Source organism: Rattus rattus, chromosome 7 (genome assembly GCF_011064425.1).
Source record: "Rattus rattus isolate New Zealand chromosome 7, Rrattus_CSIRO_v1, whole genome shotgun sequence".
NCBI lineage: Eukaryota > Metazoa > Chordata > Mammalia > Rodentia > Muridae > Rattus > Rattus rattus.
The window spans coordinates 78526284-78598372 of record NC_046160.1 but is presented as its reverse complement, the minus strand read 5'-3'; the positions used below and the strand labels follow the sequence as shown (position 1 = coordinate 78598372).

Genomic DNA, 72089 nt, shown 5'->3' with positions numbered 1-72089 from the left:
AAGTTCAGTCTACATGTGGATATCCAATTTCCCCACAACCATTTTTTTTTTTTTAAATTTTCCCCTTCTAGTGTGCTTTTGGCCTCTTCATCAAACACCAGATGGCTGTAGCAGCCAGTGAGCTCTCTCAAGACCTGTGTAAAGGGTGGCCTTCCAGGTTCATTCACATGGTTCTTGACCAGGTTCAGTTCCTGCCTGATTATTAACCAAAGACTATACGGAGTTCTTTGATTCTTGGCCCTATCTAATAGGTGGCATACTTCATTATCATCTTTAATGCTGCTGCTGCTGCTGCTGCTGCTGCTACTACTACTACTACTACTACTACTGCTACTACTACTACTACTACTACTACTACTACTACTACTACTGCTACTACTACTACTACTACTACTATTGCTACTACTGCTACTACTACTACTACTACTACTACTACTACTACTACTACTATTACTACTACTGCTACTACTACTACTGCTACTACTGCTACTACTACTACTGCTGCTGCTGCTGCTGCTGCTACTACTACTGCTACTACTACTAAGTAATAATAGTAAATACTCTGGTACCAACTAGATTTTCAGTAGGATCAGATTGTTGACTTCGTAAACTCTTTGTATGTTTTCTCTCCTTGTGTTCAGGTACACTTCGCCCCTCCCACCACCTTGTTCTTTAATTACTAGCCACGTCTCAAGATTTTGGGTTTCGTCCTTTAACCTAGTCACATCTACACATTTATTTCTTCAGAGAACCTAAAAGATCAGTATCATCGGCATTAGAGGTCTCCTTATTACAGGGTTTTTTTTCCCCTCCTAAATAGTGTTTAAGATTCACAGGAAGTCAGGTGTGAATTAAGCCCTTACCTGCACCTGAGCATACTAAGAGCACAGAAGGAGTTTTTTTAAGCCTAGTACTAGGGTTTTCTTAGGTAGCCTGTGACACTTGTGTTCACACCTTGATTATTAGTTTGCTACAAGTTTTATTGACCTCATGTGTTTGAGGAAAACACATCCTTTCCTTTGAAACAGTCTTTTCATTTTTTTCTGACACACAAATTATTTTCATTTCTGATTGCAGTAGGAAACACTTGAAAATGTTCTAGAATTTTACATCCTGGTCTACTTGAATTGTATTTGCATACATTTTAGAATTTTCCACTTTTGTTATAATATGCACTCACGCAGCTAAGCCACTAGGTGTCAGTGTAGTACCACCAAAGGAGGGCATGTTTTCCTGCGAGCAGTCCTGGCGGAGCTATGATGCAGGTGTTTCTGTTTCCACAAAGATGACCTTCATTTGCCAATGATGGTGTCTTTTGTTTTCCATATTTCCCTTCTGGTTCACTACTAAAACATTTGATCACTTGTTATATCTGATATCAAAGTGAAATTTGTAAAACATCACCGTAACTACAGGATGCTAGATCAGATCTAAGGTAGCCATTAAATCAAGTATTTTTTTTTTGTATTTAATTTTATTTTTATTGGATATTTTATGTTTTTACATTTCAAATGTTATCCCCTTCTCTCCCTCTACCATTACCCCTCCCCCCTGCTTCTATGAAGATACTCCCACTCCCACCTCAATGCCCTGGCATTCCCCTACATTGGGGAAACGAGCCTTCCCAGGAAAGGGCTTCTCCGCCTATTGATGCCAGACAATACCATCCTCTGCTACATATGTGGCTGGAGACATGGGACCCTCCATATGTATTCATTAAACCTAGTAATTTTTTTAATGATGAAAATACATATTGACCAGAATATTAAAAATTATTTATCATGGATCAATACATTATTAATGTACCTAGCACAGAAACTGAGTGCTGGACAGCATTTGATATTAGCAAAGTCTAGGTTGGGGATTTAGCTCAGTGGTAGAGCGCTTGCCTAGCAACCGCAAGACCCTGGGTTCGGTCCCCCGCTCCGAAAAAAAAAGAAAAAAATATTTGTCGATATTAGCAAAGTCTAAATATTTACTACCTGTAGTTAGTATTTTTCTTATTTTTTAATTATTACACATGATCGCGTGCCCTAAGAAGTTGGACATTTTGCTGTGATAGGAATGTTTATTATGGAGTCGGAATAAAAAGAGATGAGAGTCATTTTTCCATTCATTTCCTTCATCAAGCCAAGTAAGCATGCTGACAGGCACCTTTGTCTCTGTCGATGGGTTGGATCCCTCGTGAGCGAGTGAACTTGGGCTCTTTCTGTGACTTCAGCCTGAACACTGAACTCTAGACAGCCCCTTTGAAAATCCATTATCCTGGCCTTGGGGGGTGGGGGGGCTAAGAAGTGGGAAATTGTATTCTCAGTGCGAATACTTCATCACTAGTGCACAGTCAACCCAAATCCTCGCCGGCACAGTTTAACCACAGTGATCAGTGTGGTCAGGGTGATTGATGGACTGAAGGCTGGCTCGAAGGGTTATGGATTACGGCCTGGATCAGTGTATCACTCGCGTACCCTCGCATACTTTCTGGTTACTTCCCTTCTTGTGTCTAGCCCTTCCAGGGCTTGGTATCTCTTCCTAATACATTTTTCATTGTACCCTTACTGCCAAATAAACTCCTCAAGTACTCTAGCTACCTTTTGTGATGTGTTCCCAAGACATTTTCACAGTGGCCTAATAACTTGACAATGAAGGAGCTGAAACCCTTAGTGCTGTAGGATTTTATTCTTGTTATAAAAATGCCAAATTCTCTTGAGGAATAGTGCATCCCCTACGTAACAGGCCCGATCCTTCCGTATTCCCGGGAGAAATGTCAATGCTTTCAGTATCTGCTTAAACATTTCTGTTTCCTGTCTTTGGAATATGTGTCCCCTTCACTTCCATTTAGGACAATTGAAATTGTGTGAATTCTCCAGAACTGGGCTGATACATAGCACCTCTTAATAAATGTTCTGCTATTCTCAGTGTCTGAAGCGAACTTCCCCTTCTCTTTTCACCAACAATGCATTGTTTCTGTCACTTGTCTTGTCATCCTTGTGGATGGCAGCCCTTTAACGGACAGGGTTTGTTTTTATCATAGGACCAACAGACGAGCATAATAGATTCTGCTTATTAACATATAAACATACATACATTTTATAAAATTACATGTATATAACCTATGTTAAATGAGGTTTTTCTGCTGATATGTAATTTTGGATACATTTTCAAGGCTAATGATGAAGAATACGAAATCTTCTCACTTGCTAAAGAATTGCTAGGCACTTGATGTGAGATCCTGATCCCCTCCCCAAATCTCCACCCTGCCCAGGACCAGATTACACTCCCTGTAGCCGGCTACTTAGATCAAGCTGGGCATACTAGAGAGGAGAACTCATTGAAGGAGAGTTTTGAGTGGAGTTTTGACATTTATTGATTACACCCTTGCTTTTAGGCATGTGTTTATGCGGTTTGCTGACACCCTCAACAGATAGTGAGCGTAGCAGGTGGGAAGGAGGCGCAGGAGCAGCACAATGGATCCCTGATGGCTTGATTATAAGATTCAATTCCCTTCAAAAACTTTTATACAGTATATTGGTGATTTTCTTTCTCCTCCCTCATCACCTCTCAGGTCCCAACTTCCTGCTCAACCAATTTCAAACAACACACACATGCACACCCCCACACACATATGTGTGCCCATACATAACAAACTAAATGCAAACAAAACAACTCATGGAGTGTGTTTCATGTTGGCCGGCTACTCTTAGGCATGGGCCTGCTTGTCCTGGAATGTGATTGATATGCTCAGTATCACTCTACTGGAGAAATCTAATTTTCCCTTTTTCAGGCATGAGTTGAAAAAAAAAATCCTTTCTTGCTTATAGGTGGGACTTTAAACTCATTTCAGTCTCTTTTCTTGCTGGGATTGATTTGAATGTCTGTAAGTCTTGTGCATGCTGTCATAGACTTTGCATTCACATGTTTATTAGCCCAGTTGTGTCTGGAAAAGGATGTTTGCTTGGAGTCACCCACCATCTCTGTTTCTTATGATATTTTTGTAGTATCTTTTGTATAGATCTCTGAGCCTCAAGGGGAGGATATGATACACTTGTGGATCTCAGTGTTGATTCCGATCTACTGCAGTAAGAAGCTTCTTTGATTGGGGTTCAGCAATGTATTGATTTATGGGTGTAATAATATGTCATCAGGAGTGATTTTATTCCTATGTTAATTTAGCAGGATAGTTGTCATAGATTTTTCCCCTAGGGTCTAAGAACTTTAGTTAAAGATAGAGTAGTCATGGCAAGAGCTGCTTTGGATGGAGAATGTTTCATAAGCTGGGTCAGCACAAGAGTCTGGGCATCTGATCCTCTCCAGTCCCGCATCAGTAGTAGTTTCCATTAGCATCAAAGAGGGTCAAAGGCCTTGTGAACTGAATGCTCTAGAAACTTAGCAGATGGATTGATGAAAAAGCTTTGGCTGGTTCAATGGGACATAACAAGAATAATTAATGAAAATGTTTTCTGGGATATGAAATGTATACCATTTAATAAGGCAGGGTTAAAAAAATCATAAATTGTATAGCAATTTTGTGGTCTGTGCAACATTTCCACCTGGAATTTATCTTTCTATTGCAGAACATGATTTCAGAACAACTTTTCATTCTAGAAGTAAGCAAGAGCGGCCTTGGTTCTTTGCAGCAGAGGTACAGACATGGTTTGTCAGTGCACAAAGTTACATGGCTGATCAATGACAGCCAAGGTTTGAACTCAGGGTCTGTTTCTCCTATACCAGTGTTTTTTCACTGTCCTTTGAGAACATTGTAGAAATCACTAGCACTCTAAGTTGTATCCCCAGGAATGATGACTCTCCCCAACAGACAAGTTGTAGACAGTTATCGAGTATCTGCACAAACCAGACATTATTCTGCATTTTCTACCTCCAACTCCTAGCTGTAGTCCTCAAAGTGTTAAACAATTAGTAAACAGTGACTGAAATTCATGAAATTAAGAGCTTTTTGTGATTTTATTATTGCTGAAGAGCTTGTAAGAGGAGGAATACCAGGTGGCTGGTTTGCTTCTTCTCACATTTGAGACTCTCCGTGCATTCTCATTGTCTGTTTTGGGGGAGGGTGGTCAGTGATTTTTAATACTAAGAATGAATTCTAAAGTATTCTGAGACCTAGAAGGGGTTTCTCACTTAAGGCATGAGGAAGAATACATAGAATACATAGAATTAACTTCAGTGGATGTTATACCTAGAATAGCATTTCAAAGATGGTTTAGGTAACCTTATGTTCATCTAAACCTTACCCTAATTTGCCAGATATTTTCCTATTAAATAATACCAGGAAGCTAAATCTAAAACATAATTTCTGGACCTGACATAATTTATCTCCTAAAAGAGTAGTGAGAAATCTCACTCTTGCAGCATGGCGCTTGAGGACTCAGGTATGTTTAAAACCCACTCATTACTTGAGATATTTTTATGTGAAAAATATAAAAAAAAGGCAAAACTTCCTTGTTAAGCTCCTTCTCTGAGGGCTACTTCCCTGGTACCATCTGGCTTCAGCCTTGGTTTCAGTGCTCAGCCTGACATGAAACTGAATCTGATACTGTGGGCTAGAGTTTCCCAAACTGCTAGATTATAGCAATTGCCTGAAACATTCATAAAAAAACCTCACTTCTGACCAGGGCCAGTTCACCCTTCCTTAGCTGAACTTGTGATGCCCCCATTTCTAGAAGGCCATCATATTGATGCCTAACTTCATGTGAAAACACATTTAACTCTGGAGTCCTGAACAAAACACCAATGGCTTATGCTCTAAGATCAAGAATCGACAAATGGTCCTCTCCCAGAAATTGGTTTTGATGTACCCAAGACTCAATAAAGGAAATAAAATCTCAAAAAAAAAAAAAAAAAAAAGAATCGACAAATGGGATCTCATAAAGCTACAAAGCTTCTGTAAGGCAAAGGACACTGTCGTTAGGACAAAACGGCAACCAACAGATTGGGAAAAGATCTTTACCAATCCTACAACTGATAGAGGGCTAATATCCAAAATATACAAAGAACTCACGAAGTTAGACTGTAGGGAGACAACCCTATTAAAAAATGGGGTTCAGAGCTAAACAAAGAACTCACAGCTGAGGAATATTGTATGGCTGAGAAGCACCTAAAGAAATATTCAACATCTTTAGTCATAAGGGAAATGCAAATCAAAACAACTCTGAGATTCCACCTCATACCAGTCAGAATGGCTAAGATCAAAAACTCTGGCGACAGCAGATGCTGGCGAGGATGTGGAGAAAGAGGAACACTCCTCCATTGTTGGTGGGATTGCAGACTGGTACAACCATTCTGGAAATCAGTCTGGAGGTTCCTCAGAAAATTGGACATTGAACTACCTGAAGACCCAGCTATATCTCTCTTGGGCATATACCGAAAAGATGCTCCAACATAAAACAAAGACACATGCTCCACTATGTTCATAGCAGCCTTATTTATAATAGCCAGAAACTGGAAAGATCCCAGATGGCCTTCAACAGAGGAATGGATACAGAAAATGTGGTACATCTACACGATGGAGTACTACTCAGCTATCAAAAACAATGATTTCATGAAATTCATAGGCAAATGGATGAAACTGGAAAATATCATCCTGAGTGAGGTAACCCAATCACAGAAAAACACACATGGTATGCACTCATTGATAAGTGGATATTCGCCCAAATGCTCAAATTACCCAAGATGGACAGACCACATGAAATTCAAGAAGGATGGCCAAAATGCTGATGTTTCACTCCTTCTTTAAAAGGGGAACAAGAATACCCTTAGGATGGGATAGGGAGGCAAAGTTTAGAACAGAGGCTGAAGGAACGGCCATTCAGAGCATGCCCCATATGTGGCCCAGACATATACAGCCACCAAACTAGATAAGATGGATGAAGTAAAGGGGTGCAGGCTGAAAGGAACCGGATGTAGATCTCTCCTGAGAGACACACTCAGATTATGTCAAATACATAGGCGAATGCCAGCAACAAACCACTGAACTAAGAACGGGACCCCCGTTGAAGGATTCAGAGAAAAGACTGAAAGAGCTGAAGGGGCTTTAGACCCCATATGAACAACAATGCCAACCAACCAGAGCTTCCAGGGACTAAACCACTACCCAAAAACTATACATGGACTGACCCTGGGCTCCAACTGCATAGATAGCAATGAATGGCCTAGTAAGGGCACCAGTGGAAGGGGAAGCCCTTGGTCCTGCAAAGGCTGGACCCCCAGTGAACAGGAGTCTTGTGGGGAGAGCGGTAGTGTGGGGAGGATGTGTAGGGGAACACCCATATAAAAGAGGAGGGTGAAGGGTTAGGGGGATGTTGGCCTGGAAAGGGAATAACATTTGAAATGTAAATAAGAAATACCCAATTTAATAAAAATGGAAAGAAAAATAAAAAAATGTTTTCCTTTATAGGATTTGCCTTCGTCATGGCGTCTCTTACACAATAGAAACTGTAACTTAGACATGGCACTAGAGTACATGACATGTATGAAAGGAACATGGCAATAAAATGTTCCTTTACATTGAGTGAGGTTGTCTCTTTCCACTGGCAAATGGGAAGCCCCTTCTACCAGCCAATGGGAATCAACACAGAGATACACAACTGAAGAATGTACAGATAGTAAGAGACTTTGGAGCACCCAGCCCTAAATAAGATATCTTGATCAAACCCAAGGCTCGGGGATCTATGCAGATGGGGCTTTGTAAAGATTGCAGCCAGAGGTGATGGATAACACCAGGGAAATAGTGTCTTTCAGACACAACGGAACTGATGCACTTATGAGCTCATACAGATTGTGATATCATATGCAAGGCTTGCACAGATTCAAGCCAGAAGCTTCACAGCATTGAGAGGAGGAAGCGGACATGGGGTTTATAGTTTTAATAAAAATGGCCCCTTATGCTTATATATTTGAATGCTTAGTCATCAGGGAGAAAGAAGTGTGACCTTGTTGAGATAGATCTGATCTTGTTGGCAGAAGTGTGTCACTTGGGTAGGTTTTGAGATTTTAAAATCCCACACTAGGCCCAGCCAACTCCCCTCTTAGCTATGGATCATGATATAGAATCTCATCTACTTCTTCAATAGCTTGTCTTCAATACCTTCAGCACCAGGTGCCACCATGGGTCCTGCCATGATGATAATGGACTAATCTTTGAAACTCTAATCAAAGCTCCAATAAAATGTTTTCTTTTATAAGAGTTGCCTTGATTGTAGTGTCCCTTTAAAGGAGTAGAACAGTGACCAAGACAAGATACTATCCATAAGAGGGTATTTGGAATTGAAAATCAGTTTTCTCCAATGGAGTGTCAGTGTATACATCAGCTACACTCCAGACAGGCCCCATGCTTAGGAATTATTCACTACAAAACCTACTTTATGCTTTTAATAAAACCTGCTTTTCTATTTTGTCTTATTCTGTCCTGTTCTTTTGTTAGTTTGTTCAGGTCTTTGTGTGTTTTGTGTGTGTGTGTGTGTGTGTGTGTGTGTGTGTGTGTGTGTGTGTGTGTGTTTGGGAAAGAGAAAGAGAGAGGGAGAAAAGGAAGATGAGGGGAGGAGGAGGAGGAGGAGGAGGGAGGAGGAGGAGGAGGAGGAGGAGGAGGAGGAGGAGGAGGAAACAAAGTTGGCTGGGGTGGGAGGTAGGGTGGTTTGGGAGATATGTAAACCTGACCATGATTGTGTGTGGTGGGCCTGTAGCTCAAACACTGTAGGCACAAAGATAGGCAGATGCTGGGAGCTCACTGTCCAGGCAATCTATTAACAACTCGGCAAGTCTAGGTAGGATCTACAGGATGATCAGTAGGGATTTTGTGAATGTTTCAGAAATTAAATAACTATATTTGCAAAGATAATGGTGAAAGAGTGGAAGACAGAAGGAAGGAAGTACAATTGCCAGGAGCTTCTGATAGTGTAGACTTCTGAGTTATCTTCCTTTTAGCACCTCTTCACAGTGATTATTTGTCTGCTCCTATAAATAGCATAGAGGACCAGACACTGTTTGTTATAAAGGCATGTTTATGGATCCCACCTTAGATTTATGGCTTAAAAATCTGCCAGAGTGAGAGCAGGGAATAGCACTTTAAATAAGCTCATAACGATTCTTACACATACTGAAGTTTAAAAATCATGACCTTATCAGAAACCTCTGAAGCCTGAAATATGTCTAGACAGGCATTTTACCTGCAAAAAATGCAAACCCTCTGGGAAAGATTATACAGCAAACAGATTACCAGACATTAAAATGAATTCACACTTTTGAGGAGAAAAAAATGGCAGCTAAAAGGTAGTGGAGGATCTGGGCGGGAAGCAATTGAAAAGTAAAAGCATAGATTTGCTGGGTGGGTCTCCTGGATGTGCTTTCTATAATTATAAGAGGGAGATTCATTTCGGGAATAGGAATACTGGAAACTTTGTAAGTTGGTCCCAGCAGCATCTTTGACAAGAACCATGCTGGTACATCTGGGTAGATCAACAGTTGATTTTTGATTGTGAAATGAAGAGATGAGTTGGGTAGAGTAGTGTCTATTAGTTCTTTTTTGCGAACTTAGGTGATCTCTCCTCTCTCTCTCTCTGCATATCTATATCTTATCTATATCTATATCTATATCTATATCTATATATCTATATCTGTTTCTCACTGCATCTCTGTCTCTCTGTGTTTCTATCTTTCTGTCTCTGTCTCTCTTTCTTAGTTTTATGTATCCTGGTCTAGTCTTGAACTTGACCTTGAACTTTTGATCCTCTGCCCTTTCTGAGTGCTGGGATTACAGAGGTGAGCCTTGATGCAAAGTTAGGGGAAGCAAACTTAGGTCTTCACATATATTAGGCAAATATTCTTCAATGCTGACTACATCCTCAGGCCTAGAGTCTCTTAATAACTGCTGTAGTTCCATTCTTTGTTAAGGACATCCTATACCTACTATCAAAACAGGCTTTCTAATTTGAGACTTCAATATTGTCGTTAGTTACAGAAAGCATGACTTCCTTAACTCTCCCTTAAATGATCATCTCTAGATGGGATTCTGGATCTGGTGAAAATGTCAGCAGTCACCAGGGAATTTGTAGAAAGGAGGGTTTTGAAATTTCCTGAGAGTTTGTATTTTCAGAATTTTGTGTTATCAGGAAATGTACCTCTCTCAAGTTAAAGAAATACGGTATTGATTTTTTGTTACACTGACCATAAGGTGTGACTCATAAGTGGAGTAAGAATTTGACCTAAAAATTTTATGAGGAAGAAATTATGAAATAACCTGAGAACTGACTAAGTGCAAACATCTGACATGATGGTTATTTGACACCGGAAAGCTGGATGGTAAAGAACCTGCCAGTCTATGGAACATCCTATGAAGATCATAGATTGATCATATTTTCTGACAAAAATATTCCTAGAGATAAGAGAGAAACTTAGTATTGCTGCCTTGGTTTTGTGTAGAAATACTGTTGTAAGTTTTGATTCCATAATTTAGTGACTGTATCTATAAATCTACCTAACGACCTATCTTTTTTTAATTTGTTATTCTAAGGTTTTCATAGCGCACACATTATTGTTCATTAAAACATAACATTTTCGGAAATGCAATCACAAAACGTAGCATTTTAAAAGGCACACACTTAAAACTTGCCAATAGACACATACATGCTATTACTTCATAAACTTCATAGGCTTCCATTATGTGATATGTCATTATTTCCTACTCTCGGACATTTATTTAAATTGCACATGTTGCTAATGATGGATGTTTCCTATTGTATATAAAGCAAATAGAACTGTATACGTTAGGGGAAGGCAGCTTTCTTACACAAGCATAGGTATCTAACATTATTTGCTCAATACGTGGATCTATGATCAGCCACTCTTCAAATTAGTTCTGATGGTTTACAGTAAATATTGAAAATATATCATGAAGAGTGAATTTGTATCACTAATTATTAACTCTGAGTGATTCATACACTTGGGTTCTGTATTTATTTTTCAGTGACAAGGATTGGCCTTAAGGCCTCATGCGTGTTAGGTTCTGCCCTGAGTTATGTACCTATCTTCTCTATCTGTTTTTGAGGCAGGGCCTAACTAACTTGCTCAGGCTGGCTTTGAACTCACTCTGTAGCCTAAGGGAGATCTTGAACTTGAAATCGTCCTGCCTCAGCTTCCCAGGTATCTATGGCCTGGCTTATGGCACCAGGCCTAGTCTAAAGACCCTTCTTTTAATTTTCTCTTCCAGAACCAATCATTCAATTTTAGCTTGATTCCTGGAATGCATTTAGCATACAGAGCAAATTAATAAATTGCTGTTTCAAATTGCTTTGATGATCTAGTGGAAATGGCTAGTTGATCTCCTTGAGACTTGTTACTTTGGGTGATAGGATACAATTGAGCTTATCAAGGAAAGGCTTGATTTCTCCCAGTCAGGCCAGGCTATCAATGCTTCATGTTTAAATAGTTATTTATCAGGACAGAGAGACAAGTGTGTTAGCCAGCTGTTGCTGTATAACATGGAAAATGTTGCCACTTTAACATCGGTCATTTATTCCAGTTTTTGGAAGCTGCAATTTCAGAAGCAGTTTACCTGATTCTGCCTTGAGTGTCACAGGAGGGTTAAAATGTAAGCTGGCGCCAGTCATTAGACTGCTTGAAGTGGATAGAGGATTTCTCCCTACATAAGTTTATTCATGTTGGTTGGCAAATGGGTCTTGGATCCTGTGGTCAACCTTCCTTTCTATTGGCCTCAACCTCAATAGGCTGTGTGAGTGTCCTCATGATATGAGGACTGGCATTGTCTCATAGTTAGCAAGCCAACTCACAAGCAGAATCCACTGTTTCTTCAGTATTCTGATGCTCTAAAACAATGCTGTGTCACTGCTTTGGGAAGTACTTATGTCAGTTAAATCAACTACTTAAAGTTAACCTTCTTAAAATTTGCATTTGGGAGGGATTTTCCTAGATGGTGAGCTATGAAATGAGAAAATTTTGAGTATGAGAGTCATAATTCTTCTTATTTAAAATATGTGGTGACTTAGCACATTTGGGATTGACCTAAAAAACTTAGATTGTATGTCTCTGTGTTCTATTTTTTTTTTTTTTCGGAGCTGGGAACCGAACCCAGGGCCTTGCGCTTCCTAGGCAAGTGCTCTACTACTGAGCTAAATCCAACCCCTCTGTGTTCTATTTTGAATTTTATTCTTTGAGTTGGGGAGATAGCGGTGAACTCATGGATTAAAAAAAAAAAAAAAAAAAGCTATTTTGAGGATTTCATGTATATTATAATTCCAAAACCTATAAATATAGTTTATGCATATCTTCCAAGTTGTTCAAGTCAGAATTATTTATTTAGTGTTCTTAACACAATCAGGAATGAATTTCAGAAATTATTATAATTAAATTCATTGTTCTTCTGGCAGTAGTATCTTTGCCACATCATTCTTAGAGGGAATTTTCTTGATATCAGCATTTGTATCTATGCAAATAACTATAAAATATAATATATTCAAATGTCTGGCTATCTCAAAGAACAGGTGCTATGATAATATATAGAAATACATATTTCCATTTATATATGTAGCAGAAATGTTTATATTTAATTCTACAGACAGAAAGCAGCTAAGTTATATATATATATATATATATGGATATATATACATGTGTATATATGTATAATATTGTATAGCACAGTGACTTCTCTTTACAGAATATAAAAAGAAAGCTCTTTATTTTAATTATATTTTCTGGCTTTAGAAATGAACTTCTCCCACTAATCATAGGTGTGGTAAAAGATAGCTTTCTTAACTACCGTTTATGGTTATAGAAATGCATTATGTTCTGAACTCTTAGTGTAGACTGTCAACTCAGAGTTTTCTAAGAGATTATGAAAGGAGCATAGAGGCTGTTGCTGGGAATCTGGAAAAATGTTTGCCGAGGTCGAAAAGTAAATTTTTAGAGGTTCAAGGTCTTGTGTATAATAAGATGCTGTGAAATTCTATGTTTAAAAAAAAGAATTAGTCAGACGTCCATAAAAATGGAATTATGGTCACATTGGCATAATTATCTGAACCATCTGGTTGGTTATTATGACATAGTATTCAAATTAAATAAATTCTTTTACATGAGTTGATTTATGAAATAGAAATATGTGAGATTTGGGAAAAGAAGAGGAATTGAAGAAAAATTGAAGGTCTTTGTGATGATTAGATACAATGAACTTATGTTTGAATTGATTATTTCAAGTCCACAGATGAGATAAACTGTGACACTAGATCCCAGATGAGTGAACCAATGCTAGAATTCATTTCTTTAAAAAAAAAAAAAAAGAATTCTTAATCTTATAGCCACCTTGTGGTGTGTGAGGTGGGTTGTGGGTCTTAAACCAGTTCTCTACTTCAAACAATTCTATGTAGGCAGGAATTAAAGAGACAGACCTAGTCTCAAACTTGTAGCTTCTTTTGGACTTTCCCCTAACTGTAATTTTGTTTTAATATTGAAAGAGAGAGGGAATAATATCTTTGGACTCACAGTTATGGTATCTGGTTTGTGTTAGTTCTGTGATCTTGGAAAAGCTAATTTTACTAGACATTTTATTTTTCATTTATTTATATATTTATGTATGTATGTGTGTATTTATTTATTTATTTATTTATTCACTTTACATCCCAATTACAGTACTTCTGTACTCCTAGTCCTCTCTTCAAATAGCACCTATCTCCCTCACCCTTCCCCTTCTCTGAGAAGGGACAGCCCTTAACCCACCCCCAACACATCAAGTTATTCTAGGAGTAGACAAATCTTCTCCCACTGAAGCCAGCCAGACAAAGCAACCCAATTAGGGGGAACAGGATCCAAAGGCATACAACAGAGTCATGGACAGCCCCTGCTCCAGTTGTTGGGGGATCTGCATAAAGACCCTAAGGGTCTAGGTTAGTTGCCTCTGTTGATCATCTCGTAGAGTCTGTCTCCTCTGGAAATCTCAATCCTGCTCATTCCCAGCTCTTCCACAAAGCTCTTGTCTTCACAGTACATGCTGGTGAGGACGTGGAGCAAGGGGAACACTTCTTCATTGCTGGTGGGAATGAAAACATGTACAATCACTCTGGATATTAATTTGTTTCTCAGAAAATTGGAAATAGTTTCTACCTCAAGAACCAGTTATACCATGCTTGGGCATATATCCAAAACATACCCCACCATTCCACAGACACTTGCTCAACTCTGTTCATAACCGCTTTAGTCTTAATAGCCAGAAACTAGAAACAACCCAGATGTCCCTCTATCTAAGCATGGATAATGAAAATATGGTTCATTTATACAATGAAATACCACTCAGCTATTAAAAACAAGGATATCATAAGTTCCTTAGGCAAATGCATGAAACTAGAAAATATTGTCCCAAGTGGGGTAACACTGATCTAAAAGGACATGCATGGTATATACTTACTTGTAAGTGGATATTGACAATAAAGTAGAGGACAACCACACTATAATCCATAGTCCAGTGATGCTAAATAACAAGGAGGGCCCAAGGGGTGATGCATGAATCTCCCTAGATTATTTTTTTTCTTTTCTTTTATGGGATTTTTTTTATTTACATTTCAAATGTTATTCCCTTTTCAGGTTTCCCATCCAGAAACTCCCCATCCCAAGTCCCTGCCTCCATGAGGGTGCTTCCACACCCACCCACTTCCTTCCACCTCCTCACCCTGGCATTCCCCTACACTGGGGCATCGAGCCTTCACGGGACCAAGGGCTTCTCCTCCCATTGATGCCCAACAAGGCCATCCTGTGCTACATATGCAGCTGGAGCCATGGGTTCCTGCATGTATACTCTTTGGTTGGTGGTTTAGTCCCTGGGAGCTCTGGTGTGTTTGGTTGGTTGATATTGTTGTTGTTCTTCCTATGGGGTTTCAAACCTCCTCAGTTACCTCAGTCCTTTCTCTAATTCCTCCATTGGAGACCCTGTGCTCAGTATTTGTTAGGCTCTGGCAGAGCCTCTCAAGAGACAGCTATATCAGGCTCCTGTCAGCATGTACCTCTTGGCATCTCCAATAGTGACGGGGGTTTGGTAACTGCATGTGGGATGGATACCTATGTGTGGCTGTTTCTGGATGGCCTTTCCTCCAGTCTCTGCTCCACACTTTGTCTCCGTATTTCCTCCAGTAAGTATTTTGTTCCTCCTTCTTTTTTTTCAAGGTCTGATTATTTATTTGTTACTCTTAAAGACTTATTTTTGACTGGACTCAGATTTAGAAGTATCTCAGGCTACTTCTTTAAGGGCTTTCTGATAACATATTGGTGGACATAGGACATAATCTTTTTTGGAGAGATTCAAACAATTTCAGATCCTACTAGCTCTTTTAAGTCCCAACCTACGAGGCACAGTAGTATTTGTCTTTCCTTCTCTCCTTTTTTTTTTTTTTTTTTTTACAATAACCAAGTTGAGAACACTCAGGTTGGCATCCACAACGCATCCACGAACAGACTTGTGCTTTCTCTCTCCAGTTCTCCTTGGTCTATAATAAGAATGCCCCTTACTCAACAGCAGGTGCACTCTGCCATGGGTCAAAGCACCTTGCTTCATGGGAAAGCCTTGTTTGTCCCACCGCTGATCCGGACCACATAACCCTTCCACTCTTCACCAAGAGCATCAGCAGCTACTTCTGTGGCCATGCTCTTCTCATAAAACATATGAGGCTTGAGTTCATCATCCACTTCAATGAGTTTCTGACAGCCAGTGGCAGGGAAGGAGACATTCAGCTTCATCTTGACACAGCTGACTACCTAGCTTGTTTCCCCTTCTAAGAAGTACTGAAGCATCCACACTTTTTTTTCTCTCCATCTTTATTAAATTGGGTATTTCTTTTTTTTAAAAATTAACTTGAATATTTCTTATTTACATTTTGAATGTTATTCCCTTTCCCAGTTTCCGGGCAAACATCCCCCTAATCCCTCCCCCTCCCCTTCTTTATGGGTGTTCCCCTCCCCACCCTCCCCCATTGAGAGTGGGGTGTTAAAATCTCCTACTATTATTGTGTGAGGTACAATGTGTGCTTTGAGCTTCAGTAAGGTTTCTTTTATAAATCCTTGCAATTGGAGCATAGATATATAGGTTTGAGAGTTCATCTTGGTGGATTTTTTCCTTTGATGAATATGAAGTGTCCTTCCTTATCTTTTTTGATAACTTTTGGTTAAAAGTCAATTTTATTCGTTATTAGAATGGCTACTCCAGCTTGTTTCTTCAGACCATTTGCTTGGAAAATTGTTTTCCAGTCATTTACTCTGAGGTATTGTCTGTCTTTGTCTCTGAGGTGTGTTTCCTGTATGCAGCAAAATACTGGGTCCTCTTTACTTATCCAGTCTCTTTTATATGTTTTTTTTACTGGGGAGTTTAGTCCATTGCTCTTAAGAAGTATTAAGGAGTAGTGATTGCTTTTTCCCTGTTTTTGTTGTTGTTGTTGTTAGAGGTAAAATTATGTTTGTGTGTCTCTCTTCTTTTGGTTTTGTTGCAAGGAGATTACTTTCTTGCTTTTTCTAGGGTGTAATTTCCCTCCTTGTGTTGGAGTTTTTCATCTGTTATCCTTTCTAGGACTGTATTTGTGCAATGATATTGTGTAAATTTGGTTTTGTCACAGAATATTGTGGTTTATCCATCTATGTTAATTGAGAGTTTTGCTGGATCTAATAACCTAGGCTAGCATTTGTGTTCTCTTGGGGTCTGTATGACATCTATTCGAGATCGTCTAGCTTTCATAGTCTCTGTTGAGAAGTCTGGTGTAATTGTGATAGATCTGCCTTCATATGTTACTTAACCCTTTCCTCTTACTGCTTTTAATAATCTTTCTTTCTTTTGTGTATTTGGTGTTTTGACCATTATGTGACGGGAGGTGTTTCTTTTCTGGTCCAATCTATTTGGAGTTCTGTAGGCTTCTTTGTATGTTCATAGGCATCTCTCTCTCTCTCTCTCTCTCTCTCTCTCTCTCTCTCTCTCTTTAGATTAGGAATGTTTTCTTCTGTAATTTTGTTGAAGATATTTACTGACCCCTTACGGTCGGAATTTTCACTCTCTTCTATTATCCTTAGGTTTGGTCTTCTCACTGTGTCCTGGATTTCTTGCATATTTTGGGTTAGGATTTTTTTGTTTTGCATTTTCTTTGACTTGTTGTCAATGTTTTCTATGGTATCTTTACACTTGAGATTTTCTCTTCTATGTCTTGTATTCTGTTGGTGATGCTTGCATCTATGTCTCCTGCTGTCTTTCCCAGATTTTCTGTCTCCAAGGTTGTTTCCCTTTGTGATTTCTTTATTTTTTTCTATTTTCATTTTTAGATCCTGGATAGTTTTGTTCAATTCCTTGAACTCTTTGGTTGTGTTCTCCTGTATTTCTTTAAGAGAGTTATTTATGTCCTTCTTAAAGTCCTCTATTATCATCATGAGATGTTATTTTAAATCCAAATCTTTCTATTTGCAGTGTGATGTGGTATCCAGGACTTGCTGTAGTGTGAGAATGCTAAGTAGCCTTGGTTTCTGTTGCTTATGTTCTTGTGCTTGTGTGTTTCCATCTGATTATCTCTAGTGTTACTAGACTCTAGTGTCTCTGACTGCAGTTGCTCCCTTAATCCTGGTTGTGTTAGAACTCAGAGTCCATCTCTCTCTGTGATCCTATGATTCTGGGATCCTCTGTTCTTGAGATCCTAGTTGTGTCCAATCATGAATATTTCTGCTGACATCTGACTTTGTTTTTAGTTAAAGATATATTATATTCTGCCAAGTTTCTCCACTTACACATATGCCTTTGAGAGAGGGTCCAAGCCTGAAGGAAATGGCCTAAGTCAACCATAGAATCTGCAAACCATAAACTCACCATATAGGCATTGTGGGCATTGCTTAACTTTTTGGAATGGGTCAGAAAGTGTTGTTTGCCTTTAAAAGACACAGTGAAAATACACTAACTGTTGGCATGGTATTGACCAGCAGCCCTTCCATATCTGTCTTCTTTCTGCCTTTCCTATAATCATCCTTATTCCCAAACCCCTACACAGTCATGGTTTTTTTTGTTGACTGACTGACAGGCTCTGGTAACCACAGCAATATAAAACCTAAGATAGAAGTTGAAAGCACATTGATGCTTCTGCTCATGTCATGTTCACTAACATTCTTTGACCAAAGCAAGAGTAGTGTCAAGGAGCAAGAAAGCACATTTATCCTATAGTGGAAGATATGGCATAGTGTGTGAGAGCGCAATCCTATTAGCTGAAGAGACTGATTCCAGTAGTCTGATCATGTTCTAGTCATGGGTAGAGAATTGAATGAGCTGTCCTGGACTGAGAGAAGGACAGGGAGAAGAGGTGAACGATGCTGCACAGAGCAGAAAGAGGGTCAGGTGAGGGGTCAGGGACACTGGACAGAAAAGTGATGTTCTTTTGCCTCCTTCTTATAAGCTCAGGGCAGATGGTCTATTTTGCAACTTGATTTACATCTATCTCTGCAAATAAAGAGACCGTTCTGAGAGAACAGCAGCAGCCCAAGACCCTGACTCTATTCAAAACCTCTCAGTATCATCCAGGAGGAGTCAGAGGCTACAGTTTTGTTCACTGCTCGTTCTCAGCAGACTTTTATGATGCTCATTAAAATCCTGACTCGGATCTCCTTAATTGCAGCACAAATAACAATGTAAGTAGATTTCTTAAAAATTTCACTGCTCACAACAAGGATGCTTTTTAATTTGAGGCTATATTCTGGATCAGAGGCCAACTGTCGGTTCCTTTGGGGTTTTTGACAATACTGCTCTGGGAAAGAGCTACGAGCTTATTGTTCAAGCTGCCACAGATAATATGGAGTTATAACAAAATTAATAGCATTTCTCAGACATGCAGGTTGTAGCTTAAGGGAGATATTTTAGTGCATGCCAAGGGTTGTACTGAAATTGGAAATAAGATCAGAGCCATATGAGAAAAGACTTAGGGTGTCATGATAGAAAATTTAAATTTCATGTAAGATTGCTGAGAAAGAGAGGAAATAAAACACTGATTGATTTTCTTCAAAGATGCTTAATAGAATGAGAAGAATAGATTTGAAAGGAAACAATGGGTAGGAAGGAGAAGCACCCATTTGGAATTGATGAGGTGTTTCAGGCATGAGATAACAAGAGCAACCACATTCTTATTCTGGGGGGCACCCTGTTCCTTTTGAGACCATCTGTTCGTAACATTCTCTAGCACTCTGAATTCTAAAACGACAAAATTCTGGAATGGTTTTGATGGAAGTACCATTTGACTTTTATATCTGCATTGTTTCATTTAAAATAGACACGTTTCCTAAGATGTCTGGCTTAAAAGGTAGGAAGTGAACTTCTTTCTTTTCTTCTCCCTTCCTGTTTTTCTGTCTCCCTCTGTGTTAGCAGTTTAAGGGCATAAATGTATCTTTTGCTTTCCATCAGTATCAGCATTCCTATCTAAAGGTAGGGACCCCTTCCCCACCAGCATGGAATGAGGAAATGACTTTGCTGATAGCCAGTCAAAAATACATGAACCATACAAGAATACCTTTAAGTGAGAATAAAGCCATAAAAGGTAAGGAATGGTGAGGCAGAGTCACAGATTTATTATTATTATTATTATTATTATTATTATTATTATGTTGTTGTTGTTGTTGTTGTTGTTGTTGTTAAGAGTGTGGTGCTAATCAACTTGAAATTTGGCAGGAAGTTCTCTGGTACTTTTGTCTCATAATGAAGGTCGTCTTTCTCTTGTTGTGTAGTGCTTATTTCAGACAAGCATTCTGCATTTACCTTAGGGCTTCTGGCTGGGCCCACTGTGCAAATGTCACTATCCTGGACTGAAGCTCACTGAAGTATTTCCACTGTCTATTTATAGAACTGTTAAGTTCCAAAGAAGATAGTGTCTATTTTAGAGGGGCCACTGTTCTTACAGCATCCTCCTCACTTTCTATCCCTGAGTGTGTGTGCTTCGTGCTGCCACACTAATAATATGATTGTGTTTTAGTTCATTTGGGTTTGCCATAACAGAATATTTTACACCAATGGTTTATAATAACAGTCACTTATTTTTAACAGCCGGGAGGACAGGGAATCTGAGAGTGAGCACTGGCAGATTGAGAGTGACTGTGGCTTGCAAATACTCATATTCTCTTTGTGTACTTGTATGGAGGAGTGCCAAGGGAACATTCCATGTACCGTTTTTTGAAAATATATATTTTCATTAATTGAGAATTCCATCTAATGTATTTTGAGTATACTTAACCTCTAATTTCTTCCCTTAACACTACCCCAGTTCCCTATCCACTAAACATCTTAACCTCTTTTTGGGGGTCTCTTTTTTTTTATCTGTTCAGTTTTTATTAGTATATGATAATTGTACAAAATAGTGGGTTTCACTGTGACAATTTTATACATGATTATAGTATACTCTGATTACAACTGATCTCTATTACCTTCTCTAATTTCTCTTACCAAACAGTTTCCAGAATCTCTCTATGAGGGCTTCAGTTTCATTTATAGCAGAGCCCTCCTGGCATAATTATCTCCTGAAGACCCATTCTTCTAATGCGATCACATCAGGTTTCAGCATAGGGATTTTGGAGGGACACAGGCATTCAGTCTACAGCAGACTAGTCTCATATTTCTTGCCATGAGACAGCTGTCTCTGTGCTCTTACTTTAACTTTGGTGGGTCCTAGGAAGCTGTAGTTGTAGTTCTGTCTTACTATTTAAACTTAGCATTTGTACATATAGTTTTTCCCAAGGAAGAGCAGCCCTGAAATTTAGTCAGCCCTGAAAACATACATACAAGTAACATTGTACAGACTGAGGCCATTATATGTATGTATATGAACATATATGTATGTAATAAAAATTACTTAAAAAAAGAGAACATATTTGAAAGAGCAGCATATATGAAGGTTTGGTGCAGTGGTTCTCTACATTCCTAATGCTGTGGCATTTTAAGACAGTTCCTCATGTTGTGGTGAGCCCAAACATAACATTATTTTGTTGCACTTCATAATTGTAATTTTGCTACTGTTGTGAACCATAATGCAAATTTCTGATGTGTAGGATATCTGATATGCAACCCTAAAGGCATCAGTATCCATATTTGAGAACCCAGTTTATAGGGAGAACAGGAAAGGGAGAATTAATGTAATTATAATCTCAAAAAAATCCTCTAAAATGGATAACTGTTTACTTGGCATAATAACCAATGGAAGGGTTGTATGGATAAGAGAAGTTCCATTAATGACAACTGAACACACAGCTAGTCTCAACATTTGTCCTCAGATTTATAAGGAATATAACAGAGTAAAGATTTTAATTAGTCCAAATTATAACAGATGAATATTGGACTTGATTTTTTTTTCTTTTTGGCCATCTTGATTAATGCTCATAGCTTATTTTGCACTTAGAGGTAATTGTAGCGAAACACTCTATACTGAAGCAAAAATAAACACCAACCATACCATATGAGACCGATTATAAGGCATGTTTGAGACTTATTAATCCAGTCTGGATACTCTTGGGTCCTGATTTCAGAGTCCGTTTTCTAGTACTTTCCAGTATTTTGGTTGTTTTCGGAGTGTCGTGTTTACCATCCAGATTCTTTGAACTCATTGGCATACCACTTTCCTAACAGATGATCTGAAAAAAGTGGAGGTGAACTTATGTCAAGGGGTGCTCCCACAGGAAACCCGCCTCAATATCTCTACTTCTAGGACCATCAGCAACAATATGGAGATCTTGACAGTGCTGATGCTCTTGTAATTTTGATGGTGAGAGGATCACAAAGGGGGGACTGGGTAAGAAAACAGAAGCCTTTGGACTCCAAGGAAAAGCCTAACAATTACCCAGCTTTTTGCTAGCATTAGAGGTAGAGCTGATTTCATACCTGTCTAATGGGCTAATTAGTGGCAATTATCAATAATTCAGAGTTGCTTCACATCAGTGAACACATTTCCAAGGCTGACATTAAATACCTGCCTCTGTAATCAACACAAAACATGCTCTTCAGACTAATCGTGACCCACATTCACCTCTGGAATCAATAAGCATCTTTCAAGAATGTGCTACCTCCTATAATGGAAGGGGTGAATTCACTCCCTCAACCTCTGGCATTGCTAATCTCAACCAAGAAAGCAGAACCTTCATGACCTAATCACCTACAAAAGGCCTTAGCTCCTGATCAGTTTCAAAACCAGAGTGAGTGTGTGTGTGTGTGCGTTTGTGTGTGTGTGTGTGTGTGTTTGTGTGTGTGTATGTGTGTGTCTGTGTGTATGCAGGGTCATTACCTGTGCATGCCCATGAGGGTCAGACCTGGAGGTCAGACATCTTCCTCTATTTTTGCCCACTTTATTCCTCTGAGTAAAGGTCTCTTGCTGAATCAGAAGCTTTCCATTTTCGTGCTAATCTGGTGACCAGAAAACCCCAGCAGTCCTCTTGCTTTGATGTCTCCCAGAGTAGGTGATTTAAGGCAGGCACACCCAACTTTCAAAATAAAATTTTAAGAGCACATAAGCACATGGCAACTCTCTAAGATTTATTATCTAACAAATGCAACATTTTAAACAATTTTATTATATAAGAGATTAATTTTTATAAGTGAATGATATATTTTAGACAGTTTCCCTCTATACAGACTCTCCTTGAACTGTAGATTTGCCTGTGCCTTCCAAGTGTTGAAGCTACAGATATGCACCACCGTGTCTGTCCAGCCACTTACTTTGAATTGTTTGATTACTAATTTGTGGGAACTAGTTATTAATTTTAATATCTTCCAAGAATATTACAGAGAGAAGCTCAGATTTAGCATACTTCAAGCAGTAGGGATTTCTAATCCCCATGACATGGAGAATAATCTTCAAGGAAGATTGGCTCACCTCAGATTATAGTAGTTGGCAACTCTGGATTTCACCCAGAGTTCAATCTCTTTATGGATCAATCTCCATGGATTGAAAGCAATATGAGCATACACATGAAAGATTGAGTTGTTACAAGTATAAATTAATAAAAAGCATGTGCTTGCATAGCAATGCATTTCTATAAGTAGTTTTGTTGGATTAATTGAAAAGAAAAGCATGACTTATATTTTATATACATTTAATGACAAAAATGAACTGTAGAGGCAGTTACATCACATTTGAGAAGTGTGATGTAAAGATCTCTCAGAGCCAAAATGAAGAAATTGTTAGCTCTTCCTCATGGCTAATATAGTAGTGCCACAAATAGTGTCCTCTGGATGATGGGGGGGAGGTGTTATTGTATTATTCATTCAATAATAGAGAGGCTGCATAGCAAGCACCTACATTCAAATGAAAGGAAGATCAGTGCAATGGTTAATCACTCCCCTGTTCAGTGGACCCTGAGTTCTGAATATGTTTGTTTCCGAATTCTTTTGTAGCTCATATTTTGAAAGAGTTACAGCAAAAAGATTTTCCTGTGTGTGTGTGTGTGTGTGTGTGGTGTGTGTGTGTGTGTGTGTGTGTGTGTGTGTGTGTGTGTGTGCGTGTGTGTTGTTTATAAATACAACTTCCTTTCCCTTTATTGATAGCTCAGCTTAAGTAGCATTGAAAACTCTCACTTCACTTTGGCTGTTTGCTTCCCTCGTGCGTTTATAATTGTTTGGCTTTAAACACTGAGCCCTACACAGACCCACCTTGTGCTGATGATTGCTCTGGCGGCTGGCTTCAGTCTTCATTTCATTCTGAGCAATGGTCAGAGCTGTGCTCCTTGGAACACATAAGCTTTCCTCTAATAGTGTGTCTCCCTCCCCTCTCCCTCTCCCCTCCCCCTCCCCTCCTTCCCTCTCTCCCTCTTTCTGTCTGTCTCTGTCCCCTCTTTTCCATCCTTCCCTCACAGACTTTTTAATCTTCCCTTTCTCCTTCTTTCCTTTTCTTTCATTCCACTCTGTGTTATGCTTATTTCCTTGGTCCCCATCATAATGCTTCGTTCACCCTCTGTCTCCTCACCTCTTCTTATCACTTGCTCTTATCACACTGTCCTGATTGCACTGGCCTTGGTGACTATGTCCTCCCTCTTTCTTATGCCCTTTGTAGGCCTGTTCCTCTACAATTTTAGTTGCTATTTTCTCCATGTCTCTTTCCACTTTCAGACAGTACAATCTTTTAAAGTTCATTGTTAGGTGAACCTGTGCTTTCCAGGTATTTTTTACTTCTATTTTGAAACAGTATTTCACTATTGCAGCCTAAGCTAGACTTTAGCTCATGACATTCCTTCTGCCTTATCCTCTAAATGCCATGGACAGCTAAGAGGCATCACACTTGTTTTCAGACTTAAAATGTCAAAACTGTATGTATATGCAGGCATATGAACATATATATCTGTACCATTATTGATTATGCTCCTATATAGTCGATAGATTGGGATAAATTATTGCAAGTGCACACAGAATTCAATCTCTTATTGACTTGCCAGGTGAATAAAATAATGCTTTGATAAAAAACAGAAACACACATGATACAGGAATTGACATCTTACACACATGCTGTTGGGTACTTCATTTAGAGAGAAAAAAATTAGAGAATAGCAGTTTACAAGTTACATTCACTTTGATAATCTGGAAACCATGAGTTTATGAAGTAAGGAACCTATATAAATAGGGCTTGTGTTGGGAACATAGTTCTAAATTGTAGTCTTTAACTGAGGAGGGTAGACAAGTTGACCAAGGTTAAAGTGCACAGCCAAAATAGGCACTGATGGGGCCTGCTTAAGGTACCAGGCAAAGACCCATTTTCTTCTACAGTTGAGATGATAATCTTGAACCTTGGCATTGCTATGATGTGCTTACAGACAGGAGCTTAACATGGCTGTCCGCTGAGAGGCTCTGTCAGCAGCTGATTGAGACAGATCAGATACTCAGAACTAAGCATTCCACGAAGGTTGGAGACCCTGATGAAACAGGGACTGAAGGAACTGAAGGGTATGGCAACCCTATAGAAAGACCAACAGTGTCAACTAACCTGGACCACTGGGAGCTCCCAGAGACTAAGCTACCAACCAAAGAGCATAAACGGACTAGTCTGGTATCCCAGCACATACAGCACATATGTAGTAGAGGACTGCCTTGTTTGATCTCTGTGAGAGAGGATGTGTCTAATCCTGTAGAGGATTGATGCCCCAGCACCCGGGGGAGGGATACCTGGGGAGGGGACACCCTCTCAGAGGCAAAGGAAAGGGGGGGGGGAAGAGAGGGGAGGAGATCTTTGGGAGGGAGGACTTGGAGGGGGGAACACTTGGAATGTAGATTAATTAATTAATTTAAAAATATAAAGAATATTTAGAAAGACTAGTTTAATTTTAGCATGTACTTTTGTGATTTTGAATATTTAAATATGAATGATTTTTTAATGTATTTATGGCTGAAAAGAGCCTACTATGGCCCTGTTATGTAGACTTTAGTCCTCTATAGTGAAATTTGGAGGGATTTCAAGGCCACCCTGCTGGAAAAATATAAACCAAAGACATCAGTATTCAGAAATTTCTTTTCAAAGTTCTCTGTGACAGGTACAAAAGCAGTAACATTTGCCTGCCATTATTCCTGATGCATTTTGCAAATATGCAAGGAATAATGAAAAAAATAAAAACTGCCTATTACTCCAGCACCCAGAGATGGCTGATAATACTATTGTGTCTTTGCATGTGTGAGCGTATGTGTCTATGAGTCTCATGGGGATAAGAAACAGCACAAGACTGGATTGCACTTCCCAGGAAGCTGTGACAGGGCTTTATTAAAATTTCAGACTTGGTACAGAGCGAGATCTTTAATCTCAAAAATCTTAACTCTATATTGCAGACTTTTGGAATTTAGAGTATTTTAGATTTCAATTTTTCAGATAGGAGATGTGTAACTTGCAAAGTTTAAATAAATATTCCAAAATATTGGGAGAAAACCTGAAATACGAAACACTTATATTCCTACACATTTCAGATAAGGAATAATATGCTTACCATACATATATTATAATTTTGGTACATGGAATATACATATATGTATATATAAAATGTGTGGTATAAAGTGTACCTTTATAGCAACATAGTAATATTATGAAATCATATGTAATTATTGTAGAAGCTTTATAGACACATAAAGGAATAAAAATTACCTATTATTTCATTACCCAGGGGTATCTGGCCAGTGGATATATATGCATATCTGTGTGATAAGTGTGAAGGGTGTGGTAGAATTTGTGCTCTGTAATGGGAATCATATCTGTAGGTATGTTTGTATCTAGAAGATACTTTTGCATGTTGCCTTGATCTTCTTCCTTTATGATAGACATTTAAAGTTAGTGATGGGAATAATAAAATGTTTGGATATTTGTTGCTTATATTTTCTTATCACCATTCCTAGACAATAGTAGTCACCATTCTACATTCACACGATGTCTTTAAAGTCGAGGTTCCACATACCAGGAAGAGCATGTAGTATTTATCACTTTTAGTCTGGCTAATTTTAGTGAAATACTGTTCTCTGGTTCCATCTATCTTGCTGAAAATGATAAGATTTCATTATTTTATGGCTGAACAATATTTCATTGTCTACATACAACATATTTAACTTACCCATTTATCTGTAGCTTGCTTATATCTTGGTTATACTGCTGTGGTAAGCATGGGGGTATAGTTAGACCCCTTTTCTCTGTATATTTGAGCCACATCTAAGATTTGAACATTTTGTCTCAACAGTTTAAATAATATAGTATTATGCATGATTATGAATTTAATGCATTTTAATGCCTTATGGGTGGCTTTTTCCTAGTATTTCCCAGTATTCCCTATTTTATTTTTTGATAATGAAAAAAACATTCATTATATATCTTTACTTTACAGTAAATTTCATTAAGTAGGTCGTTATTCAGAAGCAATTTGTAATCAAAATAGCCGTTACTAGGAATTTGATGTGTGGTAATTTTCTATTGCTGTGACAAAACACCAAGGCCTGAACAAAATACCAAGCAAACAAGACAAAACAAAGAAAGCAAAGAATAACAAAAGAATCCCACCAGGACTAAAGCAACTTAAAGAAAGAAGAGTTTGCTTGGTTTATAATTCCAGAGGGTTAGCATGCTGAGCTCAGGCCCAGCATGGCAGCAGGCAGCAGGCAGCAGGCATGGAAGGAGCAGGAAGCTCAGAGCTAACATACTCACTGAAAGCAAGAAGCAGAGAGCAAACTGGAAATTAGACTTTAATCTCAAGAGTGGCTCCAGTTTTGTTGAGTTTTTGTAGTAGGATCTGATGATTTTTTTGGATTTCCCCAGTTTCTGTTGTTATGTCTCCCTTTTCATTTCTGATTTTGTTAATTTGAACAAACTCTCTGTGCCCTCTGGCTAGTCTGGCTAAGGGTTTATCTATTTTGATGATTTTCTCAAAGAACCAGGTCCTGGTTTGGTTGACTCTTTGTATAGTTCTTTTTGTTTCTACTTGTTCAATTTCAGCCATGAGTTTGATTATTTCCTGCCTTCTACTCCTCTTTGCTTCTTTTTGTTCTAGAGCTTTTAGGTGTGCTGTCAAGCTGCTGATATATGCACTCTCCTGTTTCTTTCTGCAGGCACCCAGAGCTATGATTTTTCCTCTTAGCACCTGCTTTCATTGTGTCCCATAAGTTTGGGTATGTTGTACCTTCATTTTCATTAAATTCTAAGAAGTCTTTAATCTCTTTCTTTGTTTTTTTCTTGACCAAGTTAACATTGAGTAGACCATTGTTCACCTTCATGTGTATGTGAGCTTTCTCTTGTTTTTGTTGTTATTGATGTAGGGATGGTTCAATATACAGAAATTCATCATCCTAATCTACTATATGAACAAACCCAAAGAAAAAAAAACACATGATCATCTCACTGGAAGTTGAAAAAGCATTTGACAAAATTTAAAACCCCTTCATGATAAAAGTCTTGGAAAGATCAGGAATTCAAGACCCATACATAAACATAGTAAAAGCAATATACAGCAAGCTAGTAGTCAACATCAAACTAAATGGAGAGTCTGGTGGTTCCTCAAAAATTGGACATAGTGCTACCTGAGGACCCATCCATACCACTCCTGGGCATATACCCAAAAGATGCTCCATCATATAACAAGGGCACATGCTACACTATGTTCATAGCAGACTTATTTATAATAGGTAGAAGCTGGAAAAAACTCAGATGGCCTTCAACAGAAGGAATGGATACAGAATATGTGTACAATTACACAGTGGAGTACTACTCAGCTATTAAAAACAATGAATTCATGAAATTCTTAGGCAAATGAATAGAACTAGAAAATATCCTGAGTGAAGTAACCCAATGACAGAAAAGCACACATGGTCTGCACTCACTGATAAGTGTATATTAGCCCAAAAGTTCAGAATACCCAAGATACAATTTATAGACAACATGGAGCTCAAGAAGGAGGAAGAACAAATTGTGGATGCTTTCAGTTCTTCTTAGGAAGGGGAACAAAATACTCACAGGAGCAAATATAGAGACAAAGCATGGAGCAGAGACTGAAGAAAGGTCATCCAGAGACTGCCACACCTGGAGAGTCATCTTGCAGACAGTCACCAAACTCAGTCACATTGGAGATGGCAAGAATTGCATGTTGACAGGATCCTAATATAGCTGTCTCCTGAGAGGCTTAGCCAGAGCCTGACAAATATAGAGGCAGATGCTCGCAGTCAACCATTGGACTGAGAAAGGGGTCCCCAATGGACAATTAGATAAAGGAATGAAGGAGCTGAAGGGGTTTTCAATCCCATAGGAAGAACAACAATATCAGTCATCCAGACACCCCAGAGTTCCTAGGTACTAAACCACCAACCGAAGAGTATACATGGAAGGACCCATGGCTCCAGCTGAATATGTAGCAGAGGATGGCCTTGTCTGACATCAATGAAAGGAGAGGCCTTGGTCCTGTGAAGGCTTGATGCCCCAGTGTAGGAGAATTCCAGTGCAGTGAAGTGGGGAGGGAGTGGGTTGGGTATCACCCTTATAGAAACAGGGGGTGGGCAGATGGTATAGTGGGTTTTCTGGAGGGGAAACTAGGAAAGGGGATAACATGTGAAATGTAAATAAGAAAATTCCAATTAAAATGAGAAAAAATAAATTAAAATAAACAAACAAATACTCCAGTGATATATTCTTCAAAGCTGAACTACCTAATCCTTCCCAAACATTGCTGTCAAGAGGGGATGAAATATTCAGAAACCCAGACTATGTGGACATTCCTCATTCAAACCACCATGGTATGACAAGATTCTGTGAGTCTGTGCCTTGAATATTTTGGTATCTAGGTTAGGTCTGAGTGCATAAGTTAAGAGCCATTCATTCATAAAATGACTTTACTCTGCCCTGTTATCACTCACATTGACTCATTATGGATGTTGTGCGTGATGCACTTCTTGACTTTGTCAGTAGCTCCTTTTTATTAATGAAATTAAATTTTAAAGATGGTAATTGTTTCTGTAGTTGCAGTTCACTTGCATTTTGGTTTCGAATGGAAAACTAGGTCATTACAGGCCACTACGACAAAAAAAAATTAAATCAAACAAGTTCCCCAGAGAGAGAACAAAAGAACCATATGATGAACATTCATGGTCTTCATGACATTGGAAAGGAAACAGTCCAATTAAAGTGTAAGACGTGGGCTAAGCTCTTTGGAAGCAGACAGGTATTGCAATTCCAAGGCAGCTCAGTTTTAGTCAGGAACAAGTGGGGAGCCTCTTGGTTCTGTCACATAAACTACAGATGGGCACATTAGTCTACTGTTTCCTTCCAGAATGCGTTTCAAACCATGGTTCGACTTATGGAGAAATGTAATATAAGATTAGATTTTAAAAATTCATTCTCTTTGAGTGTACATCTGTGTTGCAACAATTTAGCTAATCTGTATTAAAATGTAATAACTTGAGTCAACAAGTCTGAGGAGTTCATTTTAAGTGCCGTCACGTAGTGATAAAAAGGCGAGATGCCTGACATTTTTACAAAACAGATTTAGATTTTTTTAAACCTCTCCCGTCTAGATAAAAGTAAACCAATGAGGACATGTTTTTAACATTGCTTCCTATCAACAAATACTTTCCCATTTAGCCAATTGTAATGTTTTATTTAATTCTAATATATTTCTCCCTGTCATTGACTAGTTTTCATGCAGCTCCTCAGAACTTCATTTTATATTTTAATGATTACAATATGACAGACATAGAACACAAACAGTGAGGTCAGGAATCCCTTTGCCCTTCCCCTCCATTCTTTCTCCCTAGTTTCACCCAGTGTGCCGCATGCAGAGGAATTATAAGTCATTATGTCTCGGACAGATCAGCTTTGGGACAATGTAGGTGCTTCATGGAGAACTTAATGTCGTCATTGTTTAACCTAACCATGCACACAGCCAGAAAAAGAACATTCAGACTATTTGGAACATGGAAGCACAATTTCTTTCTTCTTTTTCAGTGCACTAACTGGGTTTGAAATAAACATTTTACATCTCTCCTGGGTGGGTTTTGTGGTTAAACCTTCCTGATTATAAAGACATAACAATCATGGTGGTGGCTATATTGTCTATTCAACTTTTTATTCAGTAATGCTTTGTAGAGTTATCAGTTATGTATTAGATATTATTCTGGACACTAGTTTATATTTTATATAAACTAATAAGGAGACATATAAGGATATGTATATATATATAAATAATTTAAAATACAAAGATTTATCTAGGTACCTATTATTTGTTTCACAGATTTCACACTGTGTACTACTATGGTTGACAAATGCATAGTAATAGCCCACTGCCTCACTTCAAAAATAGGACTTGAGAAAAGTCTTCTGACAGAAATAAAGCAAGGCATGAGAGAAGGTTGAAAATAGGAATATTTTCGAAAGAGATTTTTGACTCTCAGGTTAGTGTGCTCAAATGTTTGCTAAGTTAAGGTTGCAAGGGAGAGGAAAGGGGTAGTGTGGAAGCTAAGCCTGAAGGAGATTGGGGGTAGACACCAGACACAGGATGTTCTGCTCATGACTGTTTCCCAGAGAGGTGGCCAGACTACTGAAAAAAGGTAAAAGGCCTATCTCAGGCAGAGAGTTTCCACGCAAGTAGACCCTTGTGTCTCATTTGTACCCAGGATTCTATGGAGGCTTTTAACTTTGAAGTACTTATTGGGGAGAGACTGAGGACTATAGCTATAGCTGAATGTTAGGGTGGGATCCTGTAATCTTGTTAAAACCCGTGTGTGTGTGTGTGTGTGTGTGTGTGTGTGTGTGTGTGTGTGTGTGTTACCAAGAGTGCCTGCATTTTTTTCCTGAAGCAAAATTATGTTTAGAGTAAAATAGAAGAAGTTTACATTTACATGTGAATTTGTTGTGAGAGGTTCACATTGGCTGTATTGAAATGCTTTCCCGATGCTACATTTCACTCACTCTACTCACTTTCTGCAAGTCCCATCCCCTCGGATAGTAAGGTAAGCATATTTGTTTACCTATTTAGATCCGAAGTTTATTTGACTGCTCTCTGGAGTTTACTAAGGATATGGCCTTTTATGACAACATTTCAGCAGCTTAAGAAAAGCTTGTTGGAGAAAACCAATTTTCCTTTTGCCAGCAGGTATCGATTGCAGCTAGCTTCCTAGGTTTGGAGGGAATGCTGTGTCTACTTCCACTTGGCAGTGTTAGAGCCCTGTCTGGCTTGAACCTGTGTAGGACATCATATATGCTGCTACCATCTCTGCGAACTTATATGTGCATCAGGCCTGTTGTGTTTGGAAGACACTATTATCCCTGGGTCTTAAAATCCTTAAGCAGACTTTTCTGCATTGATCACTGAGCCTTGAGGTTTGATGGCTGCATCTCATTTAGGATGGAGTGCTTTAAAGTCTCTCAGTCTCTGCACATTGGCCAGTTTTGGTTTTTCACTAAGTATATTAACCACACTTCAGGGTAGGCCTGGTACCTAGTAGTAATTGGTCAACACAAAATGAACTCAGTGGTATTTTTATGGGATTTTTGTTTCATTTTCCTATGTCTTAGCATTTTATGTTTGACTGATCGTTTGCTTGTTTTAATTTTGTGGTATGTGTGTGTGTGTGTGTGTGTATGTGTGTGTGTCTCTGTGTGTGTGTGTGTGTGTTTCTTGTTAAAGAGAAAGAGACATTAAGTTGGATTAGTTGACAGGATCTTGGGTGAGTTGGGGAAGGTTGAAAACTGTGATCGAAATATATTGTATGAAAACATTTTTCAACTAAAATGTTTAATAAAAAAATACAAAAAATGAGTATCCTATTGCCTGACCAATAGAGCATGAGTGTCCAGAGGGGCTGGAAATCTTGGGAGCTCTGTTAGAATTGACTTTCTAAAGTGAGACATCTGATAATGTTTGAACACTGTTTATACATTCACTGGTAATATTTCAATTTATATTTTCTGTTTTACATATTTAAGTCTTGATAATAATTGTATATTACTATTATTGGAAACTGAGTAAATAACATATGAGAATGCTTTTCATTGTATTTGTAATTTATTGTAAATTTAAAATTATTTAATTTTTTAGCAAAAGCATGTATAAGGTTAAATTTTAATTATTCACTTAAAAGGCTATTGAGATGACTATGAGCACTGGCTACTTTTTCACTGTATGTCCACTTGATTCCAGTCATGAACATGGTAGCTCATACCCATTTGTAACTCCAGTTTTAGGGAACTTGAGTAAAATGTATATTCTTGGGTGTTTGGGTATAATATTCTATAGATAATCGCTAAGCCCATTTGATATATGATGTCACCTAATTCTAATGTTGCTCTGCTTATTTTTTCATACAGATGACCTATCTGTTGGAAAAAGTAGAGTATTGAGATCATCCCGTATTACAGGAGTTTAAAGTGAGGTATCAGGAACTGCACACTACAGCATTGTGCTCCAGGTGTCCAGCTTTTGAGCTGTCACTCATTCCTCGGTGATTGCAGCAGCTGTCTTTGAGTTGTTTCTGCTCCCGTAAGTAATCTCTCACTCATATTACTCGTAAGTAACCACAATCAAACTCATTGATTCACCAAGTTGCACTTTGGTGGAATGTGTACTTTGGTCTTTCTTGGGCTCCTTATCTGGGGTGAATGGATTATTTGGGTGTGTGTCTGAAGGGCTCTGGTAGAGCTGAACATGGCAAACACAGGCCTGAGCATGGCAATCATGGCTCATGAAGGTCTTGCCCTTTCCACCTCCCTCTCCCTTGCTAAACCATTAGATTACGTCCCTACAGCTAAGTACCAAGGTCTGTTCCCATATTTGGTTGCTTTATTATGCCTGACTCATTCACAGTCTGATCTCCAAGGTCTACCTATCAGCACATTGAAGTCTAGCAACCAAAATTCATTTTTCGACTAACGCAATTAAAACTAACCCAACAAGAACTTAACGCTTCACCCTAGATCATTCTAACACAGATTCCTTTCTTTCCCTCTTAAAATAAACACTTACAAAGCTGAGATTGAGCTACCTTGCCTCCATCTCTGGCTTAACAAAGGATCTCTTTGTACTTGAATTGGGGTTTGGGTATGATTTCTGCCTAGTCCAGTATCCAGAGGGAAACACCCCACAATATGTGGCTCCCTTCAGTGTCTCCCCTGGAAAAGTCTTGTCATACAGCATTTGTGTTTTGGTAGTACTTTTTATTTTAACAATTGTGGTTTTGTGATTCTTTCTATGGACTCTCTGTTATGTTCATTCCTCTCCGAATTGTATAAACGTAGGGAAAGTAAGCTGAGTAGTTGGAACGAATGCATATATTTTCTCTCTGCTCTTGCTGTGGTTGTGACTAGTTGCTTCTAGTTCCTGTTGCCTTGATTTTCCTACAGTGGTGGACTGTAACCTGAAATTGAGAGAAAAACAAACCAACCAACCAACCAACAAACAGACCAACCTCCTTCCATAAGTTTCTTGCAGTCAGGATAGTCAGCATAGTTTGTCACAGTAACAAAAACTGAAACAAGGACAGAAATTTGTACCAAGAGAGTGGAGTAGTATGGGAGAGTTCGGAACTTTGGCCTACAGAAAGCTGTTGAACGTGGCAGGCAGAAGGTACTGGGCCATCCTTGGGAAGATTAAAAGATAAACGTGGTAAGGGAAATGAACACAGGCTTGGGTCATGAGAATGTAGAAGGGAACGGTGGAGAACTGCTATGTTGGCTAAGTGATAACAATATGTCTTCCATCTGTGCCCTGACAACTGGACTGAAAATGAAATGACAGACAATTAACTGGCTTGAGAGAGGAGATTGAAAGGCAGAATAGTATCCAGGCTGCAGGTAAGAAAACACTTGCAATGGATAAAGAGATCAGTACCATTGTAGAGGAGCCTCCTGCAATGCACTGGGGCAATAGAAAAGTGTTTCTTTGGGACTAGTGCACAGATGCTGATAGGATTGTGGTCCAAGGAGATCAGGCTACATTTTGAGCTGCCAAGAGTATTTGACAATGTTGTATGTATCATCTACACTGTACTGATATGGAAGGCATGAAAGGTGCAAGAAGAGAGTCATGAAGAGCAACTCAGTCTTGGACTGAGTGGTAGCAGTCAGAGTCCTCGAGAAGAGACCACTGAACTACAAGTGAAGGTGGAACCTCGGTTGGAATGGAGATTCCAGGTCATTGGGCATTCCAGGATTGTTGGCCATCTGCCAAGGAGAGTTGATGGCATGGACGAGAGCCAGTCAAAGCCCAGTAATGAAGCCGTGTGTGCTGCAGGTGTTGGAGCTGGAGGTTTGGGACTACCAAGTCCTTTAGAGGCCATAGAATTACTTTATAAAGCTCAGATGCTGGGCATGAGGCTGCAGGATTTGGTGGCTGCCTAGTAGATTTTGTTTTCTGTTTTGGTATGTCTGTTCATTGTAATGTTCTGATTTTTTTCCTTTTGGAACGAGAATATGTGTGCCATTATATGCTGTAAATAAGTAATGTACTTTGATTCTGTAAGAGCACAAACTCTTTAAGACTTTAGAATTTTAGTTTTTAAAGATTTTAGGGTCTTCTAAAGTTTTATTGCATTTTATAATATGAAGCAAACCCACAAGACTTGGGTGGAACATTATGGTTTACAGTGACGTGTTTTTTGTGTGAAATTGACAAAGGGTGGATTTGTAAAGGCGAGCTTTGTTAACTTGATACAAGGTCGAATCACCTGGGAGGAAGTCTCAATGAGGGGTTGTCTGAGCAGTGTTAGCATGTAGGCATGTGTGTTGAACAGATTGTCTTGCTTAATTGATGTGGAAAGACCCAACCTGGGAATGGGCAGTACCATTGCTGGGCTTGAATTCTTCAAGCTCCTACTGCCTTGATTTTCTCATAATGATAAGCTGTAACCTGGAATCATGAGCTAATATAGACCCTTTGTCTCCTAGAAATGTTCACTAAGGCGAAAGTCAATTTTACAGCTGAACTACTTTATATATCTTTGGTACCCTTCACATGTTAAAGTGCTACCCATTGTTAAGGAAACCTAAATTTATGGCTTATTTTAAGAAATTACTGTTTCCTTTGAAGAGACTGTGGAAAACGACAGTGTTACTAGTGACTTCTTTTTATTAATTCTAGGAAGTTATGCTATGCTCATTTGGGGGTCAGTTTTAAAATCTGAGAAACATCTAAGTGACAATTCTTTCCCTCAGAATAAACGATTGTGAAGAGGTTTCTGTGTTAACATTAATTATTCTACCAAATGCTTAGGGATTATGATGATTCATTGGGTACTGGTGTTAAAAAGCCTGTGAGTAGAAATACTTTCAGTCAAATATCAAATAGCGTTGTTGTGAATCCTTCCTGCTTGTTCTTCCTTGAAGGAAGGTTCTAACGGACCCCAGCTCACCTGAAGCCAAGAAACTGGAATGGACTCAGATAGTGTTTTCCCTAGTAACTTCTAATGTGTGGCATTTGGAATGCAATATTCAGATCACAAGAGACAACCAACTTTCAGAAAGGAAAATATTTGTATAACAACAAGGCTCTATTATGTTTGCTTACATCCAGTCTTCCGTGCTCTCCAGCTACACTCATCACTAGGAGCCTTGGTATTTGCCCAGATCTCATCTTATGGTGATGGGGTGATGGAAACAGCAGCTAAGTAACCCGGTTCCCTCATCATCATATCAGAGAGTGAGTCAAATGCAGAGGGACCCAGTCTGAGCAGAGGCCATTACCTGGGAAACAGAAGTGAAGCTACCCGTTCTGAGCCCAGAACAATATCCCAGAGTTTCTGAGCTAAAAGGGTTGCCCATTATTTCCCCATGGCAAACTGGAGCCCTGACACTGAAGAAATGTTCTTTCTTCTACATAGAGACTTATTTGTCTCCAAGGAAAGTTAATGTTTGACACCGAGAAAAGTGCTTATTTAATTGGTCCCCTAGTAAGAGAAACAGCAGGCTTGTCACTATCACAGGAGGGAAGCTGGAATAGAATTGGGGGACACATGCTCTCTCTAGTTAATGAACTGCAATAGGATGGGGGTAGTATTAGTGTTTATTTATTGATCTGAAGGAGAGACTGAGAGTAGGGATTTTGGTTGTTTTTAATGTGTGAATGGAGTGTGGTAAAATGCAGCAGGTTAGTAGGTGTGTTAGTCGGGGAGCAGAACCAGCACAAGTACCATGAGATAAATATTGTTTATAGGAATTACACCTTACATAATGTAGGTTCTGGTGAAGAGCTGGAAGGGGAGTTTTAGGATCATAAGAGAAATAGCTCCCTTTCCCGGTTGCTGCCACCGCAGAGAGAGCCCGTGGGCAGCACCTGTGGCGAACTTGAGCAGGGACCACAGGTAAGACCAACTTTTCTGCTGCAAAGCGGCCTGGTGATCTCGGGACACGGAGGTAGAATTCCTCTAGGACCCGGGCACGTCCTGTGTTACCGGAAGTCCCACACCCCGCGGATCCCGGCCCACAGCAGCTCTCTGCTCCCAAAACCCGTGGAGAGAGACCTCACCGCCTGGTCAGGTGGGCACTCCTGAGGCTGCAGAGCGGAAGAGACCACCAACACTGCCCACCCCTGCCCACATCCCTGGCCCAAGAGGAAACTGTATAAGGCCTCTGGGCTCCCGTGGGAGAGGGCCCAGGAGAGGCAGGAGCCCTGCCTGAGACACCGCCGGAACCTGAAGGAAACAGACCAGATAAACAGTTCTCTGCACCCAAATCCCGTGGGAGGGAGAGCTAAACCTTCAGAGAGGCAGACACGCCTGCGAAACCAGAAGAGACTGCTCTCTGCACACATTGCTGATTCCAGAGGAAAACACCGGAGGCCATCTGGAACCCTGGTGCACGAAGGATCCCGGAAGGGGCGGCACAGATCTTCCTAGTTGCTGCCACCTCAGAGAGCCCATGGGCAGCACCCCTCGAGCGAACTTGAGCCTCGGGACCACAGGTAAGACCAACTTTTCTGATGCAAGTGACCTGCCTGGTGAACTCAAGACACAGGCCCACAGGAACAGCTGAAGACCTGTAGAGGGAAAAACTACATACGAAAGCAGAACACTCTGTCCCCATAACTGGCTGAAAGAAAACAGTAAAACAGGTCTACAGCACTCCTGACACACAGGCTTATAGGACAGTCTAGCCACTGTCAGAAATAGCAGAACAAAGTAACACTAGAGATAATCTGATGGCGAGAGGCAAGCGAGAGGAACCAAACAACAGAAACCAAGACTACATGGCACCATCGAGCCCAATTCTCCACCAAAACAAACATGGAATATCCAAACACACCAGAAAAGCAAGATGGAGTTTCAAAATCATATTTGATCATGATGCTGGAGGACTTCAAGAAAGACGTGAAGAACTCCCTTAGAGAACAAGTAGAAGCCTACAGAGAGAATCATAAAAATCCTGAAAGAATTCCAGGAAAACACAATCAAACAGTTGAAGGAATTAAAAATGGAAATAGAAGCAATCAAGAAAGAACACATGGAAACAACCCTGGATATAGAAAACCAAAAGAAGAGACAAGGAGCTGTAGATACAAGCTTCACCAACAGAATACAAGAGATGGAAGAGAGAATCTCAGGAGCAGAAGATTCCATAGAAATCATTGACTCAACTGTCAAAGATAATGTAAAGCGGAAAAAGCTACTGGTCCAAAACATACAGGAAATCCAGGACTCAATGAGAAGATCAAACCTAAGGATAATAGGTATAGAAGAGAGTGAAGACTCCCAGCTCAAAGGACCAGTAAATATCTTCAACAAAATCATAGAAGAAAAATTTCCCTAACCTAAAAAAGAGATACCCATAGGCATACAAAAAGCCTACAGAACTCCAAATAGATTGGACCAGAAAAAAAACACCTCCCGTCACATAATAGTCAAAACACTAAACGCACAAAATAAAGAAAGAATATTAAAAGCAGTAAGGGAAAAAGGTCAAGTAACATATAAAGGCAGACCTATCAGAATCACACCAGACTTCTCGCCAGAAACTATGAAGGCCAGAAGATCCTGGACTGATGTCATACAGACCCTAAGAGAACACAAATGCCAGCCCAGGCTACTGTATCCTGCAAAACTCTCAATTAACATAGATGGAGAAACCAAGATATTCCACGACAAAACCAAATTTACACAATATCTTTCTACAAATCCAGCACTACAAAGGATGATAAATGGTAAAGCCCAACATAAGGAGGCAAGCTATACCCAAGAAGAGGCAAGAAACTAATCGTCTTGGCAACAAAACAAAGAGAAGAAAAGCACACAAACACAACCTCACATCCAAATATGAATATAACAGGAAGCAATAATCACTATTCCTTAATATCTCTCAACATCAATGGCCTCAACTCCCCAATAAAAAGACATAGATTAACAAACTGGATACACAACGAGGACCCTGCATTCTGCTGCCTACAGGAAACACACCTCAGAGACAAAGACAGACACTACCTCAGAGTGAAAGGCTGGGAAACAACTTTCCAAGCAAATGGTCAGAAGAAGCAAGCTGGAGTAGCCATTCTAATATCAAATAAAATCAATTTCCAACTAAAAGTCATCAAAAAAGATAAGGAAGGACACTTTATATTCATCAAAGGAAAAATCCACCAAGATGAACTCTCAATCCTAAATATCTATGCCCCAAATACAAGGGCACCTACATACGTAAAAGAAACCTTACTAAAGCTCAAAACACACATTGCACCTCACACAATAATAGTAGGAGATTTCAACATCCCACTCTCATCAATGGACAGATCATGGAAACAGAAATTAAACAGAGCACGAGACAGACTAAGAGAAGTCATGAGCCAAATGGACTTAACGGATATTTATAGAGCGTTCTACCCTAAAAAGCAAAAAGGATATACCTTCTTCTCAGCTCCTCATGGTACTTTCTCCAAAATTGACCATATAATTGGTCAAAAACGGGCCTCAACAGGTACAGAAAGATAGAAATAATCCCATGCGTGCTATCGGGACCACCACGGCCTAAAGCTGGTCTTCAATAACAATAAGGGAAGAATGCCCACATATACGTGGAAATTGAACAATGCTCTACTCAATGATAACCTGGTCAAGGAAGAAATAAAAGAAAGAAATTAAAAACTTTTAGAATTTAATGAAAATGAAGGTACAACATACCCAAACTTATGGGACACAATGAAAGCTGTGCTAAAGAGGAAAACTCATAGCTGAGTGCCTGCAGAAAGAAACAGGAAAGAGCATATGTCAGCAGCTTGACAGCACACCTAAAAGCTCTAGAACAAAAAAAGCAAAATACACCCAGGAGGAGTAGAAGGCAGGAAATAATCAAACTCAGAGCTGAAATCAACCAAGTAGAAACAAAAAGGACCATAGAAAGAATCAACAGAACCAAAAGTTGGTTCTTTGAGAAAATCAACAAGATAGATAAACCCTAGCCAGACTAACGAGAGGACACAGAGTGTGTCCAAATAAACAAAATCAGAAATGAAAGGAGACATAACTACAGATTCAGAGGAAATTCAAAAAATCATCAGATCTTACTATAAAAAGCCTATATTCAACAAAACTTGAAAATCTACAGGAAATGGACAATTTCCTAGACAGATACCAGGTACCGAAGTTAAATCAGGAACAGATAAACCAGTTAAACAACCCCATAACTCCTAAGGAAATAGAAGCAGTCATTAAAGGTCTCCCCAACCAAAAAAGAGCCCAGGTCCAGACAGGTTTAGTGCAGAAATTCTATCAGACCTTCATAGAAGACCTCATACCAATATTATCCAAACTATTCCACAAAATTGAAACAGATGGAGCACTACCGAATTCCTTCTATGAAGCCACAATTACTCTTATACCTAAACCACAAAGACCCAACAAAGAAAGAGAACTTCAGACCAATTTCCCTTATGAACATCAGCGTTAAAAATACTCAACAAAATTCTGGCAAACCGAATCAAGAGCACATCAAAACAATCATCCACCATGATCAAGTGAGGCTTCATCCCAGGCATGCAGGGATGGTTTAATATATGGAAAACCATCAATGTGATCCATTATATAAACAAACTGAAAGATAAATGCCACATGATCATTTCATTAGATGCTGAGAAAGCATTTGACAAAATTCAACACCCTTCATGATAAAAGTCCTGGAAAGAATAGAATTCAAGGCCCATACCTAAACATAGTAAAAAGCCATATACAGCAAACCAGTGGCTAACATTAAACTAAATGGAGAGAAACTTGACAATCCCACTAAAATCAGGGACTAGACACGACTTGCCACTCTCTCCCTACTTATTCAATATAGTTCTTGAAGTTCTAGCCAGAGCAATCAGACAACAAAAGGAGGTCAAGGGATACAGATCGGAAAAGAAGAAGTCAAAATATCACTATTTGCAGATGATATGATAGTATATTTAAAGTGATCCCAAAAAGTTCCACCAGAGAACTACTAAAGCTGATAAACAACTTCAGCAAAGTGGCTGGGTATAAAATTAACTCAAATAAATCAGTAGCCTTCCTCTACAAAAAGAGAAACAAGCTAGAGAGAAAGAAATGGGGAAGCTTTTGACACCCTTCATAATAGACCCAAATAATATAAAATACCTGGGTGTGACTTTAACCAAGCAAGTAAAAGATCTGTGTACAATAAGAACTTCAAGACACTGACGAAAGAAATTGAAGAAGACCTCAGAAGGTGGAAAGATCTCCCATGCTCATGGATTGGCAGGATTAATATAGTAAAAATGGCCATTTTACCAAAAGCGATCTACAGATTCAATGCAATCCCCATCAAAATACCAATCCAATTCTTCAAAGAGTTAGACAGAACAATTTGCAAATTCATCTGGAATAACAAAAAACCCAGGATAGCTAAAACTATCCTCAACAATAAAAGGACTTTAGGGGAATCACTATCCTGAACTCAAGCAGTATTACAGAACAATAGTGATAAAAACTGCATGGTATTGGTACAGAGACAGACAGATAGACCAATGGAACAGAATTGAAGACCCAGAAATGAACCCACACACCTATGGTCACTTGTTTTTTTTGACAAAGGGGCAAATCCATCCAATGGAAAAAAGATAGCATTTTCAGCAAATGGTGCTGGTTCAACTGGAGGTCAACATGTAGAAGAATGCAGATCGATCCATGCTTATCACCCTGTACAAAGCTTAAGTCCAAGTGGATCAAGGACCTCCACATCAAACCAGACACACTCAAACTAATAGAAGAAAAACTAGGGAAGCATCTGGAACACATGGGCACTGGAAAAAATTTCCTGAACAAAACACCAATGGCTTATGCTCTAAGATCAAGAATCGACAAATGGGATCTCATAAAACTGCAAAGCTTCTGTAAGGCAAAGGACACTGTGGTCAGGACAAAGCGGCAACCAACAGATTGGGAAAAGATCTTTACCAATCCTACAACAGATAGAGGCCTTATATCCAAAATATACAAAGAACTCAAAAAAAGTTAGACCGGGGGACAAATAACCCTATTAAAAAATGGGGTTCAGAGCTAAACAAAAGAATTCACAGCTGAGGAATGCGAATGGCTGAGAAACACCTAAAAAGAAATGTTCAACATCTTAGTCATCGAAAATGCAAATCAAAACAACCCTGAGATTTCCCTCACACCAGTGAGAATGGCTAAGATCAAAACTCAGGTGACAGCAAATGCTGGCGAGGATGTGGAGAAAGAGGAACACTCCTCCATCGTTGGTGGGATTGCAGACTGGTACAACCATTCTGGAAATCAGTCTGGAGGTTCCTCAGAAAATTGGACATTAAACTGCCTGAGGATCCAGCTATACCTCTCTTGGGCATATACCCAAAAGATGCCCCAACATATAAAAAAGACACGTGCTCACTATGTTCATAGCAGCCTTATTTATAATAGCCAGAAGCTGGAAAGAACCAGATGCCTTCAACAGAGGAATGGATACAGAAAATGTGGTACATCTACACAATGGAATATTACTCAGCTATCAAAAACAACGAGTTTATGAAATTTGTAGGCAAATGGTTGGAACTGGAAAATATCATCCTGAGTGAGCTAACCCAATCACAGAAAGACATACATGGTATGCACTCATTGATAAGTGGCTATTAGCCCAAATGCCTGAATTACCCTAGATGCCTAGAACAAATGAAACTCAAGAGGGATGATCAAAATGTGAATGCTTCACTCCTTCTTTAAAAGGGGAACAAGAATACCCTTGGCAGGGAAGAGAGAGGCAAAGATTAAAACAGAGACTGAAGGAACACCCATTCAGAGCCTGCCCCACATGTGGCCCATATATATACAGCCACCCAATTAGACAAGATGGATGAAGCAAAGAAGTGCAGAAGTGTAGATCGCTCATGAGAGACACAGCCAGAATACAGCAAATACAGAGTCGAATGTCAGCAGCAAACCACTGAACTGAGAATAGGACCCCGTTGAAGGAATCAGAGAAAGAACTGGAAGAGCTTGAAGGCTCGAGATCCCATATGTACAACAATGCCAAGCAACCAGAGCTTCAGGGACTAAGCCACTACCTAAAGACTATACATGGACTGACCCTGGACTCTGACCTCATAGGTAGCAATGAATATCCTAGTAAGAGCACCAGTGGAAGGGGAAGCCCTGGGTCCTGCTAAGACTGAACCCCAGTGAACTAGACTGTTGGGGAGGGCGGCAATGGGGGAGGGTGGGGAGGGAACACCCCAAGGAAGGGGGAGGGGGAGGGGATGTTTGCGGAAAGGGAAAGGGAATAACACTGGAAATGTATATAAGAAATATTCAAGTTAATAAAAAAAAAAAAAAGAAATAGCTCGTTGGAAAACTTGCACACTCTCATAGTGGTTGTATTAATTAATGGCCTGTTTGGGAGGCCACGTGTATCCAGTTACCAAAGTGGGCTACAGGGAGGAAGCTCCTCAGAAAGTCTGGCAGGCTCTATTGTCTATGTGGTTATTGCCTCTGGTGGGTTTGCTGTCATGTGTCTGGTCAGTAAGGCTGTCATTTGAAAAGAGGCGTTAGACAAAGGATAGAGGACAGTAACGAAAAGGAGCTTGATGATGCAGAAATATCTTGTCCATCGGGAGTGACAGAATCCAATGGTAATGGCTTTACTTAAAAAAATGGTTATTTTATTTATTTACATTTCAAATATTGTCTCCCTTCCTGGTTTTCCCTCCACAACCCGCCCATCTTCTCCCCCTCCCCCTGCCTCTATGAGAGTGCTCCCCCCACATATTCCCTCCTGCCTTCCCTGCGCTGGCATTCCCCTACACTAAGGCATCTAGTCTTCACAGGACCAAGGCCCTCTCTCCTATTGATGCCCAAGAAGACCATCCTCTGCTACATATGCAGCTGGAGCCATAGGTTTCTCCATGTGTATTGTTTGACTGGTGGTTTAGTCCCAGGAAGCTCTTGGGGGGGGGCGGTTAGTTGATATTGTTGTTCTTTCTTTGGTGTTGCAATCTCCTTGTGCTCCTTCAATCCTTCCCCTAACTCTTCTATTGGGGTCCCTATGCTCAGTCCAATGGTTAGCTGAAAGCATCCACATCTGTATTGGCCAGGCACTGACAGAGCTTCTCGGGATAGCTTTACCAGGCTCCTGTCAGCAATAGCTTTACTTCTTTACTTTAAATTTCACACACATCTTTCATTTGATTTATGTACCTTATTTATGTAGGGAAGAGAACCCTGTGAGCTGTGAAAACCTCGATGCCAGGACTGAGAACCTAAGGGCAGTGGGTCCAATCAGTAGCGGAGGGAGCTGGAGGTGATGTAGATGGAATAGCTATAGAAGCAGCGGGGGTGTCCTCATCATGAGGGATAAAGGCTAAGTTTTGAGATTCTTTGTTGAAGATGTTGTGTGGGAAAGAAAGGACAGGTTATTTAAATATTAACTTTATCCCATGCTAGACTTCTCTTTTGAATGTTTTCATAGCAAATAGCTTCATAGTCTTATTACAGACTGATGTCTTAATTTTTTTTTTGGGACCATGGGTAAAGAGGATGCAGTTTTACATATGAATTTGTTAGTTGCACAGAACCCACATGAGCACAACTTATGAATAAGGATTTATGTTTTTCCTACTGTGGAAAGTTGGAATGAATTTTTTCTAGGCTTGAACAGGGACTTAGTAAGGTCCTATAGGATGTCAGTTTTATTTCCTTTGTCTTTCTGTCTACTAGTCTGCTTTTTATATTTGTACTTTTTGCCTTACTGTTTCCAGATGTCTGACTCCACTTTGGGCATTGCATCTGTTTAAAGTCAGCAAAAAAGGAGCAAAGGGCCAAAATTTTTTCTTTCATGAAAAGCAAACACAACCAAATGAAACAACAACAACAGCAACAACAACAACAACAACAATAACAAAACATTGTCACTAAAATATACTCTCAGACCTCCATTTCTCTCTTACTGACCAAAATTGTGTCTTAGGGGTACCCTATTTTCAGACACTATTGAGATTATCTGGTGGAGTGAAAAGACATTAACTATACACTTCCAAATTGATCAAGATCAATTTTTGGGGCCATGAAGGGAGTCCAACTTCACTATCTACCAGAACATGAGATGAATGTTCTAGTTACATGGAAGAAGGATGTGGTGGGAGGATGTTCGTGGTCATCAATGACCACAGGGTAGGTAGGCTTCACTGTTTCTCATTTTCTCCTTTGTCCTAGGAGGAAAGGAGACTTAACCTTCAGAGTGGATTGTGATAGAGAGACCCTGTTAATTCTTATGGCAGTACAACCAAGAGGTCAGAACTCCAGAGATCCTAGTGAGAAATCATTAGAATATTCCTACATACAACAAATGGCGCATCCTCCCATGTGGAAGAAGTTGGTGATGAAGTTGTCTTCTGCCTTAGATTTTTACTACAGGGCTTCCTGAAGATACTACAATTGCTGGTGTTGCGTCCAACTCCTTTGTGAGGAAGCATGCTCCTTTAGGATAAAGAATCTGGTCAGTAACTGTGTTCTAGTGTCCAACATGGTAAAGATACCATCTAGCATGAATACTGACTATTGCAAGCAGGCTTTTACCAGGGATCTTCAATGACTGACAAAGCCCACACAACTGAGCTGATTTAGGGAATTTAAAAACGTCACTACATAAGCTATACCCGAGACCCTGAAACCAGTTAGTTAAGAGGCCTAGAGGTTGAGACCCAGTATCAATGCTTTTAATTTTTTTTCATGTGTTTTCACTGTGCGCCTCATCACTGTAAATAAAAACTGTAAAATAAAACTCAGTGGAAAAGAAAAAACAAACATTCAAATATCCAAGTTTAAGGATATTGAGTCATGACCTTTTAGGGGATATTTCTTGAATAGGACTCACCACCTCAACAAAGATAATTTGGTCTTTTAGGAATACTTGGTTTTCAATCTATTTTTGTGCTAATCTATTAAAAATAGCCACAAAGCAAGACAAATTGGTTAAGAATAAGAAAAATTCTATCTGAACTCAAGCATTACTAATGATAATAGATAAATTAGTGATCATATTTTTTTTCCTTCTTGATATACCTCAAAGAACCGCTTACTCTTTGCATTTTGACTAGTCATGGGCTTCTGTGTTACTTGCTATCTTCCAATAAGCTTTTCTGATGAGAGTGGAGAGATGCACTAATCTATGGGTATAATAATAAGTTACCAGGAGTCATTTTAAAGTTATGTCTATTTGGCAGGATAATATTAGTGACTTCTCTCCTACAGCCTATCTAGATGTAGGTTCTTAGACCCACCTATGCCGAAGAGAGAGAGAGAGAAAGAGAGAGAGAGAGAGAGAGAGAGAGAGAGAGAGAGAGAGAGAGAGAGATTGACTGAGTAGGGAAGATGGGTATGGATCTGAAAGGAATTGAGGGAGAGGGGTAAATATAATTAAAACACATTGTATTAAATTCTTTATGGCTGAATAAAATTTCATTACATATATTACTGCATTTTATTTATCTATTTATTTGTTTATGGATATCTAGTCTTGATCTACCCCTTAGCTATTGTGAACAGAGCAGCAATAAACACTGATGTGCAGGTTTATATATATATTTGATACAAGGTCTTTCTACATAGCACTGACTGTTCTGGAACCCTCCCTGTATACCAGGTTGGCCTCAAACTCATGTAGATCTGCCTCCTGAGTGTTGGATTAAAGGCATGAACCACCACCACTGCTACCTGATCTTTTAAGTCTTGACCTGCAAGTACGTATATCATGTGGTGCCATCTTCCTCCACTAGTTTTGTTTCATTCCATGCTCTCACTTGCATGTGGTTTCAACCACATGACCATTCCCTTATTCTGGAAAATATGCCCTACTTTCCTAAAAGATCCTCCTCAAACTTTCTCTTTGGCATAAGCCTCAATGTTTCTCATCTTCTGTCTTGTAATCCTGTTCCCAGTCGTTGGAGTCCATTCTTCTGTGATACCTTGTTTAGGGCTGGTGTTCTAAGACTTGTGTTCACAGTGTTGTAGCCCTCCCTTAAATAGAATCCTATCACGGTTTATTAGTATGCTGACTCCTGTAACAAATCATCACAGACTGGTCACTTAGCAACAGGCATTTACAGCTCAGAATTTTGAGCTAAAAGTCCAAGATCAAGGAGTTAAGTGGTTTGCTTTTCCCAAGGCCCCTTCCTCCCTCTCACCCTGTGAGGGCCAATCTTAAGGTCTGAAGACAGCATTTTCCTTTCCTGGGGTTCTTTTGTGTGCTCAAATTTCTTTTTCAGATTAGATGCCCATTCGAAGGGTCTTCCTTCACCTTTTCAAACACAGCTGCCTTGTGTGGTATCTAGGGTAGAGCGTCAACGTATGTATCGGGGCAGTGAGCAATATTTAGCCCCAAACAGTTGGAAGGTTTGCAATTATCACAGTCTAGGCCTCCGTAATTTCAGTGAACACAAGGGTAAGCCTGTGCAATCCGACATGCTCATTACCCAATCTGGCAGCACCGTGGACAGAGCTCTTGGTGACTAAATGCACACTTAGTAGAAGAGCCTGGTGGAGTGGGTTACATCAGAATGCACTGCAAATGGCAGGTGTGACTAATGGAGGTGATGATAACCAGATGGCTCTGCCGACTCAGGCTCATGCCTGGGTTTGTCCAGAGGCTCTTGCCATCTTAAAAAGCACTGACCTCTGAGCTCCTGTTGCTGATTTCAATACGTACAAGGCTTTAACCAAGTAACTACAGCACCAGGGCAAAATAACAGGAGTACAGCTTCAGTAATTAGTAATTACTGATTTAATTTAAGTGGGTGTATTTGTGGCAAGGAAATTAACGCAAATAAAATTGTTTAAAATTTCTTTAGATGGCGGTCTTTACTCATCTGTTACTTCAGGGAAAATAGGTTCAATCCTTGGCAGCTTTCGGCATTTGCCATTGACATCAGCCATATCTCATTGTTTCGCTGCTTGAATACTTGATATCACATTAACCTTCATCCTTTTTGTTTTAAATTGATTCGTTTACTTTAAAATTAGAAAAGTAAGATATTTACTTTTAATCCATGTACACGTATCTGAGTAGGTATGTACAATTGCCCGCAGAGGCCAGAGGAGGGTACCAGATCCACTAGAACTGGAGTTTCAGACAGTCATGGGCAGCCCAATGATGGAGATGAGGGAGATGATGGATGGAGGGAGATGAGCTGCAGTTTCCTGCAAGACGCCCATTCTTAACCACTGAATTATCTGACCCCCCCAAAGTATTTAAAAGAAATATTAATCCTCATTTTGCTTTCAAGGCAAACATAAAAGTCTAGAAAAGTAAGGCAAATTAATGTAACAGGGACAGATAATAGGCCTTGAATATGATATTTTATTTCTTGAACTCCTTTGTACACGGTTTGATAATAAATATTGGAGAATTTCAACTACTGTGTTAAACAAAATATGAAGGACTTTTGTGTTTCATGTATATTTTTCAAAACAAAGAGCTGGGAAAATTACTAAAGAAAGCAAGAATTGATACATCCAATAACAAAGCAAAAGCTATAAGAATTTCTTACATGAGGGGCAGGAGATACAGATCATTAGTAAAAAGTAAAGAATATTTACTGCTCTAGCTGGGAACCTCGGTCCAAGTGTCTACATACACACTGCCTATCTCAGAACCACCTTAACTCAAGATCCAGAGGATCTAAAGCCCTCTTGTGGCCTCTCTGGGCACTAGATACATACATGGTGCACTTAAACACACCCAGTTCTTCTCACACATACATCACTATTTGTAGCTGGGATCCCAGAAGCCTAACTTGGGGCAAAAGGGAATGAAAAAGGATAGACACACAGACAGGAAATCTGGAGTCAGGTGGGTGCTGTGTACTCTGATGGACTGGCACTAAACTACACAACACACTGTGCCTCTGCCCCCCCGCCTAATGTGTTTAAATCATACAGCACAGGGAGAGGAGTTAGCAAGTCTGGGTAGGAGGGTCTCTGTAGAGAATGGATAACCTATCGGTGTCTTAGCCTTGAAGAAATCTCGCTCTCCCTGTCTCAGCAGCCACTGGTTGCTGTAGCTCATGTGAAATTTGCCCCATCCACGGCCTATCAATGGGTATCATCATTATGCAGGTTTTATTTAGGAAACTGTATTGTTCATAGTTCATGAATATAGCATCCCCGTCATGACTAGAAGGCACAGTCTCAGCTGGTGGTTGGTTCTCATCCTTTTACGACCTTTCTTTTGTCTCTTCCAAGGATTTGTAGATGTACTAGTTAGGGCTGAAATTCCCATGGCCATTTTTCTCCTGCATTTTTTTCCAGCTGTATAGCTCTGTGTGGCCTCTGCTGCAGGAACAGGCTTCTTTGGTGAGGTATGAGAGCTATTCTTATATATGGCTATAAGGCTTAGTGTTCATGATATAGAAACTACATTCATTTAGGAAAATGGAAGTAGCATGTGCAGTAGTGTCAATGATCCCTCCATCCACAACTAGTAAGCAAGGTTTACTGGAGCAGTTACGAAAGATAAATAACACTGAGAATGTTTTAAAAGTCCATAGGGAATAATTATGTTACAAGTGTTACTTAACTACATAACACACACACACACACACACTTGCACACACACAAGTGGTGAAATTACACCACATGAGATGACAATGCTAGCCCCAAAGTCAGAGATTATCTAACAAAAACACTAGTGTCAGGCAAGGAAAACCTCCCTTTAAGTTGTTGTCCAGGAGAGTCCAAGAGACTCATGAACTATTAGCCTATTGCCTTGCCATTGTTTGAGACTCTATTGCTTAAAACACCACACACTTTGGATACCAGACTTGGAGGAATCAAACTGGAAATGACCTGGAAGTCTACCTGAGGAAAAGCTCTCCTTGAATGGAGAGGTGCTGTGGAAGCTGACAAGAGAAAGGAGCAGTCATCAGTCCTACTCAGCTATAAAGCCTGTTAACAATGGCACTGACTGGCCTGGTGAGATATTCCCAATGAAGTATAGGGCACCTGTATCTTGGGAGTAACCAACATCTGTCTGATTGGACTTAAGGTTTGCTCAAAGGTGAGAATTCATGCCTGGGGATTTTAGGTTTTTATTTTGACCAATTTGACTACCAAAAGATATATTTCATCTTTTTCACCACTAGATGTCAGGGTTGCTTCACCATGAACACATTGTAGCTCTGTCAGTGCCCAAGACTATTGTATAACTACCAGTCGTTGCTTGGTACCCTTATTAGTTTCAGAGGGTCAGGAAAGTTCCTTTAGCATCAAAGAACTGAGCAAGACCTTACCTCTGAATAGGCTAAACAGAAAGTACGTATTTTTTTTTATTAAGCAGAAGAAAGATGAAGCAAGAAGCTTAAAGGGCCAAAGGTAATTTTTGCCTAACAAAACCAACCACCTTCATACATTGAATGCCCTTGTGTGCTACACACGGTGTTAAGTACTTTACACAAATTCTACTTAATGTTTCCTTAGAACAACTGCAGCAAGGTGTTCACTGTTAGTATCTTCACATTTTACATTTGAAAAGTTCAAGGCACAGAAAGGTTAAATAGTCTGCTCAGAACCATAAAACCAGAAAGCAAGAGAAAAATTACTTAAACATTAGACATTTTGCTGAATTTTGCCTTTAATTTTGTGGTCTCACATTTTTAGTTAATTACAATGGAGAGAATATTTGCTAAAATTATGCATACCATTGATATTTTGAAAGAAACCTTTTAAAATTACCGAAAATATGAACTATATACATTTGTGAATTATTATTATAAACTTCCATGGAATATGAATCTTATTTTCTGAACATTTTCACAAAACGTTAACTCTCCTGTTCCTGGATTGCTCCTCAGTTACAAATGGTTGTTGTCAAACCAAGAATCCCTTCAGGGAAGTATGCTAGTGATGTTTCTGCAGATGCTGTCTATGGTGGACTCCCTCACTGGTGGGTACCAATGATAAGAGACAGAGATAAAGATTCCTCCAAGTGCCTTTGTTTCATTTTCCAGCACTGGAGAAAAAGCAACAACAACTAGGCTTCAGTTTAGTGCCAACAGTAAAAGTAACATATTTGAAGGCATTACCCATATGACCTTTTTATTTGAAAATAGTTTGTTGTGGTGTGGTGGCGCACATCTGGAATAAAATTTTACTTCATATTTAGTCAGTTTTCTTGTTATAAACAAAGGCAAAGTAGTAGATCCTATAATCTGCTGCTACATTTATCTCATGTTTATCTATTACATGTATATTCCCAACATACATGTGCAATGATGTGAGTGCCTACCACACAGAGGACAACTTGAAAATGTTATTCTTTCTTTCCATCCTCTGTGTCCTTGGGTTGAAACTGGGATGTCAGGTTTAATGGCCCCTTTTGCCATTGAGACATTTTTGTTTGTCCCAGTCACTGCTTCTAATCCAGTCTACCATTTTGATTGATTTCTTTAGATTCATTAAGTTTTCCTTTTAAGGTGAAAAGATCTTGTACAAAGATTTGCATGAATTTTATAAATGTTGAGCATTACTGAACTCACATAATCCTAATTAGATACTGAATGTCCAGTGAAACAACTCCAGTGCTGTAGTCACAGACTTTTCTTTTGAGGGATTTTTATATTATAGTTTCTTTGCAAATATATCCAACTCTCTTTAAAATAGTTTACAAGGTCCGTGAGGACCTTTGAATCAGATTACCCTTTTATATTGGAATGATATCAGCATGTATCTTTAAAATATACATTTTACGGAGCAGCTGTATGGAAAATTAGATAGGCGTGTTTTGCTGATCATGGCTTGTCCCTGTGCAAAGGATGTGTAAAACTATGACTTAACAAACCATGAACTTTGTGTTTCACAGGTTTTGATCTTAGGGTTTCAACCTTACAAATATGCTGGTGACAACTGTGGCTAAATTGATTAGTGAATTCCCTGAGTTTTGGAAATCTAATTCTAAAATCACATTGAGATGAAAAAAATGTTAATACCTTGCTTTCAAGAGTGCACACATGTGTGTGTGTTTGTGCGTGCACGTGTGTGTGCATGTGTGTGTGCATGTGGTATGCCTGTGCATATGTGTGTGTGTGTGCATGTGGTGTGTGTGTGTATCTAAACCAACCCACACTTTCCCCATCCCTTGGCTCTTCTTAGATACTTGCTGGTTGGTCCTTCCTTACTGAACAAGAGTTCTGGCTTGCCTTCTTCTGACTACATGGCTGCTGGCATGTGTAAGTTTATACCAGCCTAATCAGAAATAACGACAGATGATGTGAGTGTTGACTTGAAATCTGAATGTGGAAGTTTTACTCAAAGAAAAATCTGAAGTTTATGAGGTGGTATTCAATGTAGCTCATACTGATTCTGATTAAATCCAGTTGGCAACGAGTCATAGCCATGACATAGGTAGCCCACATGCTCAGCAGTAGATGACCAATAGAAAATAATTTGATGGCATTTTTGAATAGTTCTTGTCTCATAATATCCAATCAGGACTTTCCACCCTGATTTTTATTTTATGCATAATTAATTAATTAAAGTAGACTTAAAGTTTTTCAAAACCTACTTTACTTAGGGTTTGCAAACACTTCAACCTCTCGTAGTCCACTGACCAGAAGTAGGGGCAGTTGAGGCTTCATGGGTATAGCGTCTGGCTCATATCTAGAAGGCACAATCTCACAGCAGACTTCTTGGTCCTCTGGCTCTTAGGACCTTCCTGCCACCTCTTCTGTGATGCTCCCTGGGTCTTAGGTGTAGGGGTTGAACTGTATACGTATCCATTGAAATTGTGCACCTCATAGTCAGGTGTTGTCTGCATTTTTGACCAGTTGTGACTTTCTAAAATAAGAAATGGTCTTTTGCTGCAGAAAGAAGCTTCTGTGACAAAAGGAGAGGTCCGTGTTTCTTGTGGTTGCAAAACTAGGTATTTAGAATGCAGTTTGGATTATTACTGGTGTAGGAATGTGTCTAGTTCTTTCAGTTTTCTCAGGTTGATGCCCTCTTCAGCCATAGGTAGATGGCTAAGTTTGCAGTACCAGGCTTGTTTCCCTCCTGCTAAAAGGGCCTTAATCCAGTTGTACAGAAAAAAGTGTCACTAGTTCTACATTTTGGATATCCTGATAGTCCAATATTGTTGTGGTTTATGGGCTTTTATAATTGAGTAGGAATCTTAAATGATCAACTAACTCCCTTGACTGCTTACATGTCATTTTCCAATGCTGTGAGAGCCATTCCTCAGGGAGGTGGCTTCTAGATCAGTTCCACCTCGGTTACTCCATGTCTTATGTCTGAAGTACATCATGTCTCTAGCAATAGGACCTTACCTCTAAATTCTAGGAGGCAACCAAAGGCAATGGCCTCTATTGTTTTGGGAGATTTTTGGACTCTCTTGACCCAGAGTTCAAGAGAGGGTTCCTGCATGGCTCTAGGGATTTTCTTAGATAGTCTCAGGTATGTATGTATGTATGTATGTATGTATGTATGTATGTATGTATGTATGTATGTATATATGCATTCATTCATGCATGTATGTATATATACATATATGTATATATATGTACATGAGTATATATACATATATAATATAAAATTTTAGGCAGATATAAAATAAAGTTTTCCTTTGGTTTTTTCAAGCACTTTTGCTGTTATTTATCCATGAAAATTTTATTTTAAACAGACAGAAGTGTAGAAGGTAAAGAAGTGAACTAAAAATACAGTAATATTCCATTTTTGCTGTGTTCTCTATTTTTCTTGACCTTCCATTTTCTCTGAAGGTTCAAATAGCTTTGAGAAAGGCATTAAAGCTGTAGTTACTGGAGACAGTGGAGGTTCTGTCGGTCACTGCCTAGCAGTCTGCTTACTCTGCCAGTTCACCCTTTGCCTCCTATTCACTGATCTCCTCCCTCCTGTCCTCCAACCTTCTCTGTCCTCTTTCCTATGTAGCCACATCCACAGGCACATTTCACTTAGACACTTATTTTTGTACATGGCTGCGAGAGAAATTTTCCAATAATGAACCATGTGATTGAGGCCTTGCCGCATCCAGAGTCTTTTGTGGAGAAATTGGAATGGAAGGTAAGAGAACTGCTTAAAAGTTGAGCAGAGCAAACAGTATATAGGCACTACAGAATTATATTTTGATTTAGCAGCAATCATATATTCCTTTTTTGTATAAAACTGCATCTTCTTTATTTTGCATACTTTTAATTTCAGAACAAAATAAAACAAACAAAAACCCACAATAAACAACACACAACCCTGCTATTCTGTGAGAGGGGATCTTCCTGTCTTAAGGCACAAGGACAGGATAGAAGAGATTCTTGTAGACATGAGCAGAGAGCCGGGTGGGTCAGGGCCAGTCAAGGATGTTGGGGGAACTACAGAGATATTATACAGAGGGCATGGGCTTCCCAGGAGCTTTTAGTCCACTTCTTCCATGCCAGAGGCATCCTCATCACCCTCTAGTTGGGGATCTCATCAGGAACAGCAGCATTGGGCTCTTCTGCAGTGACCTCATCTTCATCAATGCCCAGGACTAACTTAATCATGCAGTAGATGCGGTTAGAGTGGGCTTGGGGGTCCTCAAGTGAGAAGCTAGAGGAGAACAGAGCAGTTTCAAACAGCAGCACCACTAGGTCTTTGGCAGCTTTGTTGTTTTTTGTCTGCCTCAGCCTTCTGCCACACGGTCTCTATAATGGGGTGGTCAGAGTTGATCTCTAGGTATTTCTTGGCCATCATATAGCCCATTGTAGAGTTGTTTCGCAGTGCCTGGGCCTTCATGATCTGTTCAGCTATAGGTACTTGTCACAATGCAGCACAAACCTATTGGAGATTGTCACTTTTTCACCCTTGTCCAAGATCTCCTTCATGAGCTTGCAGAGATTCTCAAACTTTTCCTTGCTCTCCTCCATTTTTTCTTCTCTTCTTCATTCTTTAGTAGCTCCAGGCCCTCCTTAGTCACTGAGACCAGGCTCTTGCCATCAGATTCCTTGAGCTGCTGCATGAAGTACTCATCAACAGGTTCAGTCACATACACCACCTCAAAGCCCCATTTCCTCACACGCTCCACAAAGGCAGAGATGGCCACTTGCTCTTTGCTCTCACCAGTGATATAATAGATGGACTTCTGTGTCTCCTTCATGGGAGACATATACTCTGACATGGAAGTCATCTTATCTCCAGACTGAGAGGTGTGATAGTGAAGGAGCTCAGAGAGGCTGGTGTTGGGAGCGATGCCCTTAAAACCCTTCATTATTGATGTTAATAGTATAGTTAGAGTTAAGTATGACTGGGTTCATGGAAAATCCCCAGCCAGCTGCAGAAGACTAATACAAATCTGGTGGTCAGGATGACTAATGATATGACAAAGTTGTGACCTTGCTGAGAAATACATCTGATGTCAGAATGCCCAATGACATGACCTGTATCCTTTCTGAAAAATCAACATCCTGTTGACATCAGCTGACTACAAGAGAGCTGTGTCCTTGGCCTGCATAAATGTTTCCCACTTCCCCCCTCTCTCTGTTACCCCTGTTATGGTATAAATTCATCCTTGGGAAAAAATAAAATTGTCACCTTGATCAGATTCTTATCTTGGCATCCTTCTTCAAGTTTCTTGACCCTCATTCTCTTCCAGGTACCCTCTGCACCCTCGTTGACTGTCTTGCAGGATGGGACAACTGGCTCCAGGACAGGCTGGAATGGTTAGTGGAATCCTCATGGATTCCAAACTTTAAATTCTTGGAGAATGCCTCATAAAATTTCTTGTAGTTCTCTTTGTCTTCAGCCGACTCAGAGAAGAGCTCAAGGCACTTCTTCACAATGTTTTTGTGAATGACTTTCAGGATCTTTATCTGTTGGAGCATTTCTTGGGAGATGTTCAGGGGCAGGTCATTGTAATCAACCATACCACGGATAAAGTTGAGGTGCTCAGGTATCAGTTTATCACAGCTGTCCATGATGAGCACATGATGGACACAGTTTGATGTTGTTCTTCTTGTTCTCAAAGAGGTCAAAGGGAGCTCGCTGGGGAATGAAGAGCAATGCCCTGAATTCCAACTGCCCTTCTACAGAGAAGTGCTTGACTACCAAGTGGTCTTCCCAGTCATTGGTGAAGCTCTTACAGAATTCACCAAATTTCTCTTGAGTGATGTTATCTGGATTTCTGGTTCAGATGGTCAATGTACTTCTCTTAGATCTTCTTTGTTTTCTTTTTCTTATCTTTGCCACTCTCACCCTCCTCGTCAGTTACCACATCCTCAATCTTAGGCTTTTCCTCATCCTCTTTATCTTCCTACTCTTTCTCCCCTTTATCTTCCTCTGCCTCATCATCACTGATCTCCTTCTCTCATTTTTTCTCCAAGTAGAGGGTGATGGAATAGCCTATGAACTGCAAGTGTTTCTTCACCACTTCCTCAATCCTTCTCTCCTCTAAGTACTCTGTCTGGTCTTCTTTGAGGTGAAGGATCACTTTGGTACCCTGGCCAATGGGCTCACCATGATCTGCATGAATGGTGAAGGATCCACCAGCAGAAGACTCTCAGGCACACTGCTCGTCACTGTTATGCTTTGTGATCACAACCACTTTCTCTGCCACCAGATAGGCAGAATAGAATCTGACACCAAACTGGCAATCATGAGATGTCTGCACCAGCCTGGAGAACCTCCATGAACACCTTTGTACCAGACTTAGCAATGGTTCCCAAGTTATTTATGAGGTCAGCCTTGGTCATGCCAATGTCTGTGTCCATCAAAGTCAGCATGCACTCCTGAAGGTAGGAGATGATGTCAATTTTTAGCTCTTTCCCGCTGTCCAACTTGGAAGGGTCCATCATACTCTCATACGGAATCTTGCCCAGGGCACCAGAAACATTGCAGATCAACTCCCAGAGGAAAATCTCCTTGTTTGAGTAGAAGGCGTTGATGATTATGGACATCAGCTAGGCAATTTCTGCCTGAAAGGCAAAGGCCTCCACCTCTTCCTCTCCATGGTGCACTTCCTCAGGCATCTTGATAAGAAAGCCAAGTAGTAGTACAGAGCAGGGTGGGTCCAGACCACATCCGACTCGCATGGAAATCCTAGCCTGTACAGGGGTGACTCCTCGAATAGTCACATCGTGTCTTCTCATAAAAAATAAATTTCCTGAAGGAAAATAATTTATGTATTTAAAAATTTATTTTGTTTTCTGTGTCTTAGTGGTTTGACTGAATGTGTGCATGTGAACCATGTATGTGTCTGATGTTCAGGGAATCGAGAAGAGGGTTTTATTCCCTGGAAATAGAATTACATATGGCTGTGAGTCACTATTTTGGTGCTTGGATTAGACCTTGTGTCCTCTTAGTACAGGAACCACTCTTAATTGCTGAGCTAGTTCTCTGGCCTACGAAAGCAAATTCTTACCATCATCATCATCATCATCATCATCATCATCATCATCATCATCACCACCACCACCACCATCACCACCATTATCATCATCATTACTATTGTCGTCATCATTATCATCATGATTAAGGTTTCTTAGCAATGTAATTTTATTTGTGTGTTCAAAATCCCTTTGTTCTGTACTGAAGAGTTAATAAGAGCCAATGTGCTTAGTCTGTGCCATTTTTGTTTTCCTTTGAATTAACAATGTGTGGCAAATATAACTACAAACACGGTTTTTCTCTTGGCTGAAGATTTTGGCTTTAGGTGAAATAGATACTGCTGTGCTGACCCCAGGCTTTTAGAACTCTGTTGTATAAGCTATAAATGGTTTCTTAACATGCCACTCACATCTCAAATATTTTTGTTCACAAGAATTCCAGAATAATAAAATGTGCATCCAAGGCTTTGGCACAGACAATGAAGATAAAAGGGGAAGAGTGGACTTTACCTCTGTATTCGGAGAGCTGAAAGAACAGAGAGGAAGATACAATGATACAAACAATGGCCTGGGATAAAAGGAATGGGGTGCTGTTTCCTCTAGACCCCCCTAAACATTCAGTTGTGTAAGTCAGTGAATGACAGCAGACCCACATGGGAGAATATTTACAGATATTCCTTTTGAGAACGATCCCTCCTTGCTTATATTTCCTATAGTGTCTGTCTTATGATTGTTTTCTTTAGATTACACAAGAGAAAACAGGGAAAACAGGAACAGAAAGGGAACCAATGGATAGAGGAAAACAATCAGTGAAACATAGCCACCCTGAGAAACGTTTAACCACAAGTCCCAGTGGGATCAATTTTAGAGCTATACCTTCCAATCTGTAGAAGAAACACATGAAACAGTTCCCATGAACACTTGCTTCTGTTGCTTATGCCTGAATGCTAGGTCTTTTCTGTATGGTTCCATTGCTAAATATAAAGTAGTCTTTATTGAAATCTCTCTCCAGCCTATCCCAGTGGCTAAGAGGGCTGGGAAGACAAACAGCTCAGTCAGTGGCTTTTATAGTCTACCTTGTGATGTCAAACCCCTGATGTGCCAGTGTTGATCCATCAGACTCTAGTAAGGAGAATTTTGACAAAATTATTAAGGTTGTTTAGGTAAAATCCAGAGTTATAACCTTGAGCTCATGTGGAGTTCAAAACTTTTAATCCTTAGTTTCCAGATGTTCTGTTTAGCATCTAAAACAGCAATGCAGAGAAATCAACAACTGTAGCATGTAGATCCTCATAGAAAACAGCCGTGATAAGACAGGATTCTGATAAATGCTGCTTGTTTCCATCTTGGCCATCCTACTCTCAGGCAAAGCCTAATCATGGCCACATAAGTCATAATTATAAGCCTAATGGTTGCTATGTTTTGAATTTTAATAAGAACAAAATGACATATTGAGAGTTGAGGACCAACAGCACAAATAAGCACAGATGTTATTGGACATAGACAGCACTGTACAGGTTGTATGGGAAGAGTTACAGTTCACAGTTTAGTGCTCAGTTTTCCAAATGTACCTTTAGTAAAAAAATAATTTAAATTTTCATTAAGACCAGTGTATACATGTACATTGTTGCCCTTTTCTTGTATCCCTCTCCCCATCTCCTTCTCTATCTGGATGCACATAGTTGAGTCTTTTAGTAGTTCTATTTTTAGATTATTTTGGGATCCTTCATACTAATTTCATAGTGGCTACATTACTTGATTTTCCCATATTATTCATTGTTATTATTCTTTAGTTTTTAGCAGAGACTGGCACAGAATCACACCATGTGTTTAGTGAATGAATGTCATAACAAATCCTGGTATCTCTGGAAGTGTCCTAATGATGCTTTCCTACTCAGTACCCCTGAGAATATGACTTTGAATATTTCATTTCAACTGAGTGTTAACTATGGTTTGGATGTGAAATGCCCTCCATAGGCTTAGACCTGGCTTGCGGTACTCTTTTGGGAAGGTATAGAACCTTTGAGAGCTAGATCCTAGTGGGAGAAAACAGGTTGATAGTGTGTTGCACCATGAGACTTTGTGGCTTACCACTGCTTCCAGTCTGTTTTCCGGTTCCTGTTCTGCTAGGTTGTTAGTAAGTGAAGAGTCCCAGACACATCCTCTACCATGGGGTCAGCTGCCATGATAGACTGTGTTTCCTCAAACTGCAAGCCAAATTAAGTCCTACTACCAGCTCTGTTGGGTGTTTGATCACAGTCATGAGAAAAATACAAATATAGGTCTCTTTCTGTTTCCCTTTCTCTTCATTTCTCTTTTCTTTCTGCTCTTCCAATTTCCTTCCTTCCTTCTCTTCCTTTCTCCTTCCCTCCCTCCCTCCTTTCCTTCCTTCCTTTCCTCCCTCTCTCTCCTTCTCCCTCTACTTCCTCCTCCCCCTGCCCCTTTACTCTCTGTGCTTCATTCTAGAAACACTTTCATTTTCCGTATCAACCATCGTAGTTTATCAACTTCTTGTTTTAGTACTCTAGAAATGATCGCAGAATTTCACAACCTTTGGTTAGTATCTGATCAAAGTGTGTGTGTGTGTGTGTGTGTGTGTGTGTGTGTGTGTGTGTGTGTGTAGCCTTGCTGTCATGGAACTTTCTCTGTAGCCCAGGCTGCCTTGAACTCATAGAAATCCAAATGCCTCTGACTCCTAAGGGCTGGGATTAAAGGCTCGTGCCACCACTGCTGGCTCAGAGAATGCTTTTAAAGTAACAAATCCACACCACTCTCAATCAGTCCTCTCTGAAAGACCCTCGTAGACATAACCACAAGTGTGTATCAGTCCCTCTCATGGAATTCAAAAACCAGTGAGGTGAACTTGGACCATCACAAGTTCTTTGATAATCTTTTCTGTAACACTGCTAGAATCTATACACCAGGAACTTCATGTAAATTATACTTCATCATGCTCTTAATATTATGCAGACTATACAACTATTTTAAAGATTTATTTTATTTTAAATTATATGCATGTGTGTAGATGTGCATGTAACAGAGCCTGCAGAGTTCAGAGGCGCTGGGTCTCCTGAAGCTTAAGTAATAATAGGAACCAAACTTAAATTCTCTGTCAGAACACTTCTCACTTTTAACTGCTGAACCATCCCTTCAGCCCTTACACAGCTATTTATTGACTACTCATTGTTAACTGAGAAATTGTGAGGTTACAGTGAAATGTTAATATCTTTTGTTACATTACCTACTTGAGAGTCCAGAAAATTAAATTGAGGGTGAACAAAAGAATAATAAAAGAATTAGGCGAGACTATTGCTATTTTTGATCACACATACCAAGCTTTTTTCATATCTGACTATTTTAGTGCATGTTCTGTAATTCAATGCCATGTTACCTTTAGGAAAGGTTGAAATAAGACACATGAGATCTTAGTCGGAGAAAGACAGTGTTAGAGAGCAGTAGATGGGTTTGAAGTTGTTTTTATTTATGTGTGTAGTGAGTGTGTGGCATGTGTACTCAAGTGTCTGCTGTAGTGAGTGTGTGGCATGTGTACTCAAGTGTCTGCCATAGTGAGTGTGTGGCATGTGTACTCAAGTGTCTGCCGTAGTGAGTGTGTGGCATGTGTACTCAAGTGTCTGCTGTAGTGAGTGTGTGGCATGTGTACTCAAGTGTCTGCTGTAGTGAGTGTGTGGCATGTGTACTCAAGTGTCTGCTGTAGTGAGTGTGTGGCATGTGTACTCAAGTGTCTGCCGTAGTGAGTGTGTGCTGTAGTGAGTGTGTGGCATGTGTACTCAAGTGTCTGCCGTAGTGAGTGTGTGGCATGTGTACTCAAGTGTCTGCTGTAGTGAGTGTGTGGCATGTGTACTCAAGTGTCTGCCGTAGTGAGTAGTGACTCAAGTGTCTGTGGTGAGTGTGTGGCATGTGTACTCAAGTGTCTGCTGAAGTGAATGTGTGGAATGTGTACTCAAGTGTCTGCAGCAGACAGGAGATGCTGATTCCCTGGAGCTGGAGGTACAGATACTTGAGCGCCGCCTGACTCTGCTGCTGGCAAGGGATTTATGGAAGAGCAATGAACTTTCTTAACTGCCGAGATTGTATTTCTCCATATTTGTCAAAAGACTTTAAAAATGGGTTATTTTTGTATATGTATTTTATTCTATTTAAAATAGAATTTCTTGGGCTAAAAGGATGGTTGTCCTTGCAGAGGACCCAAATACCTGCATTGGGTGGCTCGTATCCACTTGTCACTCCAGTTTGAGGGGACTCCATTGCTCTGACTGCTGTTGGTGCCAGCACAAACACACACACACACACACCCATACACATCTGCACACAGCCAAAGCCGTAGATAGGACAGGAGGGGAAAATCAAAAGTGTGTGCACACACACATGCACGCACATGCACCACTCATGTACATGTGCACACACACACACACACACACACACAAATACAAAAAAATAAAAAATAAATAGAATCCTGACCCATGAACTTCAAGCTGCTTTCAATTGCAGTCATTATGATGACTGATCATCATCCTTGGTCCCTTTATCCTCCTATGTTATCATCATTTACAACATTGTATCATCAGTGCACTTTAATGACTGCTTAAAAAACCTTGAAAAATATATTCTTATTTTTTTTGCATATCTGAAAACATTTTTATTTTGCATTTATATTTGATTGAGAGTTTTGTTTGCTATAGCATTCTCAATTAAAAATGTCTATCACTTAGCATGTTCCAAAATATTGATTTCTTATATTCCAGGTTTCAGCATTGCTGATAAAAAATGCCATTCCATTTCCCATGTCTTGAAAATTATATATTCTATCTATCTGTCTGTCTGTCTTTGATTATATCTTTATTTATTGAATATTTTCCCTGTCTATTTTTCTGTGATCCTTTTCCTCAGTGTTTTGAATTACCCAGTGCTAAGTCTTGGTGTATACGTGTATGTATGTGCATATGAATGTGTGTGTGTGTGTGTATGTATTTATAACATTATATAGCTTAGCTTTTGCCTTGTAATATCAAACAGCTTATTCAGTTCTAAAACTTTTGCTTGAGTCACTTGATTTGTTCCTTCCTTTTGATTTTCCCCTCCTGTCCTTTTTCTACTGTTAATCAGGTAATGAATATCCTGAAAGGTTCATTTAAATATTTTATCCTTATAAAAAATTTTCTACCTCTTGATCTTTTGATCTGTTTGCTAGGAGACTTTCACCACTATCTTTCAGAGCATTTAAAGATGTTTAATTTTTATTCTCCTTTTTTAATGTATAGAACTTTTTCTTCTCATTATGGGAAAAGATTCATTCTAATTTTGCTTTAAAGATGATTGCGGTCCTTCTCTCTTTCATGATGTTACTTGCAGTTTGGTTTCACGTCCTCTGCTTTCTCTTCATCTGGGGCAGTGTTTTCTGCCCAATTGTTTTACTCTTCCATTCATGCCGATGCCTTTCCTCAACCTTCCACGAGTCTTGCATGTCCATTGATAACAATGGACAGAGCTTGGCTTGCCAATCTCCTGTGTCTCAGACCAGGGCTTCCTTGCAGGTAGATGTTGTCTTGGACAGTGGGAAAAGGAGCGTTCGAAGAGCCATCAGAGACGAACATCTGTTTGAAAGACAGAAAAGTACTGTAGTGTTATCTCAGCAATTCACGCAACGTCTGTGACAAATAAGGGCTTAATGGACTTTTTAAAGAAGAGCACAGTTGTGTTGAACCCATTTGAAACACTCAAATGACACATGCTATGTATGCTTAGTGTTTCAAGCATATGCAGACATGGAATTACTTCTGATTCAAGTCTTCACCTGCTTTTAAGGGCTTTAACCATCTTCGACTTTCTTGTTTTGACCTCTCTTTTTAGTTATTTTCTGCCATTAACTATGTTAATAGAAATGAGAAATTGCCCATACCCACTACTGCCAAATGAGATGGAATAGAGCGAGGTGAGGCTTTGTGACCCAAATCAGGTAAACACTACAGCAGAAGAAAGTCTGCTGCTGCTGCAGGATGGAAGCCACTGGAAGTGGGGGAAAAGGGATTGTCTTTCACTGTCCGCTTCCTTCTTTTTTCTTCCATTTTTATTAAACTGGGTATTTCTTATTTACATTTCAAATGTTATTCCCTATCCCGGTTTCCAGGCAAACATCCCCCATACCCCTCCCCTCCCCTTCTACATGGGTGTTCCCCTCCCCATCCTCCCCCCATTACCGCCCTCTCCCCAATAATCCCATACACTGGGGGTCCAGCCTTGGCAGGACCAAGGGCTTCCCCTTCCACTGGTGCTCTTACTAGGATATTCATTGCTATCTATGAGGTCAGAGTCCAGGATCAGTCCATGTATAGTCTTTAGGTAGTGGCTTAGTCCCTGGAAGCTCTGGTTGCTTGGCATTGTTGTACATATGGGGTCTCAAGCCACTTTAGCTCTTTCAGTCCTTTCTCTGACTCCTTCAAAGGGCTTCCTGTTCTCAGTTCAGTGGTTTGCTGCTGGCATTTGACTATGTATTTGCCATATTCTGGCTGTGTCTCTCAGGAGAGATCTACATCCGGTTCCTGTCAGCCTGCACTTCTTAGATTCATCAATCTTGTCTAGTTTGGTGCCTGTATATGTATGGGCCACATGTGGGGAAGGCTCTGATTGGCCGTTCCTTCTGCTTCTGTTCTAAACTTTGCCTCCCTATTCCCTCCTAAGGGTATTCTTGTTCCCCTTTTAAAGAAGAAGTGAAGCATCCTCATTTTGGTAATCCTTCTTGAGTTTCATGTGTTCTGTGCATCTAGGGTAATTCAAGCATTTGGGCTAATATCCACTTATCAATGAGTGCGTACCATGTGAGTTTTTCTGTGATTGGGTTACCTCACTCAGGATGATATTTTCCAGTTCCATCCATTTGCCTATGAATTTCATAAAGTCATTGTTTTTGATAGCTGAGTAATATTCCATTGTGTAGATGTACCACATTTTCTGTATCTATTCCTCTGTTGAAGGGCATCTGGGATCTTTCCAGCTTCTGGCTATTATAAATAAGGCTGTGATGAACATAGTGGAGCATGTGTCTTTGTTACATGTTGGAGCATCTTTTGGTTATATGCCCAAGAGAGGTATAGCTGGGTCCTCAGGTAGTGCAATGTCCAATTTTCTGAGGAACCTCCAGACTGATTTCCAGAATGGTTGTACCAGTCTGCAATCCCACCAACAATGGAGGAGTGTTCCTCTTTCTCCGCATCCTCGCCAGCATCTGCTGTCTCTGGAGTTTTTGATCTTAGCTGTTCTGATTGGTGTGAGGTGGAATCTCAGGGTTGTTTTGATTTGCATTTCCCTTATGACTAAAGATGTTGAACATTTCTTTAGGTGCTTCTCAGCCATTCGATCTTCAGCTGTGAATTCTTTGTTTAGCTCTGTACCCCATTTTTTAATAGGGTTATCTGTCTCCCTGCAGTCTAACTTCGTGAGTTCTTTGTATATTTTGGATATAAGCCCTCTATCTGTTGTAGGATTGGTAAAGATCTTTTCCCAATCTGCTGGTTGCTGTTTTGTCCTAACACACTGTCTGCTTCTTTATGATGCTTCATTCTCCCAATATGTGCTCAAATGGGTTAACAACATCAAAACAAACAAACAAACAAACAAAAGCCCCCCAAATCCCACCAAAACAAACAAAAACGCCACACACATATGGTATAGTATCTTTAAAAAATTTATTTGGGTCCCACAGCAACTGAAACAGTGTGTGTGCGGGTGTGTGTGAGTGTGAGGAGAGCTTATCCTCACTGTTGCCTGTCTGTGGAATCCATTTCTCTACCTGAACTGCCTTGTCTGGCCTTAGTAGGAGAGGATATGGCTAGCCCTGCAGTGATTTGATGTGCTGGGGTGGGTTGGTACCCATGGAGAGCTCACCCCTCCTCAGAGGAGAAGGGAGGAGTGTGTGAGGGAGGGGCTGTGTGAGGGGGGACTGAAAGGAGAAGGAGGCTGTGATGGAGATGAAAAGTGAATTAGTAAATAAATAAATGAAAAATAATATAAATGAAAAAAATCCAAAATGTGCTTGTTGATTTATATACTTATTTATGTATTTATTATTTTATGCTCCTTGGTGTTTTGTCTGTCTATCTGTCTGTGCGAGGGTGTAGTTTTTCTGGTGTGCAAATCTGTAAAGCTTGAGAGTAAAGGTTACTCTCAAGTAAAGGCATGCAGGCGGCCCATGCAGGAGTCAGGGAAGGTAGAACACTAGCCTGCACTTCCTAGGCTTAGAATAGTGATGACAGTTTTTGTTACAGAAAATTCTTTCATCTCCTAGTCAGAGGCCATAAGCCTGGTGATCAGGATTCTGGCAACACCATGTAGGAGAAAATAAGGTTGCCCTGTCATGTGGAATTTTCTGGCATTCACTATTGTAATAGACACAGAAACCACCTTTTCCCCACCAGTGCCAAGCGATATAGAAGAGAATAAAGCAATACGGACTTGGAAAGGTTTTAGAAAATTATTTAAAAAAATGTATTAGTGCATACCAGTCCCTGCACAAGCCAATAGCTCCTGTGCTGATGCTTCCATGTACTTCGATGTATCACGTGCATCCTGTTATTTCTTAAACACACTGGGCCCTTTTCTCTTGAGATGCAGGGTTTATCTCTGTTTCTAGACCTTTATCTCATTCTTCTATCCCTGCTAGCTCAGATTTATTTTCTGTAAGTGCTCCCTTCTTGCACAAGATGTGGGAAAGGGATAGATGGGCAGACAGGACTGTTTGCATGGAGGGATGGGACCTGGGGAGTCTACACTGTCCCTTTGTATGCAGACCTCTAATAACTTCCCCATTTTAATTATTTCTCAGTTTAGAAAAAGGGATATCTGTCACTTTATGGATCATAGTTATGGAGAAGACAGATGTATTTGATTCTTCTTCCCAGTCCAACAGTAAATTGATTGGTAGAATTGGTAGATTGGAAGAATGAAAAGAATGAACTCTCATCATTCATACAGCTCTGCTGGGCTTTGGAAGAAATAAGGAACTGAGAATCTTCTGAGCTCTTTCTGGGTTGGGTCAATGATGTGAAATGAACGGTCAATAAAATTTGGGGCATACCCTGGGATGGAACATACAGAAGGAGCAGTTAAAGCTGTTGAAAGGGATAACTGGAGTAAGGTGGTTTGAGATTTATGTGAACAAAAGCAAAATGGGAAGATTTTATTCCAAAAGACATCGGGTGTACTTTGATCAGGTTCTAGTGACATAGTGTAACAGAAGAGAACTAGGTGACTGTAAAGGGCTCCTGTACTGTCTTTAGCATGGCTCAGCAGGCATAGTTGTTCATAGATGGAGTAAGCCAAAGCCGATACCATTATTCACACGGGTCAGATTTGTGCCAGATAGCCTTTTGTCATAGCTGCAGACTTCTCTCCTTGCGGCCTCTGATCTCTTGGCATCTCAGTGCTCTTCAGAGACATTGTGACAAAATAGAAACAAGAGGTGTTGTAAGGGGAAGTTTGGCTGAAGCCAATGTTCCATGGGCAGCATTGTCAGTGAATGTACTGATAATTCTAGCCCTGAGGTTTGTTTTCTAATTGACTAGTTTTATTTATTTACTTATTTTTTTTTTAGAATAAAAGCTTTCAGTAAAGAGTTTCAACTTGCAAAAGTTGAAACTGCTCATATAAGTTATCAGCTCAGAAGCTGAGTTCCCATGGGATCCACTGTACAAAATGAGTCTTGTCACTTTTTGCCAGGTTTGGGGGCCTTTTCTAAGCCTTGGATTTATTTTCCTGGTGCTGATATTCTTCAAGCAGTAGCTGGCCAAGGTGGCAGATCTGGTTCCCCTGGACCTGCCCTGTCTTTGGTGCCAGGGGCAGGGGAGATGCTGCTGCTGGCTTGACATCACTTCTAGAGAATGGCAGCCACTGAACAGGGATCAAGACCATAGGCTTCCAAGTTCTGGACCACAGTCACCTTTTCATTACAATTTTATTCCGTGTAAAAATGATATCAGTTGGACATAGTTTTCCTTTCTTTAGAATGGGTTCCTGGCCAGGAAATGTCACTTGTTAGGCAGGCTGTGGATTTTTCAAACACTTGGTCAGGGGATATTCCCACGAATGCTTCATGACCAAGGTTCATTGTTCTGTAAGATGCAGTCACATAAGACAGGATCCAACTTCACCAGATTTCTGTTGTCTGCATCAATGGGGTTGTTTCTCTTGGCATAGTCAGTGATGATCCTTTGAACCTCACAGCCCTCAAGGCTGCTCTCCTTTTTGTGACCAGACTCCAGGAAGAGCTGGGTCGTGCTGTCGGGGACACAGTTAGAGCGATTTTATACCTGGAGAGAGATAGGGCTGTTCCCTGCTACCTTCCTGGACATCCCGGTACCTCCAGTCCACAGCCACAATGCTCTCCACCCCCTTTCAGCATCCTTGCCTGGAGAGTCGGCTCCTGCTACAATGTGGTGCAGGAACGTAGATAACTTTTTATAGCTTGATTTTTTTTTTTTTTTATATCTAGTTGCTGTCCTTTAGGGCAGCAGGAGAGCATGTGACTGCCAAGGAGTATGCTGGGGAATAAAGAGAGATCAGCTTTTTTTTTGACTCGACTCTTCACGGCATGCAGGAAGCACTACTGTGACAGCTCATCGGTTTGCTCTTGAAGAGGCTTGCCATCCAAGGAATCGTAGCTCGGGGTCTTAGAGCTTGTGTCTTCAGAGACTTCCGGGAGAGGATCCTTTCCATTCTCCTCTCCCTCCAGGGTCAGGCTCTTTGGGTTTCCAGGCAGACCAATGTCCACCTTCTCCTCGTTGCTATCTGTGGGAACCACTAGCAGTAGGGCAATGGTAGTGGAAACCACTTGTCTCCCAGATTTCCATAAGTGGTCCTGATAAGTCTGGAGCACAGAGAAGCCCTTTGCTTTCAGGCCTGAAGCCAGCATCTGAATTGTGGACATGGCAGCCACTCTGATTGCTATGAGAGCTCTGTTCTTAAAAGTACCAGAGGCAGACCAATAGGGAGCGCCACTACTCCTGGAAGCATCAAATCTGCTCCCCCAACCTCCCCACCACTAGTTTTTTGAGTCCCAGGGACCATGCTATAAAGGCTGGTAGAAGATAGGACTACACTTTTAGATATATTTTTTTCCCAAGTTCAAATAGGATGGGGTTACCACCACTTGTGTAACAGTCACTACATCCCCTTTGTGAGCATACAATTTCATAATGCTTAGCTCTTCCTTTCCAGGGATCAGATCAGAGATCCGATCTGTTCCAAGGGTGGGGAAAGCAGCTGTCACATCAGCCGGAAGTTTTCTCCTGTCTGATCCCTTGATGGTTGTGTTGGACTTTACCGGAAAGGCCTTAGCAAACATGCCTGCTGGAGTAGCCCAGGAAAAAGGAGCACAGATGCCAGGATGGTCAACAAAATGAGGATGTGGCAGCTCCCTGGCCTTCAACCCCGAAGATAGCCATGCTGAGGACTCAGGACGAAACAGCAGTCTGGTAGGAACCCGGGCACATAGCCTAGTCCCAGAACTACAATTGACTATTTTTAAAAGGTAAGCAAACCTTGGTTGTGCCCTTTACAAATAAGTCGGTTGTGCCCCTTAGAAATAATAATGAACAAAACAGAGCAAAAAGCAACTCAATCTTATATTTTCATTTCCCACCATGAGTAGTAAGCTATTTCCACGAGTTTTTAGTTTTGTAATCTCCAAACTTCTACATGAGGAGTTTCTGAGTAAGGGAGGATATCTGCATTATTATTTTGGCTCCTTTTATGTATTTGAACATTAAAATGCAAGCTTATAGCTTTAATCCCCAGTTTTGTTTTTACAAGTGGTTATTATACAAGTGTCATTTTCAGATGTGTACAAGGCTTAGTCTGTCAGAAGTGGCTCAGGGATTATCAAAATGTAATTATCCCTAACTTTTTAATTTAAAGGAACAGCCAAATGAACTTAGACTTTGGAGAAGGTTTTGTCTATGAACAAACTGTGCATTTAAATGCTCAGTCTGGAAGTCTAATGGTATTTTGTGACTACATCTCATTTCTCCTGTATGTACCGATATTAAAACCCTTGAGCTGCAAGCAGGTGCCATTGGAAGTATGGATGTGAGTTTTAGATATGATAATATTAAGGCTGGGCAAGAGCACACTCTGATAAATGGACATGTGCTAGACATATGGGACACTGGTGTGATCGAGTTGAGTAGTTGGTAGGCTGCAAAAGGAAGAGAAAGCTCTGAGAAAGGCTGGCAGCTGGGAAAAATAAGACTGTTAAGGTCTATAGAGTCCGCTTTTCAGAAAGCAGAAGCTTGCAGCCAACCATTGAACTGAGTACGGGGTCCCAAAAGGAGGAGTTAGAGAAAGGACTGAAGGAGCTGAAGGCGTTTGCAATCCATTGGAAGAACAACAATATTAACCAACCAGCCACCCCCCCCCCAAGCTCCCACCAACCAAAGAGTACACATGAAGCGACTCATGACTCCATTCGCATATGTAACAGAGGATGGCCTTGTCGGGCATCAATGGAAGGAGAAGCCCTTAGTCCTGTGAAGACTCGATGTCCCAGTGTAGGGGAATGCCAGGGCAGAGGGGTGGAAAGGAGTGAGTGGGTGTGTGGAAGAATACACTCATAGAAACAGGGGCAGGGGGTATGGGATAAGGGGTTTCTGGAGGGGAAACCTAGAAAAGGGATAACATTTGAAATGTAAATACAAAACATCCAAAAAAAAAAAAAAAGATGTGAAAATGGAAACGGTACTCTGGTGGGTGGTCTCCTCCAGCTCGGGCCTGGGCACACTGAATGGGGCCAGAGCAAAGCTTGCTGGTTTTATGTGCTGCACACTGATTTGGAAGGTAGAGAGCTTTGACCGTCACTTTAAAGCTCTGTAGGCTGACAGGTTCTTTAACTGCCTTAACCTCTCAACTTCCTAATCTAGAGTCAGGATAATATAAATCTCATGGGGTTGTTTCAATAGTTAGTTGCAATGGTGTGTATTAGAAAACTTGAAAGAACCCATGGGAAAGTGCCATGAGTGCTTGCTGGCGTGGTTGTTATTTGTGGCTGTGGTTTTGAAGAGAGTAAGGAGACCCAAGGAAAGTTTCAGATACTCCGAGGCAGACGAGAGAAGAAAGAATGCTTTAACTAGTGAAGTATTAGAGACTGTTGTAAGGTGACTGGTATAGAGGTGTTGTCATGGCTTACTAGAGTAAGCCATTCTAATGGCTACAAAATCTGAGCTGATAGGCATTTTTAATCTAACTGATCAAGTTAGCCAGGAAAAGGTGTGGCACTTTGGTGGAAAGAAGCAAGAGCTGATTGGAAAGTGAAACAGAGAACGTGCCTAGACCAGATGGGCTTGGTAAAATATGTGTGGGTAAGAAGGAAGATTTGACAAGAAGTCAGGGAATGAGGAAATGTTGAGCTGAACTTCCTTAAGTCATGTGTTCAGTTATTGTTGTTTTTGCTTGGGCAAAACCATGTATGCAAGGACATAGTGTCCAGCAATCTTTATATTTTTAGCACAGAGTGAAACAGTTGGAACTGACTATGTTTTCAACTTTCTGTAGAATATGAAGCGAAGGCCTTTGGAAGTGCAGTCTTCAAGGCGTTCTGTCCCTTTACACTGAACAAACAGTTTGCCTGGTGGCATGAATATGGAGTGTCCACAGGGTTAGGTTTCAGTGGATTATCCGAGTGTTTTCTTATCTTTCACTGACGTTGTTGGTGATGCCCTAAGTCCCTATAACATATGACAAAAGCTTGCTTTTCACAGCTGGTTATAATACTTGAAAGGCAAATGTCAGGAAAGTAGCATATGTTGATAAAATCATATTAAAGTACGAAATGATAGGGATAAGACATTTTTTGTATGTGAATATCGCTGAGAGCAAAAAAGGCCATTTGGCATCTGACAAGGTTAAGAAAAGAAGAGTGATATAGAGATTATGGACACACATACACACACACAGACACACTCACACGTCTATGAGACTGTAAGGTTGTGTTTGCTTTAAAAAAGGAGAATTAGATATGCTGTCAATAATGTAAATTTCATTATATTTGGGTTAAATGGTTTTTAAATCAGTGATACACTTCTCCAATATTTAAAGAATTATTGTCATTGTGCTGTACTTCGTCCATTTGCAACTTTGAACTGTGCTGTGAAGAATCTCACTCCCAACTGGAAGGTTTGGCATGAGCAGAACTTGGCAGTTCAGTGGGTGACTGTGGAAGGAAGAGGGGGGCGCTCTGGAGTAGAGAGAGGTTCTGAAATGAATAGAGACTGACATCGTGTACAAGTTGGTCATCACCACCGAAGCAGGTAGAGAGCACTTGCAGGAGAGGTGCTTTCTTGAGGGACTGTGGCACATGTGAGCGCAGTCAGTGGGGAGTGAGAACATGCGTGTGCTCCGCCAGTAAGCAGAAAGCTAGAAGGAAACACAATCAACACTCTGGAGAAATGTTAGTATCTAGCCTTTTCTTCTTTTAGCTAGCCTGTTTTTTAAATTTGCAAATCCAAATGATGTATTAGACAACCTTAATCCCTTTAAAGGTCTCTTTGTCTCTGTCTGTCTGTGTCTGTCTGTCCTCCCCTCTGTATGTATGTATGTATTTAGTGAAGGGGAGAGAGGAGTAGTGCAGCCATACTCATGGAGGGTCTCCCTTGTGCTAGCCGATATTGAGCTAATGAAAGACATTGTCTCATTTGAATACCTCCAGTATATTGGATGAGAGAAGTTTCCATTTCTCACACAGAGAAGAAACTGCATGCTTTTATTTTTAAATAGCAAAAACTTTGTTATTATTTTTTTTTTGAGACAATGTCTTTCTTATGTGG

General features: G+C 40.1%; 2 pseudogenes; both read right to left on the bottom strand.

The window, feature by feature from the left end:
• Positions 1-54316: 54316 nt before the first annotated feature.
• On the bottom strand, positions 54317-56904 carry LOC116905731 (annotated as a pseudogene).
• Positions 56905-66976: 10072 nt separating this feature from the next.
• On the bottom strand, positions 66977-68614 carry LOC116905910 (annotated as a pseudogene).
• Positions 68615-72089: the final 3475 nt, after the last annotated feature.